This window comes from Brachyhypopomus gauderio, chromosome 10, assembly GCF_052324685.1.
Source record: "Brachyhypopomus gauderio isolate BG-103 chromosome 10, BGAUD_0.2, whole genome shotgun sequence".
In the NCBI taxonomy this organism is placed as follows: domain Eukaryota; kingdom Metazoa; phylum Chordata; class Actinopteri; order Gymnotiformes; family Hypopomidae; genus Brachyhypopomus; species Brachyhypopomus gauderio.
In genome coordinates this window covers 24961967-25034055 of record NC_135220.1, presented here as the reverse complement: position 1 = coordinate 25034055, position 72089 = coordinate 24961967, and the positions used below count along the sequence as shown (strand labels likewise).

The 72089-nt window shown below is 41.7% G+C and overlaps 3 protein-coding genes across 4 annotated transcripts; 1 reads left to right on the top strand and 2 right to left on the bottom strand.

Annotated features, from left to right (window-relative positions):
* Positions 1-40978: 40978 nt before the first annotated feature.
* LOC143526104 (DEP domain-containing protein 1B-like) lies at positions 40979-46376 on the bottom strand. Of its 2 annotated transcripts, none has more exons than XM_077020763.1 (11): positions 46163-46376; positions 45186-45451; positions 44886-45027; positions 44667-44794; positions 44440-44570; positions 44277-44324; positions 44054-44194; positions 43610-43776; positions 43319-43495; positions 43007-43201; positions 40979-42883 (listed from the first exon to the last, which is right to left on the bottom strand). In XM_077020763.1, exons 1-11 carry the CDS (start codon positions 46208-46210, stop codon positions 42719-42721), a joined length of 1608 nt encoding a protein of 535 aa, XP_076876878.1. In that variant the 5' UTR covers positions 46211-46376; the 3' UTR covers positions 40979-42718. The 2 variants fall into 2 exon arrangements, with proteins under 2 accessions (XP_076876878.1, XP_076876879.1); XM_077020764.1 differs by having other exon boundaries at positions 43007-43198.
* A 124-nt stretch (positions 46377-46500) lies between these two features.
* On the bottom strand, positions 46501-50232 carry LOC143526106 (very long chain fatty acid elongase 7-like). The gene is made up of 8 exons (XM_077020765.1): positions 50089-50232; positions 49281-49356; positions 48701-48891; positions 48171-48251; positions 48027-48083; positions 47830-47935; positions 47574-47710; positions 46501-47457 (listed from the first exon to the last, which is right to left on the bottom strand). The coding sequence occupies exons 2-8, from the start codon at positions 49342-49344 to the stop codon at positions 47233-47235; spliced, it is 861 nt and encodes a 286-aa protein (XP_076876880.1). The 5' UTR covers positions 49345-49356; positions 50089-50232; the 3' UTR covers positions 46501-47232.
* A 2992-nt stretch (positions 50233-53224) lies between these two features.
* On the top strand, positions 53225-60337 carry LOC143526103 (aryl hydrocarbon receptor-like). Its single transcript, XM_077020762.1, has 10 exons — positions 53225-53620; positions 54280-54467; positions 57040-57146; positions 57299-57388; positions 57474-57573; positions 57703-57815; positions 58012-58214; positions 58582-58691; positions 58860-59001; positions 59126-60337. The coding sequence occupies exons 1-10, from the start codon at positions 53562-53564 to the stop codon at positions 59901-59903; spliced, it is 1890 nt and encodes a 629-aa protein (XP_076876877.1). The 5' UTR covers positions 53225-53561; the 3' UTR covers positions 59904-60337.
* The last annotated feature ends 11752 nt before the right edge of the window (positions 60338-72089 follow it).

The window sequence follows — 72089 nt, the reverse complement described above, 5'->3', positions numbered from 1 at the left end:
CCCCCCAGTTTTTACGGTTAAAACCAAATATTTATAGTATATATATAGTGGGCCAGCCTGTCAGGAACCCCTGGGCCACTTTTTGGAGCAGATAGAGAGGAGCAGATACAGAGGAGTAGATACAGAGGAACAGATACAGAGGAGCAGATACAGAGGAACAGATACAGAGGAGCAGATAGAGAGGAGCAGATACAGAGGAGTAGATACAGAGGAACAGATACAGAGGAGCAGATACAGAGGAGCAGATAGAGAGAAGCAGATAGAGAGGAGCAGATACAGAGGAACAGATACAGAGGAGCAGATACAGAGGAGCAGATACAGAGGAGTAGATACAGAGGAACAGATACAGAGGAACAGATAGAGAGGAGTAGATTCAGAGTAGCAGATACAGAGGAGCAGATAGAGGAGCAGATAGAGTAGCAGATACAGAGGAGTAGATACAGAGGGGCAGATACAGATGAACAGATAGAGTAGCAGATACAGAGGAGCAGATAGAGGAGCAGATACAGAGGAGTAGATACAGAGGAGCAGATAGAGGAGCAGATATAGAGGAGTAGATACAGAGGAGTAGATACAGATATATTATATATATATATATATATATATATATATATATATATATATATATATATATATATATATATATCTTCCAGCAGTACTAGACTGTCTCATGAATCTATCTACACTCCTGAAGAAATCAGAAACGTATTTCTTGTTATTGGGTGTCATGGAGACTTTGGTTAATAGTTCATCGCCACCACCATCGGTTCTCCTGCTAGACTTTTTTTTTACTCTGCCGACTCCGAATGACATGGTTATCACTGAATGAATGAATAATCTGAGTATGTCTGCCAAGTATTTGTTAGTTATTCATAAGGCTTATAAACTCCTCTTACAAGGTCATGTAGTGCAGTGTCAGTAATACCAAGGTCCTGGGTCCCAGGGAGTGCGTGTAATGTCATCGACACGAATAAGTAGGTCACTCTGCATAAGTCTGGCTGCCAAATACTTGAAATGTTATGACACTGATTAAAAGCCAAATCATCTTTATTCATTATATGTTATTAGTTTGCCATCTGGTGTCGACCAGAGGAAGATGGGTTTCCATGAGCCCTTGGTTCCTCTCAAGTTTTCTTCCACTTGACTGCAGGAATTTTTTTCTTGCCACTGTTATGAGAGTAAAGAGCTTTTTATTTAATTTTTTAAATGTGAGTGATGTGGTGCTCAACAGCCTGGGCTCTCATAGGTTATAGCTGCAGGTTAGAGATGAGGGGAACGCCTGGTTTTGGTGGTGTATTTGGTCCTTTCTTATAGGTTATTTAGATGCTATCAGCCAGTGGAAACTTCAAGTGGCACATAAGGGAGGAACCAGAGGACATAAATCTTCACACATCACAATAGAACAATCACAACGACAAACAAAAAACACAAATAAAAAAAAAAATCACAGGGATCACTTTTCACAGTGATATCTGCTATTGTTCATTAGATCCTGGACCTATTAATTATCCGTATATATGGTTTCTGTATACGTTCTGTATACAAGTTGCTTTGTTACCACACAAGCGCTACACATATAGATTTGAATTGAATTGAAGTATAACATGAAATACTTCCACCTTACATACAAAAAAAAAACTTTTTATTTATTGTATTAGGGAAGACCCAGGTTTCTTCCTAATTCTTGCCATCATATGGAGATTTTCCTTGCCACTGTCGCCTCTGGGGTGCTCATTAGGGACCATACAAATGTAAAGCTGCTTTGTGACATGTATTGTAAAAAGTGCTATATAAATAAGTTTGACTTTGACTTTGACATTGACATAGCAGGTTGATGATCGTGTTTGCTTGGTCAAGGCATCAGTCTTGTCAGGCAGAAGTGAACCTGAAGCAGGTATCAGTAAAACTGAGGAAAACTAGTCAGTGAGCAATCTAGAGGCAAAGTGAAAACAGGCCGTCACACCCAGGACAGTCTGAGAGCCAGGCAGATGAAACAGAGCAGGGCGGGAGGACACAGAGACAGCCATACACCACAAAATACATTCAGGACCATAAAGTCAGACTTATAAAGATCAAAAACATGGGGGTCTAAATACAGGGTGAACTCAATAGGCAGACAAGGAGGTTATGGGGAATGTAGTTTGTAGATGTTTAGATGAGAGGGGCAGGTATGATGGGAAGCAAGTGAATAAAATGGGAACTACACTTTTGGTGAATCCACTGTTGACAGAACCAACAGAACCTGGAAAGAGCCCCAGCTGAATCTGAGGCACTGGGAGTTTGTGATTAAACAACTGAATCCATAACTATGTACCTTCTTGGAATTCATTTAGGATTTATTTATGATTAATTTATGATTCATTTAAACAGTTCACTCAGCTAAAGGTTTAATATCATGTGAAGCAAAGATTGATTTTCTCCCTAAAGACCTGTGCATGAAGTTAAGGATAACATGGCGGTCACCATTCCTTTCAATCTGAACATGTGCATCAGAGCAAAGGGCAATGATTTGAAATGACACTGAATGTGAATGTTGAACGTGAATGTCAATTGGTTTAATCTTTGTGCCAGTCCTCTCTTGAAGAAAATGCACATAGCATGTTGAACCATGTGTGGGTACATCCCTTTAATAACTTGACTTTGAATGAGGTCAAGTGCAGCTGTCTTACAGTTTATCGTGTCCTGAATCAGGAATAATGCTGTAAAGTACAGCCAAGCATTTGTGTTACAGCCGTACAGTAACACACTGGTTGACAGATAGCAACACACCCAGGATCCTACTGACATCGTATTTCAATTACTTCACAATTGCCATATATCAGGTGTTCTAGATGCAATAGTTTCATCACCCTCTTATTCATGGAATTTTAAAATTCATTTAGTTTGTCTGATCACTCCAATTAAGTAATTCATAACAGATTAATCAGTTATTAATTCCAAATAAAATATTAATTACTTATTAATTCGGTTTAATTAATTCATTTGCTACTATGAATGATTCAGTTACTTCAATATAAAAGGCACGTAGAGCATAGAGCGAGCAGCCCGTGGAATGTAAAGAGTTTACAGGGGATTTGAGGAGAACTAAGGTCACAGGAACACTTAGTGAGAGCAGGTTGCCGGGTGACTGCTGGAACACTGTTCTAAATCATATGTACCCTGAACACAGGAGAAGAAAATGGCTTTATTTATTCTCTGTGGTTTGACACCACTGTGTGAATCTAGCATGGTGCTGTGAAATCCTGCTCCGAGAGGGACAGAGTCCATTGTGGTTTGGTGACGGAACTGCACCTGATTCAACTCATCAATCTATCGCTGGGTTTAGTAGGGATGTAATCACCACACTTTACTGAACTCCAGCTTGTTCCGGCCTGTTCAGCCTGCCCAATAGACAAGAGAGGAAACATAACACAGCCAGTGGACGAGAGGAGAAGACATAAGAAACCACTGACCTTAACCTGTGGTTTGCACATTAAAACATCCATAATCCAGGCTGCTAGATTAGAACCAAAACTAAATTGTGCAAAAAATTTGTTTACTAAGATTTGAGCATTTTGTGTCTTTGTTATTCAGACTTTGTCTGCTCTGTGTGTGTGTGTGTGTGTATTGCTAAAGGCCAAAAGTCAGTCAGCTTCTCTGGTTTTAGCTACAGGAACAGCAATTTAACCTTTTCCACAGAGAGGGGATTTTTTCTTGTCCCACTGACATTAAAAACATGGAAAAATATATAACTTAACCTATTCCTTTGTATATTGAGATGTTTAGGCTATTTGAAATATTTCCACAGAGGTAAAAATGCAAATGATTTTTTTTCTTTCTGAAAATACTCTGTCTGCATAAGAATGGCGAGGCAGATCAAATCATGAATGAAACCAATTAATGCCTTAGCCATCACAACTGAAACAATTGCGTCTCTACTAGAAACAAATGTGTGATTTCATTCCATCCAGGGCCATTTCTAGACGATCAGCCCTGAACATGTTTTTCAATTTTATCCGTGTACTTTTACCTTGGCAAACTTCTTTACGTCTCGTTTCTGTGCGATTATATTCTGTGTTACTATTTAGTTTCCATTTCTTTATAGGGACAAAGCAACTTTACAATCAAAAATTTAAATAAAAAAAAATAAAAAAAACTAACCAATTTATGTAATTGAAACACCTTGTATTCATTGCATCTTGTGTCCGGACCTTGACCATTTTAAAGTGTATTTTCTCTCTCTTTAAGAGCACATCATATACTGGGACCAGGTGGATGGTGTGGTGGTCTGACATACCCAGTGGGGGCCTCCTGGCCACTTTGTAGGCATGTTTTATGGACCTATAATAAATATCCACCATTTTATTTCCCCTTGTTGGACAAGTGACGTATTGCTGGAAACTGCTGAGAATCTCTGTCATTTACAGTGATTAAAATATCCCATAAAAAAATCAGGGCACCTGGAGAGAGTGTGTTTAGCTTGTGGGTGACTCTGTAAATCGTGTCTGCAGCATGTTTGAAATTGGCATTTACATTATGGATTATTGTACACCAGAGATAAAAACATCTGAGGAAACATGCAGGATGGCTCAAACACACAAACACAGAAAAGAGTTGTGAGGTCACAGAATTGCTCTCCCTGACAGACACGTTAATGCAGCAGCACTGGTTTATGCTGAGGCAGTGCCCACTGGCATTTCCCCACAGTTCTTGCGTCTCTGTCATGGAGAGCAACAAATAGGTTCACTAAAGTCTGGCTTTACCATCTCAGAGTCAGTGTCTTTACAGAGTCAGGTCTCTGTAAAGGTCGTAACACACGTGCTTCTAAAGTCCATCACATGTTCGACATTTGCATGGAGGTCGTCTGCTTTATTTCTTAGAGACTGAACATTTGCAAGGATGATAAATAATAGAAGAATGTGGCTGAGGACCTGTTTTCTAAGACAAGCCTGACAACTCGTGGGGCTACTGGATCCAGCTAGAACCTCAGTGTTCTTACTGGTCCAGGGCTGAATAAAAAGTCCAGTCAAGAACCGCCAATTAATCCACTGTGCGATTCTCTCCCTTGTTCATGAAAGCATTACTTGAAAAGTGCTGAAGTGATTTTAAAAGACACAATCAAATATACAAAATAAAACAAAAACCATCATAAACCTGCACCCTCCTGCAGGTGCTCGCTATTCAGACGATTCGTTAACAAGAGTTCATGAACACAAAGACTGCTTGCGGGACTTTCAACTTGTGACACAACCTTACTAATAGACATCAAGAAAGAACGCGAAGCATAAAATGTGACTTTGGTAAGACGCCCGGTAAGTAGACTCTGAGTCATGAGTAAAGATCCAGGATGGGCTTTTTAAGAGCAATGTTCATTAGGTTGCTTCTGTTTTTTTGCACAACTCTTCTTCCCACGGTTTCTCCAAGGCATGCGTCTGCTGTCTGGTGGAGCTGGCGATGCGGGAAGGGCAGAAGAAGGCGAGGTAGTTCTGCCGGTCTCTCACCCTCACCATGGCTCCACAGGCGGGTGAGCGAGCGCCGGCTCCAGACACGTTTGTTTCCGTCTCAAGCCAGGTAGGAGACACTCCCCAGGCAGCTCCAGTGTCCTTGCAGCAAAGAGAGGAGAAGATGGGAAGGAATGGAGACAGGAAGACAGAGAACACACATCGTGGTCCACAAAAGATTCACTGCTCTATTGCACAGACTTTGTTGCTAACATTTCTAAGCCCCTCCTGATATGATTATTCTTTTTTTAACCACTTAAAAAAATAAGAACACAAACAAAAAAAAGTCACAAACTTTTCTCTGAGACTCTCGTTGAGAGTTTCTTTTCTGCAGAGTAATTGTGTGCTGTGCTGTGTGCTGTGTACAGAGTGGATTCTCTAAAATATAATTTGGACCTCTGAAGATCTTATTCTAGTCCTTTGAAATCATACTTGCATGAATAGCTCAATCACCTCAGTCATCATTCATGATTTTCATGGTTGAGTAAATCTTACCAAAGATGCTAAAATCACAAACAGTAATCATATTTTCCATAGTATTAACTGACCTCATCAGCTTTGCAACAAGTAGATCTGCTCCCTCCCTAGATCTGTTCCCTCCCTAGATCTGCTCCCTCCCTGGATCTGCTCCCTCCCTAGATCTGCTCCCTCCCTGGATTTGCTCCCTCCCTAGATCTGCTCCCTCCCTAGATCTGCTCCCTCCCTGGATTTGTTCCCTCCCTAGATCTGCTCCCTCCCTGGATCTGCTCCCTCCCTAGATCTGCTCCCTCCCTGGATCTGCTCCCTCCCTAGATCTGCTCCCTCCCTAGATCTGCTCCTTCCCTGGATCTGCTCCCTCCCTAGATCTGCTCCCTCCCTAGATCTGCTCCCTCCCTAAATCTGCTCCCTCCCTAGATCTGCTCCCTCCCTGGATCTGCTCCCTCCCTAAACCTGCTTCCTCAGTAGATGGTCTTGTGGTGCGCATGGGTCCTTGCTTGCTATTTGGCAAGGAGAACTTTACATGAACTTAGCATGTATGCCTGCTCTACAATATATAAAATGCCAAATGAGCTGGGTACATTTCTACAGGAAATATAACTGACATTTAAATAATGATTAGTGGGTATTTCATGTCTAACAGACTGGTATAAATGTGGAACAGGATCTGTTCAGAGAGTTGTACAGAGATACAGAGTTGGACATGTCTGGACAAGAGAGGATCCTATTGCAAGAGACTTTTATTTCGTTTTTGAGGCTACTGGCACAATGAAGGAGATGGGTATTCAAACCCAGAGGATTCAAGTGGTGGCTTTTTCTTGTAGTTAGTCTCGTTCAAGTTGGCAACGGAACGTCTTGGCCTGAGGGCATGAGAAACGCTCAGTAAACCAAAGGAGAAAAGAGAGCTGTATCAGAAGGGGAAGATAAAGGTGGAGAGTACAAGAGGGAATGGACGTGGCTGGTTAATACTCGGGAGAGCATTCTGCTCCATGCAGGCAGGGAGTGGGCTAGGGGTAGAGCAGTGTGTGAGTCACGGTGAGTGCTGGGTTTGTGGTAGTGTCAGCAGAGTGCTACACTGTACAGTGCGGGCCTGTGTAGCCAGCTCAGACTGCACAATAACCATCCAGACACTGGACACTCTGTGCTGAGAACATATGCTTGATGTACTGAGTTACGTGTTTACATCCTATAGGTTCACATCTGCAGCTACCAAAACGACATAGATGTTGAAAGGGTATATTACACTACGGTCTTACATAGATATTATGTAACAAGCAGGCAAACATTAGCCTAGGAGCATAACGTCCACAGCAATATCAATACTTTAGAGGTGAAAATGCTTTATTTTTCATTGTCTGTGGCTGTGAAAGGCAGTAACCAGACACTATTCTTCCCTACCCTGCAATTAACACCCAGCAGGGCAACTTCACCATGATCACCTTTCACACTCTGCTGTGCCTCTGTGCCTTACCAGGTGTTCACTGGTTGACTGAGACAGCTGGAACTGACCAGGCCTTATGGGGCGGCGGTCTTGGTCAACCTTGGGATGACCGGCGTGAGGCCATGGCCTATGGGACCAGCCTTGAGCGGGGCGCACATAGGTGAGCCCAGTGAGTAATGGAATGCGTGCTTTCACCTATAACCTCTGACCCCTGCAATCGTGGGCAAATTTGCTCATATTGCTCTGATTTAGGAGCAGGGGCTAACGTGTCCCATGGAGGCCCTGGCTGCCACAGCTCGGTCGAGTTCTGTTTTTTAATTTTGTAATGAATGTTTTTTTATTTTTGTTTTTTAATGAATGTTGGAACAATCTGCTTTTTCTTGGCAAAATGTCTTTCGACATTAAAAAAGCCACACATTTCTTCAGAAGTCCTTAACTGCTGTGGCATCACTGACTATGTTGTATAAGTGTCTTAACTTATGTATTATTGGTGATGTGCACAAACAACTGTAATTAGGTATATAGTCATGGAATTTGTGCAGGCTCTGCCTACGAGAACAGAGGAGGGTGTTATGCCAAACAGGCAGACGGTGACTTCCAGCTCCACCCACTCACACATATATATAGGCCCGCAATGCAAGGAAAGTTATTGCCCCACTGTTGTATACAAAAACCAAATAGTTTAATTTAGCAGTGTGGCTCCATGTCCTTCCATGGCCAGATATAGCACCAGGCTGATGCTACGTGGATTTACTATCCAGAACTTGCTCTCCAACCCACACCCACCTCTATCCCCAATTTTGATGCTCCTCCCAGGGCCCACCTGCACCAGGGCTCCACCCAAACACACCCTGCCCACAGCCGCTACTGCACTGCAGTTCAAGGTCACCTTCCTACAGACTGCCTCCCAAGGATCCCCAACAGCAGAGACTTCCCGAGTTTCCCAACATAGGGAAGGACCACTTCAACAGGAGAGCTGATGGCATCTGCCCTCCACAAATTTCCAATCATTTCTACCCATGATGATGAATTGTTGGTGAAGTGCTTTGGAAAGTGCTCCATCTAGTGGCTCAAATGTGACTTTACAGCTACTCCTGCTACCTTTTACTGTAGCACAGGTATACTAAGCTATATTTCGCCGCAGTGATGGAGAGAAGCAGTGGGATCAGAGGCTTGCTGAGGCATGGCAGATGTTCTCTCCCAGACCATTAATATCATTAGATGTGAGAGCTTATTATGGTTAATGAATAAGAGCTTTTTCATGAATAATAAAGACATATCCCTCTCAGAGTCCAGGAGATGAACAGGGACGTCTGTGCACAGTTCACTCACCGTTTTGTTTTCATTTCTGGACACTTTGGATTTCACTCCACCTCATTTTGAAGCAACGTGTCTTACAGGTTTAGAACTCAGGCTTGTATTTTAGTCTCAGTGTAGTTACTAATAATTCACAGTATTTCCATAATAATAACAACAACAACAAGAACAACAATAATAATAATAACAACAACAACAATAATAATAACAACAATGATATTTATGTAGTACTTAATACACAGCATGTGAAGCATCAGAACACAATAGACACAAAAAAACTACATTAAATTAAATGTGGAAAGAGCACAGTGGCAAGTCAGAGAAAGGCTAAGATATGAATTAGGCTATGGAAAAATGTTTGTTTTAAGGTTCAGTTTAAACTTGGATGGTCATTTGCTAGATATACAGGGAAAAGAGTTCCTGAGGCATGGAACAAATCTGGAAAATGCCTGATCACTGAAGGTTTGAAGGGTGGATGTAAAGACCGTGAGGAGCCCAGCCCAGAAGAAGACCTGAGAGCACCTGAGAAGGTCTCTAGTGAAGAAGATCAGACAGGTATGGCAGCCAGAGATTGTTGGGAGCTTTGAAATGAACGTGGTCCTTTACAGGAAGCCAGTGGACATCCTGGACAATGTGTGCACTGTGCTGGTGCAAAGTTGGGCAGTAGAGTTCTGGACCATCTGAAGAGTGTGGAGGAGAGAAGAGCTGATACCAGCACGAACAGAGATCCAGAGGTTCAGGTGGCTCGGGAGTAAAGCATGAATGAATAATATTCCTTATGAGCAATAGCTAACTAATGCACACAGATTAAATGACTTTTTGCGTTATCGAAAAATGTATTATTCCTTTTACAATGGTGGTTATTAAGTCTAGTTTGCTTCAAGTCTGCAGCTACTCCATAATGTAAATTGCCCTTCATCAGTGTCACAATATCAAAACCATGCCAATCTCCAGCTTTTTGTAATCAGCTCTGTTCCTCACCCAGTCCCCCCCCCCCCCCCACACACACACATACACACACATGTATACACACACACACCTCACCCCTACAAATACATTCCCTTTGCTGCTTATAAACTAGAGCTTCTCTGTCTATGACTGGCTATGGTCTCTTGATTTGGGGTTGCTCTCCAAATCTGTGGAAAGAATGGACTGCACAGAAATCCACTTTTCTGTGCAGTGCGTTCTTTCCACAGATTTGGAGAGCATCTGGACTGAACAGCAAATCACAGAACCTTACAATCCTGGGACCTGGTCTGTGCGTCAACAGGTGGAGGTGAGTAGAAATCAGATTTATTGGGGTTCGACCTCCATTTTAATAATTGTTCTGGAAGTTTCGTGGTGGAAAGTATCTAACTCTGCACCGTAGGGTGGGAGATCATCTTTCCAACTGTTCTTGTGGTGGAAGGAATCTATCTTCGCACCACGGGGTGGGAGATCTTCTTTCCAACTGTTCTCATGCTGGAAGGAATCTATCTTCGCACCATGGGTGGGAGATCATCTTCCGGTGGAAAGAGTTTGTTTTACCTCCAAACCACAAATAGAAAGTCTCGGACATTCTAGGTTGGAGGTTTCTTCCACAATTTTGTGTTTTTGCGCATGACCCTGCTTGTTCTCTTTGTTCTCGTTAATGGGGAGATGTACTGAAGAACCTGTACCAGACTAGCACCCTGCGCCTGGACGGACACATAGTTACAGGAAATCAACAGAGCCATGGGTGAATCATTTAGACGGGTGGACAGTACTCTGATTTTGGCCTCGCATATCTACACGAGAGTTTATTCCAGGACACACACTTGCAGCTGACTGCTGTGTGTGCTGAATGATCAGGGAAATCCCGAGTGGGTTTATGAGTATATGGGTATATTATCAGCATTCGCTGAAAAGAAATAAACAGAAATAGAATCGCAATGCAATGACTAGGTCTGTACTACCACTGCAATACAAAACAGAACACGGGGCATTTTTCTCCGATGCTCTTGGAAACCACAAGACATTCGTATTCAGAATTGCCCATGCTAGAGCTAGGCGTGTACTAAATAAATTTCAGTTTTTTGGTTGGCCTTTTGGGTCACCTTTTCCTTTTTTAACGGGATACAGAATCCCATCTCTGGAGCTTCGGGTTAGATCTGTGAGAGTTAGCAAGGGGCCTATTTCATGCCTAAATCCTTTCCCCCTGCGAGTCACTTGCTTCAGGAACCTCAGTGTATGTTTTCAGCATCAATTTGTGATCATTCCTGATTCACCATTTTAATCTCTTAAATCTTGTCATCGTGGTTGTGTCTTCGTGTCTAAATTAGGCACGATTAATTTAGGGGGGAGAAATGACTGCAACAAATGTACATTCTCACTGGCCCAATGACTCATGTAATATCCTCTCTGTTTGTGATTCTGCACTGACTGCAGTTGTGCATTCTCTGTACAAAATCAAGTGGGTCTGGTCTCATACAAAGCACACAGGGCCAAACTGGGTATCAACTCTCTGTTGTCACAAAGGGTTCTGATACTCATTGTGTCTCCCTATAATAACTCAATCTGGTTTGCAACCCAGGGGGGTTGGCGTGGCAAATCACACATTTGAAGAAAGCCAGCAAGGCAGTTATTCCTGGTCACCATGTCAGATGTCTTTAGCATTATCAACAGACTTGCAGGCTCACTCGCACGCTTCACGGTGGTTTATGTGCTCCTCTCCTCACTGTCCCTGTTCACACAGACACACAGCCCATTTTCACTTTTACATTCAGAAACAAACAGTTAACTTGGACTAGGTTGCCCAAGGGTGACCTGCTTCTGTCTTTGCTGCCTCTGTTTGGGACACCCTTGCTAGCCTAATCCACCCCTTGCTAGCCCAGGGTTGCCAACTTTTCAAGATCACTTGGAGTGAGATTTGAGCGTAATCTGTTGTTTGGGGGGGGGGGGGGGGGGTGGCGAGCGTAAATTGTTGCCGGGGGGCGATCGCCAGTGGTTGGTGCAAGAACGAACTAGTATCTCATTGAATCATAGATATGGATCGGAGGTAAATAAACTAGATTTTTTTTCGGCGTGAGAAATGGGATGTGTGGCATGTGAAGACGTGGCGTGTGCGTGAGAGTTGGCAACCCTGTGCTAGCCTAATCCACCCCTTGCTAGCATAATCCACCCCTTGTTGTAGCGCCTAGCAGGCACATGCATGCTGGCTAGCAAATGTGTAGATGTTTAAGCTCCCCTCATCAAAGAAATTATGTCGAGTATATGGTATGATAAAGGGGGCAGCTGCACATGGGCTAAACTATAAACTAAAGAACCTTGCAGAAATAATGGTTTCAGTTCATAATTAAGATTGGTTTGCATAAGAGACCTTTCTGCACAGCCTCCCACCTGCTCCTGTCTGTCAGCTACCGTGTGGAACTGACTGGGGCTGTGTCTGATGGTAAAATCATCATCGCATCACATCGCATCATCAGGTTGACAGAGCACCTTGTTGTCTCATCACCCGACCCTGAGAAAGCCATCAAGCACATCACAACATGATCGAGGAGATTACGGATCTGAAGGGAGCTAAATACTGGCTTACTGCTGGTTCCACTTAATCCTTCCACAGCTTCACAATCTTCCTAAAGCCGTATGACATTTACTGGAGTGAGGAGCGCTGCTCCAGGGATGAAGAGCAGGAATTTAATGTTCTGCTGGTTCAAGATTTGTGTGCTTGTGTTTTCCTTGCACATGAGGGGCCTTCAAGGAGTGCACAGGGAGGGGAGGAAGTATTGTTGGAGAGATACTCATGAATAACCAACGTCACACTTACAGTTCTGTTGCTTGGACATAATTCATCAGATACAAAGTTGAATTCCTTTTCTCCAGTGAGGCATTTCTGGGAATGGCTAACAACATAGCCATATATGGATATTTCTGTTTAGTGTGGTTGTACTTGTAAAACCTCAGGGTGCTGGCTAAAAAACAATACTGACTCTCGTTTTATGAATCATTTTGTATTCCTTGCAGAGAAGGTCTGTAATTATTACATCTTTTTTTTGAAAAAGTCCACAGTTTAAAAACAAAAAAAAAAAATTCTGAGGTTTAGCAGTGCAGAAATATTTGTGTCAGAAATGCTACTATACATAATAAATTTCACATTCAGTTTTCCTATTCATTTAGAAAATGTGAGATATAGTTTTCATTTTTAGTTTAGTTTAAAATTTTTGGTATGCATTCTAAGTTTATATTCGATTGATTACAAATAAAAATGGCAATGGTATATTCGGGTTTTTAAATTGAAATAAATCTTGATATAAATCTAAAACATCTTCTAAGACTTTTGGTGTTTTACTATGAAGCAGTTCACTCCAATGGTGGCTCATTATATGTCCTTTACTTACTTCATCACTATGGCCTGATTCCTTGAGACAGTCAGTGTGTGCTAGAGGGTGTGTTGGGTGTCAGGTCTGTATAGAGTCAGAGCATTCTCTGAAAAGGGGAGGAGTCATTTGGTCTCATATTTGTCCTGCCCCCATTAGAACATTAGATTCCCCCATTAGATTCCTGAGGCCGGGTATGTTAGCCGCATTTCAGTCAGTTCCCAGACCAACATGGAGGGCATGTTGCCAAGCCTACACAATACAGTCATGATATATTATACCTCCACCAAATACACTCACATGTCTAAAAAGGGACCAGCTAGCATAACGGCATGAAGCTACAACCTTTAATTAGTCATTACTGACCTTAACAACATTCCTTTGAGAGGTGGGTGTCTGCGCTGGGCCAGTCTGTGACATCATGCAATTGTCCGTGACCTCCGACCAAAGTTTCGTTATATTTGTAATGTAATTTTTAAAACTGTAACTACATTTATTATCTTGTACTTCTAATATATTTTCATTGACTGTTTAAGCTGTTCTGTTTTGTGATTGTAGGTTGTAAAAAACGTGCTTGATCCTGTGGCCTTCAACATGACCTGTTATTCCTTCAGCAGCATGTAACAGACTGGTGTTGGTGGGGATGCCACCAGATAAGGCTACGAAGTATGTAACCATTAGTAAATTACCTTTATTTATAATATATAACAGTTTTCCAAACTGTGCTACAAAGTATTTTACAGGAACAATACAATAAAAATAAATAAAACACATGTGACGGGCAGGGTGAGCGAAAATAAATGGAAGCGATCACGCCAAGTCTCAGGGAAAAAGGATGGTTTAATATGAAAAGTGCGCAAACCAAAACCTGTGAACTGATCCGAATTAAGGATATAATAACCAGCGGTCAACTGGTACAAAGACAAGACATATATAGACAAACAAACGACCCTCAGGTGAGACGGATCGCGGGCTCCGCCCACCTGAGGGACGAACACAACACCACACCCACAGGACGAGCTGCTGCTGTAGACGGGGGCGACCAGTAGGGGGCCGCCGTACCGTGACAACACAACATAAAATTAGACAATAAAATCACACAAAGACTAATCCATATAGATATGTATGGATTAAATGTATCATTATAAATTATAAATATATAATTGTCTTTTCGTTTTAACTTAACCCTTGGAGCTATTAAGGACCAATGGATTCCTGGCTTTAATGCCTTCAGGTAGACTTAAATTTCCCTGTGATAATTCCACATGGATGTCTGATGGCCTGTATGTTAGTTCTCCCTCTCTGTCTATCTCTCTATCACTTATTCTGTTTCTCTCTCTCACCATCTCTCACTCCATCCCTCCATAGAGACACTCCACAGGCTTTTTGTTTGTGGAGTCCCCCCCTTTCACACTGGTCAAGCTGGTTCATCTCAGATGGACGTGATGGTCTTTGAACAATGCGATACGCTTGCAGAGATGGCAGCAGTGATAGAGAGTGCAAACTCGTATGCATTCTTGGAAATGTCAAGTGCTTTGTTGTGCGCAGTTGGAAATCAAATCTGAGGCATGCTATTTATTGTTACTCCAATCTATTCAAATTAAAATGCCATTTAAATTTGATAGCTGTACTGTCACATTGAGCTGCCAGTCTTTTATGAAGGGATGCAAAAAAGCATTTAAAACAAATTAACTTATTTTCTAGTATAGTTTTATTTTCTGATATACAGTATGTCAGTAAGCCATTTTGCCAGACAAGTTATCCTCTGTCTACAATTTCATATATAATGTTTCTTGTTACATGGCTAAAGGTAAGTGCATGTTGTTCATGAATGCAGTTTGGCATATCAACACCATTATTATTTGCAGATGGTAAAAATCTAGTTTTCTTAGATAGTGACTCAGTGTATTAGTCAAATTATTTATTGCAACTGGAATGTTGGCGGCCATACTGTAGGGATCCAGAGTTTCACCACTTTTTGACAGATTATATGTTAAAAGTGATCCAAAATAATGGAAAGCTGATTAGGTTATTTTAATTTACAGATAATTTGGTTTTAGCTACCTGCTCTAATTTTAACCATAGGTATTGCTAGCTTCTCTAAGGAACCTAATGAAAAATGCCTGTTGTCATGCCACAGACATGAAATCATTCAGAACCATTAAAGTTTTTGGGCTGTTCATCTCACTTACTGCTTAACTCCATCAGACACCCTGTACTAGACTGAAGATGTCTACATCCTCAATCAGACACCCTGTACTAGACTGAAGATGTCTACATCCTCAGACACCCTGTACTAGACTGAAGATGTCTACATCCTCAGACACCCTGTACTAGACTGAAGATGTCTACACCCTCAATCAGACACCCTGTACTAGACTGAAGATGTCTATATCCTCAGACACCCTGTACTAGACTGAAGATGTCTACATCCTCAATCAGACACCCTATACTAGACTGAAGATGTCTACATCCTCAGACACCCTGTACTAGACTGAAGATGTCTACATCCTCAATCAGACACCCTGTACTAGACTGAAGATGTCTACACCCTCAATCAGACATCCAGCATGGATTTGTGCACTTTGCTTAACTACAGGGCTTATATCAGGGGTGTCTCCGGAACCGGCCCGCCAGGGGTTTCAGTCCAGCCCGTGGAATAAACCTGCATTATTAAAGAAGAATAAACTGCAGTTTGTATATTGTCCGCTAGGTCCGCTTAAGTCAGTTCTATCGCTTTAACCGCTTTTTCTGTTGACCCTGGCACCGTCTTAAATGAAATGTCTTTGTCAAAAAAGAGAAAAGTGGACAGAGTGTCGGATTCTTCAAGAAAAACTGAAAGTTCATGTGTTCAGAATTGCTTTCCAGATGTGGAAAATGTCACTGTGATCAGTTTTTATGCATAATGCACTTAAATAAATGTTTAACTGAGTAAGTGTTGTTGAAATTGCACATACTTTTCTTAAAAAGTAAAAGTAGAAGTAAAAAGACAATCCATTTCATATAAAGTTTTTTATAATTTACTTTGTACTAATACAATGGAAAAAAGTGGACTTATTGTTAGTTACATGTAATTTTGGAAAGAGTTTACTTGTCTGGCCCCCTTGAGATCTGATTAAATTGTATGTGGCCCCCAGAACAAAATGAGTTTGACACCACTGGCTTATATGGCTTGATTTATCTGCATTCAGCATTTTTGAAAGAACACTCCACCGCTGTCATGAATTTAACTGGATGAAATTAGCCAATCTGTTTTCTGCATTGCAGTAGTCGAGATATGTTGCACAGTTGAGGGCACTTGTGGGCTTGTAGAGTGAGTGTGCCAAATGTCATGCCCAGTAGAGACACTGGTGCATTCGACCAGCTGTCCTGCATTCCACACTAGTGTAAACTTTGGCTGAACGTTATTAGACATCACTGTAAAATGTGTGAGAATGTCTAGTATTACATACTGTCGCAAGAAGGTATCTCCTAGCACAGTTGGAGATGCCAGGACACAGACCATTAAAGGAGAGCACCTTACACTGGTGCTTTGCCCTGGTTTTCTCCATGGTGGGCACATAAGGACTTCAACCCAGCAGCAGGACTGCTATCTGCTCCTTTGTGAGAGGAGGAACAGGAGGGGCACAGCCAGATCTACAAAATGAAACCCAAATGGTGGTGTGCATGATTCTGACCAAACTGGATCTGTGAGTAACAAACTTCATGAGAGAGTCATGAGGGCCCAATGTCCTCCAGTGGGACCATGCAGCTTGATGGGCATTCATCTAGAACTGGGAGGTGCACCACTGGTGCCCTATTGGGGGGACGGATGTGATCGTTGGAGGTGATCTTTAGAGGGTCTTTGGTGATCTTTAGAGGGTTGCACAAACCTTGATGTGATAGTATGAAACCCTCAGAGCCATTGTTGGACCTTACACTGGTGTTTTCCCCTGGTTTTCTCCTGGCACAGAACGTAGGCCGCTTCAAAGACATGCCCTCATGTTCTAGTTCTACTATGTTCTGGACCTGTTCCAGTTCCAGATCCTCTGTAATGTATCAGTGCATCCAGTGTTGCCAAGTTGATCCACAGACTAAACAGGAAGTGATTCCCTTATCCAGGTCTGGGAGGAGATTAAAGGCTTTTTTTGACTGAAAGAACATATGTCATGTAGAAATGACAAAGTATTAAAGGCTATACATTTAATTAACCGAGCATGAGTCCTCCATAGCAGCCTACGACTTGCTGCACCTGACTGACCTTGCAGCAATTACAATTTCAGATATAATGAACAGTTCTCTCTTTAGGATGCCAGTATATTTTATGGAAGGAAGAGAAAACAAGCTCTACCTAATTCCTGAGGGTAGTGAGGACAGTGAGGGCAGCAGCTCAGATGATGAGGTCATGGTAAATATGCCAATGAGACAGGATGAGATGTACAGTGATGCGTCCAAAGAGAGTGAGGCTGAAGATGAGGGTCAGCATGAAGGTCAGTCAGGTGCAGCAAGTCGTAGGCTGCTATGGTGGACTCATGCTCTTGTTCACTATCCTGCCCCAATCTGGATAGGTCAGCTTCCATCTGTGTCGGAGGTCTTCTCTCCAACTGAATATTTCAGGTAGATGTTCAATCTACCCTTTTACTCTGTGCTAAAAGACATCAACTCACCTCTGAACTGTTCTGAGAAGGAGTTAGAGCAGTTTATTGGGATTGCTTTTTCACATGTCTGTCTATGGGATACCAGCAGCACGAATGTGCTGGCAGGCTGGCACACGCATTGACAAGATTGCCGATGTAATGCCTATGCGAAGATGGGAACAAAGCTAACCTACATTTGAATGATAACAGTCTGGACCTCAGCCCTGCAAACCTGTGCAGAGATCCACTTTTTTGAGCTGAGACCATTTTTCAGTTTTCCAATGGATGAACATCTCAGTGTAGATGAACAAATAATTCCTTACAAAGGAAGAGCCTGAAATTATACAACCCAAAGCAATAGGTGGGGTTACAAAGTATACATGCTCTGTGACTTCAAGGGCATTGCATATAACTGAGTTTCATACAGGCAAGATCCAACCAGTGAATGCGATGCCCGATCTTGGTGCCAACAACATAGTCCTGAGAGTTTTATACCACATTATACCACAAGAACAAAACTTCAAACTATATCATGACAACTGGATCACAAGCACAGGCCTTGAAATAGAAATGGCCAAGAAGAATATCTACTGCCTTGGCACTGTGTGAGCCAGCAGACTGAAGGGTTGTTTCATGAAAACTGACAATGATCTGATGTCAGTGGGTCATGGAGCTTTTGATGAAAGAGTAGCCACTTATGAAGGTGGGCAGCTCACTGCCACCAAGTGGCATAACAACCGCACAGTCACTCTGTTGAGCACATTTGCAGGGACCTATCCAACTTGTACCGTGAAGAGACAGGAAGCTGAAAGAGGTCAGAGATGTGTAATGTCCATCTTCTGTTATGCTCTATAATAAGAACATGGGAGGGGTGTACAAGATGGATTCATTGATTGCCCTGTACCGTACAATGATACGATCTCAAAAGTGGTACTTGCGTATTTTATTTCACCTCATAGACATGCTGTGCGTAAACGCGTGACTTCTCTATCGCAGAGACTATGCATGTGTGCAAAGAGGCAAAGAAGAGCTTGGTCTGAGAGAGTTTAAGATGTCAGTGGCTGAAGTGCGCCGTAAGCAAGGGGCATGCAATCATCTGAAACGTGGCCGACCAAGCTCTGTGGGGTCTGACGTGAAGCGGAAGAGAAAGAGGGAGTCAATGCCACAACAAGAGGTTAGGAAAGATGGCGCTGCTCACTGGCCATACTATTCAGACAAACAAGGTCGCTGTAAGAAGGAGGGCTGCACAGCTCAGACCAGAGTAATGTGTGAAAAATGTGGAGTACATTTATACTTCACACTCAAGAATAACTGCCTAAAGGAATTTCGAACTCCAATCCAAAGTTCTGTGATGACAAATAAGTTGAAAGAGATGGTTGCATGATTATATGAATTTGAAAGATTGTTATAAAATTGAAAGATGTTTTCCTTATTGACATTATAGGAATAGTTCAAGATTACAATATTTTCTGCAATGGTAACTTCCATCACATATAGGTGTTGATGCAATGAACTTTCTTGTAACTTAAATTTTTTTTTTAAGTCATTGTCACGTCCAGCCCCTCCTTCCTCCCTGGTCCCACCTAGTTTCCCCGTTCCCACGGTTTCTCCCTCTGTCTGCCACGCCCCTTTCCTCATTGTATCCATGACTCCGGTTCTTACTCTTAGTTCTGCCTCTAGTCCTTGTTGTTGGTTTTTGTTTTGCTCCATTAAGCTCTTGTGTTTTCGCTGTGTTAGGTTGGTCCCTATTTTTATGGTTATCGGTTGTTTGTTCTCTAGTCATCCGTTTAGTTATTCGTTCATGGTTTGGTGGTGTTTGTGCCCTGTTACCCCTGTAGTCGTTGCTCCCGTTGTGTTATATTCTCCCCGTAATGTTTAAGTGGCTTGTTGTGGATTGTTATGTGCTCATGTGTATTATCGTTTCCTGGTTGTCTTGCCTACCCGTTTGTCTATATCTTTCCCTCTGTGTTAGCATAGTCTCGTTCTGCCTATTGTGTTGTAGTTTAGTGTTTTGTTACGTTCTTTTTAATAAACCCTCATACATCTGCAATTACGTCACTCCTGCAGCTAAGAAACGTCATTCAAGACCAAAAAGTCTATAAATGTTGAAAGTATTTTTTATTTTTATGTTTTAAGTTATGTTGTTATCTTGCATGTAATAGAATTATATATAAATGACAATACAAACTGGAAAAACGTTATCCATAATGGGTCAATCATTTATAAATTATGTCTGACTAAAATAAAGGTCAAAAGTCAAAGTTCAGAAAATAAAATTGCTTATTGTTTTTAGGCTCAGAGACTATTTGTTGAAATTTAAAAACTGTTGTTTCGTAATTACTCCCATAGAAGGTTAAATCAGTTTGTGTTTTCTAACATACACATAAATATATTCAAACAATAATGACACTACAGACTTTCAGTGGCAGTCTGCCAGAGTTAAATAAGCATAACAAAGAAACCCTAAAAGGTTTTTATATATCTATATCTACATCTGTATTTGCAAGGCTAAGGCAAGGCTCTAGTTAGATAATGGTCACTGTTACAGTCCAGGTTTGGCCAGTGAATCCTCATGTCTAAAGCAATATTTGGAGGACATTTGTATCTCATAATCTGCTTGAACTCAGCACTTAAGCTTTATCAGTAATCAGGATGTGAGGAAAACTACTGAACCCACTGTACTGTAAGTCACACTCCCCTCCTGAAAGAATCTTCTTCTCAGCACGTTTCCTTTATGTGGACAGGAGTGTGTGTGAGTGTCAGATCAAAAGATTTTCTAAAGAAAATTCAGAGCCTTACAGCTCAGTATTATATACACTAGAAGTTTAAACAGTTTACAATAAAAAATTGTTTTTTGCATAGCACTTTCATAAACAAAGTTCACAAAATGTTTGACAGAGAACAGGATGAATAGAGGAATAAAGCTTATAGCATCCCAAAATAGGTTTTTGCCAAAAAGAAAAAGAATAAGAGAAAGAATAAGACAGGGGTGAGCAGTAGAGCACATAAAAAAACTATCCAAAAATGTAGATTGAAAGAGTCATATTGCCTGTTCTGGAAAAAGGAGACAGAAATCAAATCTACCAAGCAGAAGCTCAGGAAAAGCTGGACACACTGTCTTTCCATCCTTGACCTACTTTCATCTTAGACCTCCTCCCATCCTAGACTTCCTCCCACCCTATACCTTTCTCCATCCTAGACCTCCTTCTATCCCTCTACCCCTGAATTAAGAATCTAGAGATGTTGCAACCATGTAGCAGCACACAATCATAACACTATGGACAGCTTTATTTTTGTTAGTTCCATGATTTTAATTCATTATATTAGAGAGCCAAGTTTTATCACTCATTTAAATTTTAATCTTAGTAAAACCATCGTCATTGGTGGCTGAAAGTCAAATACAGTCAAGTACAGTAAGGCCTATCTGTTTACACCTATACAGGACAGGACAGCTGTCTGCTAAGCAAGCTCTGCTGTCCTATATTACTGCACAAGCTCAAAATAATGATTTGAGTGGTTAGCTTTACAGGGGACTCGAGTTCAGAGACTCACTCTTATCTGGTCAATAAAACATGGAGGCTGATGCTAAAAGCATACACTAGTGCCCCTTAAAGCACTAAATGACTGCAACAGACATGCCTATCCTTATGTGCCCGAGCAACTCCTCAGCCTTTAGTGTAATTTAACCTCGTAGACACGATGACAAAGATCCAGCTCAAACGTGTCAACCTCAGAAAACACCATCAACTATGGAATGTGATATGGTTGGATATCAACAGGCAGCGAATCAATGAACCCACAGCACTTTTTGGGCCATAAAAGTGTTTGAGATTTTCCTAATATTTTGCTGATGTATAGCAACTCTTTCCTTATTTGCTCTTAACTTAAGCCATTCTAGAAAGTTCTAACCCTAATGCCTCAGGAACCCCATTGAGACGAATTTGCACAAGTTCATCTTGACATTCAAGCTCAATTGCTCACTTACATTTTAATTACATCTCGTGTTGGCTCATTCCAACACCCGTTTAAAATCCCATTCCTTTTTCATTAAATTGCATAACCTGAACATATAAATCTGTAAAGAGTCTCAGCTCAGAATACAGCTCAGAATACAACTTAATGCAAATTATTTACTGTTTATAATTACATATTCAAGTTTCACAACAACAATGAAATGGAATAACTTACTGTATACTAAGAAGACAAGAAGACATGCTGATTAAACAACTACCATAGAAGCCTGCTTCAGTGTTACACAGCAACAGCAAAAATCTTCGTAGTCAGTAAAACAGAGAGCAAAGAAACTCACCTGTCTTCCTTGGACCGATTTACAACCACAACATTCCCAGTAATATTATAGAAATACATAACATTTTCTAAACAAAAGATGGTGGAGTACTCTGAACACTCTGTTCCATAATTCCTTTGCTTTTTGTGTTACTAAGACGTATGCTCTTACACATGGGCTTAAAATAATGAGGATGAGCTTCCAAGCAACCAGGCTAATGAAGTGTCACCACCCCCTTCCAAACCAAAAAAGCTGGCTCTAAGTACCTAGCAGAGCAGAGGTCATGGACTACACCACAAACACTGTATACTGCTTGGCTCATTTAGCTTCTAATCACTTATGGTATGTTTTACTATCCACAACAATCGATCTCATGATATACCAAAAAGTAATAAAATATATAGCATTGATTATTTATGAAATATTATTTATATCTTAAAAACATGAGTGAGTAAATTGATGTAAAAAAATAATCAAACAAGCTGGGGCCAGTATATTTTATCAAATGTTTTTTTCAAAAACTCAAGTAGTACTTGGGGAAAATGGATAACTGTCATGTTTTAACTTTTTTAAATAACCATTGTTATTTCGGAATGACTAATGATAGTAAGAGGCTTTGCTACCTTTTTTATCTTCATTGGCAGTGCAACATACAATTATTCACTTTAACCGGTAAACAGCCTAGGAGCTGGGCAATACTACAAAAAAATCCCTCATTAACGATTCTCAAATATGATTAAATTTTTTAGTCCTTACAATTAGTCCTTTTACATTACATTTACCTTTACTTGATCCGACTGGTTTTAACAACCTATTGTGACGCGGGAGGCGGCTGACGGACGAGACACGAGTCCGCTGGTATTTCTCACGGTCACTTTTATTATTTACAAAACAAGCGCAATAAGCGCACGGGCAACACATAGACACGCACACACAACGTGCAGACTTAGACAACGACGAGCACAGGACACTGCGCGAGCGCACATTAAATAGACAAACCACATAATCCCCATGTGATTACGAGACGGGCCACAGGTGAGACGGATCACAAGACATAACCATAACCACGTAGATCCACAGACGCAGACGATGCACGTGGACAACGTAAAAACACGCCCAAAAGGGAGGGGCCGGGGTCCTCAACGTGACACCTATTCCTTATCTCTAATCTGCCATTTATTTCAAAAATACTTGAGAATGAACAGGGGTGGAAAGTAACTAATTACATTTACTCACATTACTGTAATTGAGTACTTTTTATGAGTAATTTGTAATTTTCTGAGTAGTTTTTGAAATATGTAATTTTTACTTTTACTCAAGTAAATTTTGACCCAAGTAGTTTTACTTCACTACATTTGAACGCCCTCACATTACTGAGTAAAGAAATATTGATGGTGAAAAATTAAATGCGGGCAGAAATTTAAACTTCTGAGTCCCAGAACTGAAAGTCAATTGCGTGGCCTTGCCTTGCGCGCCCCCTTTCCATTGTCTCAGTATCAGCTCGTAATCTAGTGCACTTTTTTCTAAAAGGATGAGATTGAATAGTTGGATCCTGTGAGAGTTTTAAATAGTGGAATCCTGTGCGCATTTTGTTTTATTTTGAGATATGGGATCCTGTGGTAATTTTATATTTTATTTTGAGTTGTGGCAACCTGTGGGCATTTTATTGTGAATAGTGGGATCTGGTGGGCACTGTATTTTGAATAGTTGGATCCTCTGAGCACTTACTTTTAAATTGTGGGATCCTATGAGCTTTTTTTAATTTTTGATGTGGGATCCTGTGGGCATTTTATTGAGAGTAGTGGAATCCTGTTGCATTTTAGTTTGATTTGTGGCTTCTTGTGGGCACTTAATTTTGTGTGCATTTTGTTTTTTGAATAATTTGTAATTTAAATTTCTTTATTCTTATCATAGTGTTGTCCGTTGAACAATAGGACTGAAAATTGTTTGCACTTTATGGTACAGGTTGTGATTGTCCTTGTGCTGTGAGGAAGTATGTTACTGAGCCCAGCTGATCTTTTTGCAAGTGTGGATGTGCACTTAAATACACTTTGAAATCGATTCAAACAACTTGTGCTGAATTTGGTTCATGATTCATCCATGCATTAAATAACTTAAAGTAACTAAGTAACTTTTACTCAAATTACATTTTAAATGAAGTAATTTTGTACTTTTACTCTGAGTAGATTTTAGGCAAAGTAAAGATACTTTTACTCAATTACAAATTTTCAGTACTCTTTCCACCTCTGAGAATGAAGTTGAGCTGTTACTACTTTCTCATCTTTCACACAGCGATTTTTACGAAAAATTTCAATCTGGTGTCCTATCCGCAGCAGATTCTGGTCTTCTTTCTATTCTTATTCTTATGGAGTGCTGCCTTTGATACTGTTTGTCACTCCACTCTTCTTCATAGACTGTCCTCCACTGGGATAACTCACACACCTTTAAAATGGTTTAAATCATATCTTTCAAACTGCACTCAGTTTATCCAGCTCAAAACTTTCACCTCTCACAACCTTCTCCTGTTATCTCTAGTGTGACTCAGGGCTCTGTCTTAGGCCCCCTTCTTTTCATAATCTATCTTCTCCCCCTTGGTAGCATCTTCCACAAATATAATATCAACTTCCACTGCTATGACACCCAGCTCTATTGGCGCATTTCCACTAGGGCCTGCTTGGCGCGGTACGGTTCGATTCGCGACGGTTTGTGAGTGTTTCCATTAGTACCAGGACCCGTTTAGCCGGCCCCTTTGGGTACTTTTTTCGTACCGACTCGCTTGAGGTTCTAACCGTTCCGAAGCGGTACAGTTTTGTGACGTGGAAGAACAGCATGACACTGATTGGCCAGGGAGTGTCGTCACAGGTTGCGTCAGGAGAGCGACTCCTCCGCTATGCTATGGACTACTCAGCCATTTTTAAAACCCAAGGAGCGAAGTCTGTTCCCTGGTCAAACGCCGAGGTACAAACCTTTCTGTTAATAATCAGCTATCAAAAAATCCAGGGCGAACTGGACGGGGCCACTAGAAATGTAAAGGTTTTTAGCGAGGTTTCCGCGCTAATGGCCACTCATGGCTACCAGCGGTCCGTTCAGCAGTGCCGGTCGGTCCAAGCTAAAAAAGCTTAACGCGATTACCGGGCGGTGAAGGACCATAACGGACGCAGCGGAGCAAACCGCAAAGACTGGAAATGGTTCCAGCAAATGGATGTCATATACGGTCACCGGCCAGCCAGTAACGGAAGAGAAAATGTGCCGGACAATGTCGGTGCTGGAGGCCACGGAGAATGGTGAGTGTATTGTGATTTCAGTTTTACTACTAGGCTCGTAAAAGATGTAATATGAACGTAATATGAACGCATCTATTGTAAACGCAGGAATTTAGAGCTGTGTTTGTAGTTAATGTTACCACCACAGTCACTACTGTACAATAGCTAGCTCTTAGCCTTGCTAGTTGCTAGTTAGCTGTAGCCATAGCAGCGATGACGTGCTACACATTTTGTGCAGTTACGCTATATTGTTGTTGCTTTCACGGGAATGCTTGTGTTTAATATTTGTTATTTTTTACGTTCAAGATTCCCCTTCCACTGACGAGGCGAGCGGAGTTGGCGGAAAATGTTTCCTTCAACCGGGCTTTCCTCGGGGTGCTTGGCGAACTTGTGAACACCATGCGAGACAGACGCCAGTAAAAGCACACAAAATGTTGCTATATGTAGTACTATAAATATTTATTTCATATAAAGCTATACGTATATATTTGCTTTTTACACTTTTTTAAACTATAACTATAATTTACATATGTTGTACTTTAAATATCTATATTTCATAATAAAGTTTGATTTCATTTGATTGTATGACTGATGCTTTTTATGCAGGGTGTGTTCAGCCTGTTTGAGTAATACCAAATTATTATCAATAATTAGAGCAACCACATACAATAATGAAGATAAAGATAAATAAGATACAATAATGCTATTTGTTAAGGGGTGTTGTGCCGGTGTTGTGGTCGCATACAAATGCCGGTGTTGTGGTCGCATACAAATGATGTCACTACACTACAACCCGCGCGCCAACAGCGACTCCACCCACATTGGGGTGGTTCACCATTGTAATGGAAACACAACGCGACCGTACCGTTCCGTTGCGAAGCGACCCGTATCGAACCGTACCGCGCCAAGCAGGCCCTAGTGGAAATGCGCCATATTTCTCAAGTGAGCCTACTTCCAATTTTCCCCTGCCCTCCATTACTGACTGTTTAGCTGAAATTAAAACCTGGCTCTCTCACAAATTCCTCAAATTAAATGACAAAACAGAGGTTTTACTTGTTGGCACCAAATAAAAAAAAAATATGTGCCATATTTTGTCAATTGTGATTTTTTACACCCCAATCAAAATTTGTCCTCCGCTTTTAACCCATCTGTGCAGTCAGAACACACACACTAGTGATTACTAGGGGGCTGTGGATCACACGTGCCCAGAGCGGTGGGCAGCCCTAGCCCGGGGAGCAGTTGGGGTTAGGTGCCTTGCTCAAGGGCACCTCAGTCATGGCCTGTCTGGGAATCGAACCCACGACCCTCCGGTCACAAGACCAGTTCCCTAACCGCCAGGCCATGACTGCCCATCTAATCTCTCCAAAGCAAAAAAAGTTTTTCTCTCACTGTTGATAACTGTCTCTACTTCAGTCCAGGTAAAGATCTTGGGTGTCATCCTGGATAGTACTCAGTCATTTCAATCACACATAAATAATATCACTCCATATGCTTATTTCCACCTCAGAAATATCACTCGTCTGTGTCTTTGAATTTAACTTTAAATTATTTAATTTATCTGATTGTTCAAATTCACAGTTTCCCCTTTGTTTCTCAGGATTTCTAAGGCTTTGTTAATAGTTATTAGATTAAAGAATGTGTTAAGGTTAATGAGAATGGGTTTCCATAAAGCATATCACTGCATATGCATTTGGCCTCAACCCACTTCATGTTATCTCACTGATGTGATATTTCCACATTTGTACAAGCTCTTCACTATTACAAGGCACATTACATTAAGTCAACCGTGAGATCCACTGCTGCACAAAAAGATAAATGAACTTTGGGGTTCAGAGGCTCTGAACCAGTAACAAAAGACTGAAAAGACCTCTCAACTGATTAACCCTAAGAATGCATTAGTTTGTACACCAAACTAATCAAACCTACACTTTAACAACTACAGTAACAAATAAAAACACTGGGGGAGTGTGTTAGCTAGGTCACACTGCTGGGCCAAAAGTGATTGTACAGGAACTAGTATCATATGTAGGACCCCCTCTATCGTAGCAAAGTGCTGGAACTCCTTGTGGCATCGATTACACAAGTGGGCAGAAGATGTCTGGAGGGATGTTGAGCCATGTCTAGACAGCTGCCCAATTGTATGTGCAAAGCGTAGGTGTAATCTCAAGTGCAAAGTGACCTCTCCACCACATTCCATAATTGCTTGATCGCGCTCATGTTGGGTGAACTTGTAGGCAACACCATTCTTTAGGTTCTCCAGAATGCTCCCCAAATAAATTCTGGACAATTTGGGCCTCAACAGCTTGGTGCATTATTCTGCTGTAATATCCCATCATTGTTGGGGTATGTGAAACCCCAAATGGAAACAAAACAGGCACCAGTCAATTATGTCTTTAGGTGGATCAGTGGACCCAACCAATGCCACCGCAATACAGTCATGGCCAAAAGTTTTGAGAATGACACAAATATTATATTTTCACATGATCTACTGCCCTCTGGTTTTTATGTGTGTTTGTCAGATGTTTTTATCACATACAGAAATATAATTGCAATCATATTATGAGTAACAAAAGCTTTTATTGACACTTATGGCGCATTTCCACACGGGCCTGCTTGGCGCGGTACGGTTCGATACGGATCGATTTGCAACGGAGCGGTACGGTCGCGTTGTGTTTCCATTACAATGGTGGACAACCACAATGTGGGTGGAGTCGCTGTTGGCGCGCGGGTTGTAGTGTCGTGACATCATTTGTATGCGTCCACAACACCGTACAACAATGGACGAGATGGCGATAGCGGAGGAGTCACTCTCCTGTGACGCAACCTGTGACGACACTCCCTGGCCAATCAGTGTCATGCTGTTCCTCCACGTCACAGAAGTTTTCCGCTTTGGAACGGTTAGAACCTCGAGCGAGTAGGTACGAAAAAAGTACCTGATGGTATCGGCAAACTTGTACCTGGTACTAATGGAAATACTCACAAACCGTCGCAAATCGAACCGTACCGCGCCAAGCAGGCCCGTGTGGAAATGCGCCATTTGAATGAGTTAATGCAGCAAGTCAATATTTGCAGTGTTGACCCTTCTTATTCAGGACCTCTGCAATTCTCTGTGGCATGCTCTCAATCAACTTCTGGACCAAATCCTGACTGATAGCAGTCCATTCTTGCACAATCAATGCTTGCATTTTGTCAGAATGTGTAGGTTTTTGTTTGTCCACCCGTCTCTTGATGATTGACCACAAGTTCTCAATGGGATTAAGATCTGGGGAGTTTCCAGGCCATGGACCCAAAATCTCTGTTTTGTTTCCTGAGCCATTTAGTTATCACCTTTGCTTTAGGGCAAGGTGCTCCATCATCCTGGAAAAGGCATTGTTGATCACCAAACTGCTCTTGGATGGTTGGGAGAAGTTGCTCTCGGAGGACATACTGGTACCATTTTTTATTCATGGCTGTATTTTTAGGCAAGACTGTGAGAGAGCCGATTCCCTTGGCTGAGAAGCAACCCCACACATGAATGGTTTCAGGATGCTTTACAGTTGGCATGAGACAAGACTAGTGGTAGCAGTCCACTCCCTGTACCTTTTGCAGAATATCAGTCTGTCCCTGATGTTTTTTTTCTGGAGAGAATTGGCTTCTTTGCTGCCCTCCTTGAGACTAAGGTGTCTTGAGACACCTGCCTGCTGCCATTCCTGAGCAAGCTCTGCAGTGCTGGTAGCCCAATCCCGCAGCTGAAACACTTTTAAGAGACGGTCCTGGTGCTTGTCTTTCTTGGGCACCCTGGAGCTTTTTTGGCAACAATGGAACCTCTCTCCTTGAAGTTCTTGATGATGCGTTAGATTGTTGACTGTGCAATCTTTCTAGCTGCGATACTCTTCCGTTAGGCCATTTTTGTGCAGTGCAATGATGACTGCACGTGTTTCTTTAGAGATAACCATGGTTAATAGAAGAGTAACAATGATGCCAAGCACCAGCCTCCTTTTAAAGTGTCCAGTGGTGTCATTCTTACTTAATCATGACAGATTGATCTCCAGCCCTGTTGTCATCAACACCCACACCTGTGTTAATGGAGCAATCACTGAAACGATGTTAGCTGGTCCTTTTAAGGCAGGGCTTCAATGAAGTTGAAATGTGTTTTGGGGGATAAAGTTCATTTTCTACGCAAATATTGACTTTGCAATTAATTGCTGTTAAGCTGATCACTCTTTATAACATTCTGGAGTATATGCTAATTGCCATTATAAAAACTGAAGCAGTAGACTTTGTAAAAATATATATTTGTATCTAGGGGTGTATTCAACTAAGGATTTTCATAGTCGAATCTGATTCGTCAGCTTTTCCCTTTAGTCGACTAATAGTCGAATCAGGTTTATTTTTATTTTTTTTATTTAGAGCATCTTTAACGGGATCCTGTTCTCATTCAGGACTTTTTTCCTCTTTAAAGTAAAAACCTAAAACACTCAGATAAATGAATAAACACGGTAGGTTGGCTTTATTCAGCTTTTATTTATTTACTTGTTTATTTTTTATGAAACGTTAGAGAATATTAACCGTCAGTACGCATTGCGCATATCGAACTGTCAGACAGGCACTCTGCAAAATGTCAAAAATATTTTAAATAAAATATGCCTGCCTGAAAATATTAACAAATTGACACACAACAGCAAAAAAAATATAAGGAAAGGTTCAAGTAACGGGGTTTAAAAGCAAACAACAAAAAATGTCTATAGGCCTACTTGTCGAGACGCACCGCGACGAGACGACACGACCGAAACGACAAACGGCTGAACTGTTTTTTCCGCCTTACGCGTTTTAAATGGTATGCCATGTTGGTTGTTGTCGTGCGAAATGAAAGACGTTGATGACATAACTTGCACTTTACCTTGTTTGATTCATCTTTATCTTTTTCAAAATACTTTTGAAGTTTTTTAGTAGATGCTGACTATCGTGTAGCGTGTTCAGCTCCGCTCATTTGGATTGTGCAACAGCAGGGTGTGATTTATTAATGTGTAGTAAGGAATATGCCTATTGTTAATGCACAGACATAATTTTTAAATATTTATTAACAGAAATTAGGATGATTTTATTTGACAAAAGGCTATATATAACGAAAACAAAGACATTTCATGTAACAACTTATGCTTAGCAGCATCCTTGGGAACCTCCATGCAGTTAGAATGGTACATTCGACTATGACGTTCATAGTCGACTAGGGGCTATAGTCGACTATAGTCGAATCAGCGACTATTGCAGGTTACCCCTATTTGTATCATTCTCAAAACTTTAGGGTGTACAGGCCATGACTGTACACCCTACACCATGTAGGTATGGAACCACCACCAACCTCCACAGTGCCTTGGTGACAACTGATGTCCATGGCTTAGTAGGGTCTGCCCCTCAAAATTTTCCCCAAACAATTGGTCCCGTAACCACAACCACAACATGCTGCCAGGCCTCTAGGGTCCAGTTAGCAACCTCACAAGCTCATGTCAACATGGACATTGGTGGATGTTCTGCTCCCATATCCCACGAATGCTAAAGAATGCCTTGTCCGACCTGTGGGACATGCCTGTGAGGCCTCCTGCATTGAGTGTGGATGTGTTTCTGCCAGAGACTCTTGTTTGTTTGCATGGATAATTCTAGCCAGATGCCAGATCATTAAGCACCAGTGGGCCGCCACTACGCTGTCCAATGTGGGTGGTAATGCTTTCTATGACGTATTCCCAGCACACACGTGATACTGTGGATCAAGGAATGTTAAATACCCACACAAATTCGGAATCGGTCTGATACACATTATTGTCTCATTCCCACCATCATGGCTCATTTGCCATAAATATGCTGATTTACACATAATCGGCATCTCTATTTTGTAATAAAATATTTTGGAACAGCATCTAGCATTTAAATATTGTTATGCACACACGAACACAGATGTATGGAAGCTGCTCATTCCTATTGCTCAAAGAAATAAAAGGTCCATTCAGTATTTCATAATTATGACTTAGTATCTTGTAACTGTGACTATCTCATAATTTTGACCTAGTATCTGGATGTGGGGGTAACAAGAAAGTACAAGATAAACGGAATAAGATAGAAAATAGACCTTCTAACTGAGGGGCAGACACAGAAAATGTAATGACCAAAATTTCAGAATATAATAAATTCCCTTACAATATGTCCCCCTGTTTTTACATAGAAAGACGCAACCACAGCAAAGCATTGAGAATTCATTAATTGGATTTTGTGGAACTAAGAGAATGGAATGACCATTCTTTGCAGTGTCCACAGGGTCAGAATAGCAGGCTAATTAACATAGCAGGTGTTAAAAAAAGAGGCCACCCACAGTTCCATGGCAGGATATGGCGGTGTTTCACAATATGAAAAGACAAAGCACCACCACATCTACGGCGGTCTGGAAACTGGAGTCTGTACCATTTGCTATTTTGCATCTGACTTATCTGTTTCCACTCCTTAAAAAAGACCAATATCAAAATCACACAGATGCCCCCCCAAAGGTTGCAACATCTGATCAAGTATTACTCATGCAAAGCACCCATGTTTAACTGTAACCCAATACTAAATAAACAGTGTCACTTTCCCGTACAACAAAATTTTGTGAGATGTAACTAGAACAAAAAAACAGAAAGCGCACTAAAATAGACATTAGTCTTGAAACCTGAATGTAGATACCTCATTATGAGTAACAGATTACGAGGGGTCAATTAAAGCTAATCTGCTTTGCAGTGTAGTTTTATATAAATCAAAATCTATGTTACAAAGCAGGCAACTTTCCTAAAATATACCATCGGAGAATAGATGTTTTGAAAGCCAGGTCGCCTTTTTAAAGGAAGACACCCTGAAGGAAGACTTATTTTCTACAGTGTTATACAGTTTCATATCTTAGGTGTACAAGTTACTGTTTGGTGTTGTTGTAATGTCTTCCGATAGACTTAAAATAAATTGTATAAATATGTACAAATAAAATATGTACATATGTGAATGTGTATGTACAAATAAAATATGTACATATGTATAAATAAATATGTTCACGGTGTGTACGAATAACTTTCCTGTGATTTTAAGTAATGCAGAAAGTTTTTTTTTTTATGATGAGTCATGTTTGCATGCTTAACATCGTGTCTGTTCACAGTATTATTAATGACTAAACACTGCCCTCTGGAGTACAAAAGTTTATTTACACCCCTATTGAGCAAAATATTCATGGGCTAAAATAAACTAGGTGAATTAAGTGACTTTGTGCTCAGAAACTCTTGTTATACAGTGAAATTGGAGATTAACTCATGACGTATATTTAGTATCTATAAAGGGTCAAAATGTTTTAAGTATGTGGTTATTGTGCAATTTCTGGAGATGAATAGGTTTTCTGGAGAGATTTATTACCTATAAGAGGTGGGCATTCCAGGTACAGAAAGTAAAAGCCATCACCAGATTTTGCTCAGGCTTCCTGGATTGTGTTGACTCCAATAATTTTACCTGGTTGCACTAATTAGAAAATCCAGTAAGCTTGAGTAAAATTCAGAAAGTTTTACTTTCTGAACCTGGAATGTCCAGCTCTGCTGGTGATCTGTACCTCACACTCTCCAGCATAGGTGGACACTGCAGGCAAAATTAGTGGAATCAACACCATCTAGGAAGCCTGAGCAAAATCTTGGTGAGGGCTTTTACTTTCTGAACCTGGAATGCCCAACTCTGCCTATAAGTAAAGGTGTTCATCATTAAAATAGGATACAAAAAAAGGAATGAATGAGAGAAGAGGAGCTCCAAAGTCACTCACACACACACACAACTTTACACCCCTCCCTCACTCACACACACCACTTTACACCCCTCCCTCACTCACACACACCACTTTACACCCCTCCCTCACTTACAAACACAACTTCACACCCCTCCCTCACTCACACACATAACTTTACACCCCTTCCTCACTCACACACACAACATTACACCCCTCCCTCACACACACAACTTTACACCCCTCCCTCACTCACACACATAACTTTACACCCCTCCCTCACTCACACACAACTTTACACCCCTCCCTCACTCACACACACAACTTCACACCCCTCCCTCACTCACACACACAACTTTACACCCCTCCCTCACTCACACACAACTTTACACCCCTCCCTCACTCACACACAACTTTACACCCCCCCTCACTCACACATACCACTTTACACCCCTCCCTCACACACACAACTTTACACCCCTCACTCACTCACTCCCACGCAATGTTACACCCTTCCCTCACTCACACCTCTCACTCACTCATTCACTCACACAAATTTACACCTCTCACTCACTCACTCCCACGCAACTTTACACCCCTCCCTCACTCACACACACAGATTTACACCTCTCACTCACTCACTCACTTGCACACAACGTTATTGGGCTGGGACGCCCAATGGAGGATGGGTTCTCTTTTGAGTCTTGGTCCTCCCAAGGTTTCTACCTAAACCCACCTAGGGAGTTTTTTTTGCATGGACCCAAGTAGAAGTCTGCGCGGGACTGCTTTTTAAATTCCCGCTCCCGCCCGCTGCCACTTGTTTTAGTCCCGCTCCCGCCAAAAAAATTGCTTGTTTTAATCCCACACCTGCCCGCCACATACACATTTCTGTCGCTAACGCCCTCAATCCTAATATGAATTGAATTAATTCAGTGGACTAGTATAATTGAGAGGGCTGTGTTTTGTTTGTTTACACTGTTAAACTCTTACTTTCTGTTCCTGATATTCAGATTTCCCATAACTGACCGCTGTTCACTTTGCAGAATAACTCTCCCGTGAAGGAGGACCACGGTGGCTCAAAGCCTGGCAGCAGCAACAGCAGCAGCGGCCCGAAGAGCCAGCCCAGCTCCTGCTGTTCTTCGGCTGCCGCATCCCACCTGCGCCCGCTGCCCTCGTCCTCTTCCTCCAGCGCACCACAGTCTACCTCAGACCTCAGACGGCCTGTGCAGGTGAACGGAGGCGCCACCGCTCACAATAGAGCAGCTTTCCTGGTTCCGTATGGCCAAGAGTCATCCGACGAGTCCGACCAGGAAGGAGGAGCCTTGGATAATGGCCCAAGTCTTACCCTGGTGCCAAGGCATCAGACAGGAAAGGTGGGATGGATGGTCCCCTCTTCCACAGCTCGGGACACAAGCCCTGCCCCGCGGCCCCAGGCACAAAAGCGTAGCCTGTCAGACAGGGAGGATCCATGTGAAGAGCAGCCTGTCAAAAAACACAAGAAATCCAAGAAGAAGAACAAGGACAAGCGGTGTGTGTGTGTGTGTGTGTGTGTGTGTGTGTGTGTGTGTGTGTGTGTGTGTGTGTGTGTGTGTGTGTGTGTGTGTATACTGAATATGAATCTATACATGGCACGTAGTGTATATGACTGCGTTTATTGTCATATGGACAATATTAATTCCAGCAATAATATGATTACAAAGCCACATAGTGGCTTTTAAATAGTCCATCATAAGACCACCAAACAAGTTGTTTTACGCAAAGTGCATCCTAAAGAACAACCTACAACTCTAACATGGGTATTTCTTCCTCTTACCTATTTGTGGTCGTTAGTTTAAATCTAAGAATTTCAATAGCTTTAAAAAAACAGTGCACAGTGCTCTGGAACCTTTAAGACCGCCACTTGCGTCCGTGTTAACCGTGTTAAGGTCATTTAGACATGGTGCCTTGCAGAGGCGACAGCAGTACATTTAAAATAACATGTTATCTACAATTTAAACTGCTGTATGTTTTCGTAGTCCGGCCCGGATTTTCTGGGACAAGTTGGTTTTTTTTTTTTATCTCCGCTGCATACCGTCAGCCCACATCAGCTGGCCCAGTCCGCGGCCCGGTCCGTGTTTACAGGCTCAGTCCGCGGCCGCGCAGGTTTGCCTGACTGGGACGGGGGAGGTAATAACACCGTTAAACAGCAGCGTGACTATGGGCCGGGGCCGCAGTGCACGGCAGTGGCTCCTCCACGGGCTGAGTTAAACCACCGGTCGGCCGGCGGCCCACCAGCCCACTAACCCATCGGCCCACCGGGGAAATCCCCGGTAGCAATGTATGCCAGTCCGCCCCTGGTAAGGAGCTATTTATGTTGCATGAGAACGGCCATTGCTATACTGTGTGTGACCAGGAGGGGTCAGCAAACAGAACTGTTACTGTTGTAGAAAATCTAGCAACCATAAGCCAGAAAGTGTACTACAGTTTCCTTAAGCAAAATAATTTTCAATCTGCAGGAGTTCTGAGAGGGACCCATCAGACAGGAATGGGGACAGCAGCTCCTTCCGACACAAAAAGAAGAAACAGAAGAGGAGGAGGCACAAGTTGGAGGAGGAGTCTCGTATGGAGTGTCGCTCTGGCGACAGACTGGACAAACGTAAGCGCCGCCTCAGCTCCGACCCAGACGAGTCTTCACCCAGCGCCAAGCGACCTACTACTGAGGACTATTACCAGAGTCAGTAGATCGTGCTCTGATGCCTCGCTCCCTCCTTCGCCTTCCTCTGGACGGACAAAAGCGATGTCCGAGCCTCTTACTCAGGATGTCGCTCCCCTGCTGTCCCCGCCTCCGCACAGGCCCCATTCAGGCCCCGAGACGCCAGCTAAGCCAACTGACACCACGCCTCGCACCCAGATGGCCTCGGCTGAGGAGCCCATCTACTGCCACGACACCCATGTGACGAAAGGCTCCACGGTGCCCCCAGAGGCCAACCACGACCTCTGCTCACAGGCGGGCGACGGGCATGTGGCAACCGCGGACGCCTTTGTGCCCAACGGCGATGACTGCAGGGAAGATGCGGTGGCGTCTCTGTCTGGTGCGCCAGGCTCTAGAGAAGGCAGACGAGCGCGTGAGGAGCGGAAGTGTGTGCGCCGCCTCAGCTCCGACCCAGACAGGTCTTCACCCAGCGCCAAGCGACCTACTACTGAGGACTATTACCAACTTAACGTCACTCAGGTGCATAAGGGTCAACTTTCTTTCCAAGTTTCAATTATCCATTACAAACTAGTAATGAGCAGTGGTATGAGATGAACGATGCATCAGTATCTGTAAGTGACATACGATCAGTGCTGAACCAACAGGCGTACTTACTGTTCTACATCCGGTAGAACAGTAGAACAGACTGTTTATTTCCTCTTTTATTCTGTCGTGAAAAGACATTTCTGCTGCTTTCAAGTTCAACTACGAGCGATTGCTTCTGACTGGAGTCTAAGCCCCGCCCCAAATTCAGACGAGCGTTCCTATTGGACAGTGATTAGATTTCATTCTGGCACGAATACAGCTTCGCAGAGACACACAGTGGAATACAATGACGTTCAGTCGATTGCATTTCAAGGTGGCTTCTGGCACGAATTCAGCGTTTCTTTCTTTAAATACAAATCCACACACACTGGAGCTTTTACTTTTCATTGTGGCATGTTTTCATCACATCAGTGTTTAAATCAATCTCGTGATCATTACATTTAAAGGAGACATTTATGTCAGAAATACCGTACGGTGAAAAGCAATACCTCGGTGCCGTGATTACATTTCAAGCTGTATTATATGGAATTCTGGCACAAATTCAGCGTTTTGGTTTTGAATGCAAATTCGTGTGTATTGTATTCAATAAAGAGATAAAGTGCATTGAAATGCAATGTAATAGTGATTTTGCATTTCATTTTGGCACGTATTCTGCATGTTTGTATGGAAAAGCAATGACTTTTGTGGATTGCATTTCCATTTTTGCTTAGTAGCGATTACATTTCGAATTGGCACTGAATTCTCTCCATATTTTTAAGTGAGGCGGAGGCGTTTAAACTTGACGCTTCACATTATTTGCAGAGTTGTTCGCTCTCTGTGGTCGAAAATAAAGGCGTACAAGAAGCGCTGCAAATTCAGAGACCGTATATATAAGTGGACTGGACGACACGAGTGAAAAGTGAAGCCTCCGTGAGTCAGCTGCCCTCTAGTGGCTGGCTGCAGTACAACTTTTAACCCCGCCCATTCCCATGTAAGTGAATGGGCCGGACGAGAAACTTTGAATTTTTATTACATGTAAAATTAGTTTTTTGAGCAATTATATTTAGTCAATTCTATAATACCCCATTGCGTATCTCTCCCAGTGTTTTTCTCTACAATAAACAGATTTTATAGAAGTTATTAAGTGTTATTTAAAGGGGTGTGGCGATAAGGTGATTGACAGTTAATAGCTGCGTTGGTTGACATCTAATACCAGACGCTCAAACGTGAACGCGCTCGACAGCAAAACTCTCGACAGCAGTATTAAAACCTTTTACCTTTGTTTATTTTGTAAAACGTCTAAAGTTTCTATACTGGTGGGCGTATCCTAACGAATGTCGAGGCGGAGATACGGTCTCTGGCGGAGATACTGTCCTGCCTACCGGTTCTAATGCGCACGCTCTGGCTCCAATTTTCATCTACTGCACAAGCGCATCCAAGATGGCGGTGTCCGTGCGGCCGTGCGGCTTCAAAAGTTTACAATGGGAGTCAACGTCGACGTACCATCCATTATATATACAGTCACTGTGCAAATTACGTCAACTGATACAAGTTACGAACTGCCGTCCAGAAAGACAATGTCGAAGAAAATCCAGCAGCTGTATGATGAGGAAAGGGAATTAAAACAGGTTATTGTGAAGAGTGCCACAAATGTGGCTCTGACTGGGGATCACTGGACCTCTGTTAGCAACAAGAATTATCTTGGTGTGACAGCTCATATTATAGATGAATGGAAGATCCAGTCATTTGCTTTGAGCATGCAGAAGACCACTTCTAGGCACTATGGAGATGCCTGTGTAGAGGACTTTATGGCTGTGGCAGAGGCCTGGGAAATTAAAGAAAAAGTCTACCATCTAAAATGTTATTTAAAAAGATCTATTTAAAAAGACTGATTTACTTCAGTTCTTCTTATTCTTCCAATATCCTGAGCAAAACTCCCAAAATTAAAAATTTTTGGTCAGAATTTCCAGTGTTCTGAAAATTGTTTGCTCTGTTTTCTGCATTCATCTATTGGTCTGTGTAGTAGACTGGTGGAAAAACAAACAAGATGTTGAAGTTTATGCTTATATTCATTGATTCATTCATCATTCAAACTTAAATTTCTCATGTTAAATACTGAAATGCGATTAAAATGCGATTCATTTCGAATAATTAATTACAAAGCTTCTAATTAATTTGATTAATTTTTTTAATCGCGTCCTACCCCTAATATATATATTAGTGTATACTATACTATACTACTGTATAGCTGCAGATGGCAAAAGGCCAGTCTGAATGGTTGGACATCCCTCCCTCTCTCCATAATGCCAGGCTAAATGTTCGGCCCACACACATGTACACCTCACCAAATCTGGCCCTCACTGCAAAGTTTGGACACCACCACTGATGTAGACTAATCATCAAGACAAAAAAAACTACTATGTATGTGGGCTTATCAGAACTTTTGGAAGTTTTTATTTTGAAAAATGTGTCTACTAACCAGTGATGGCTTAGTTACCTTGAAAAAGTAATCCGATTTCTGATTATTGATTAATCCTTTAAAAAGTAACTTAGTTACGTTACTGATTACTTGATTTTAAAAGTAATATGTTAGATAACAAGTTACTTTATAATAATAATAATAATAATAATCTTTATTTGTATAGCACCTTTCATACATACATGTAACTCAGTGCTTTACAGAATAAACAAAAAAGAAACATTAAAAGGAAGCAAAGATAAAAAGACAAAAATAATATATTAAAAGAAATTAAAGATAAAAAGGAAACAAACACAATAAAATAATGAAATAAAGTGACAAATTATTAAAATAATAGACAACATTATGTAATAAAGTAAATAAGATGGAGAGTTTCTTAACTAAAAGCAGATTTAAACAGGAAAGTTTTGAGATTCTTCTTGAAGCTGTGCAGGGATTAAATGCCTCAGCTCTTCAGGAAGAGAGTTCCAGAGCTTTGGGCCATAGTGGCTAAAAGCACCCTTGCCCATCCTTAATCGGCTTTTAGGAATCACCAGTAGATTACTGTTTGAAGACCTGAGAGAACTGACCATGAAGACATTTAAAAACCATCACTAGAACCTTCAAATCTATTCTAAAGCTGGCAGGTAACCAGTGCAGTTACATATAAAACACGATCGCAGCTCTCACAGGTTCGCGCGCAGAGTCGAGTGCTACGGTCAGACGCAGAAATATAACTCCAAGAAGAAAGCAAATATATATATTTTTTAGTGCTGTCAATTCCAGGTGCCGCGATTAAAAGTCCTCACCAGGATTTTGCTCAGGCTTCCTGGATTGTGTTGATTCCACTAATTTTACCTGGATTGCTAATTAGAAAATCTAGCAAGCTTGAGCAAAATCCTGGTGGACTTTTAATTGAATTAAATTGGAATTGACAGCACTAATATTTTTACTAAGGAAAATGAAAATAGTAACGCACAGTTAGACAGACTAACATTGTTACACAAAATATCAATGTAATTCAATGGAGCCATTAAGTCTTTTAGAACAGCGCTTCAGGCATCGTTAGCAATGACCAGACACCTCTGACGTAGACGTAGGTATCTTTCATGTGCACCATCATGAAAGATACCTCTACGTCAGAGGTGTCTGGTCATTGCTAACGATGTTAGCTTTAAAACAATGTATGCTTTAAAACAATAGAAATGAGAGCAAAGCACATTTGTCCACAAGCTCATCCCAAAGGCAGTGTTACGGTTATGATGTCTATCAGATGACTATTCTTTTAAGTTCTTTGCTCTTTTATCAGTCAACATGTTTGGACATTTTGCTTGTTTATGTTGCACCATCTACATCATGTGAAATCTGTATCAGGATTGGACACACACGTAATTCCAGCATACAATACAGTATATATCAGGGGTGCCCACAGTTTTCAGCTTGCGAGCTACTTATAAGATGACCCAGTCAGAAAGATCTACCGGGGTGGCGGCGAACGTAATTTGTTGAGCGGGGGGGGGGGGGGGGGGGGGGGTGGCGAACGTAATATGTTGAGCGGGGGGGGGTGTGGCGAACGTAATTTGTTGAGTGGATTGCAGATTGGCTGCCGTGAATGTCAATCAAAATACAACCGTCAGTGCAGATGTGCGATTCATCTACTACTATTTTATGTGACGCGATCTACGCACATTCCTTCGCGATCGACCGACAGTTCCTTCGCGATCGACCGGTCGATCGCGATCGACGTAATGAGCACCCCTGGTATATATATATACACACACACTATATATACTACATACACATATATATATACTACATACACATATATATATATATATATATATATATATATATATATATATATATATATATATATATATATAAGAAAAATGTGCTGTATTTTATCTATTGTGATTTTTACACCGCAATCGAAATTTGTCCTCCGCTTTTAACCCATCTGTGCAATTAGAACCCACACACACACACACACTAGTGATTACTAGGGGCTGTGGAGTGTCCAGGGCGGTGGGCACCCCTAGCCCGGCGCCCGGGGAGCAGTTGGGGTTAGGTGCCTTGCTCAAGGGCACCTCAGTCATGGCCTCAGGTCTGGGAATCGAACCCACGACCCTCCGGTCACAAGACCAGTTCCCTACCACCAGGCCATGACTGCCCCCTATATGTATATAGCGTCCTAGATAGTTACATAATTATACTTTTTTTTTCCGAATACATTCTTCAGTATAATTGTTAATAGAGAAACAAACACATGCTAACACAAAAGTTAGGGTATACTCTCTTTAGATGTATTTTTACAATTCCAGCATTGATCAGTGTGCAGTATTGTTGACAGTAACAGTAACTCCAGTATGTCTACAGAAAACAAACATGCATAATGAAAATGTCATTTTACCTTTACAAATAAAAATATTAAGAATAGGTAGGGGGAAAGAAACAGCAGTAGTCATCGTATATCCAACTTAAATTACCAAGTGAATTATTTTGAAACTTGTCTTCCTTGTACAAATACAATTTTAAAAACAAATGTGTCCCATGATAAAATTTTAAATGTTTCATATGCAAAAGTCTAGCTGTAACATCACTTTTTTTTTAAATATCAAACATCCTTTGTGTCAAATGTAATGATCTGGCATCATTGTGTGGTAAATCTAGAATTATATCAAGAAAAAAGGAATAATAAATGTGATCACTACTTTGGCTGAGTAAAAAAGACAACTGTACAATTAGGTAGCAAAAAACAGCACAATCACATCCAGATCTTTTAAATACAAAAACATTTCAAATGATGTAAGTGTACCATGAAATGACGATAATTAATTTTTAGTAGCTTCTGTTACAATTATGAACAGATCTCGTAGAACCTGTTTCCAGACTCAATTTTACAGTGATAACAAACTTAAAAACAAAAATTAACGACTGTTTTTGAGAGTGCATACTTCATGTGGCATGGTTATTTTGAACTTTCAGAACTAGTATATACAGTGAGGAAAAAATAATATTTGAACACCCTGCGACTTTGCAAGTTCTCCTACTTAGAAATCATGCAGGTCTGAAATTTTCATCTTAGGTGCATGTCCACTGTGAGGGACATAATCTAAAGAAAACAAAATCGGAAAATCACAATGTATGATTTTTTAATTATGTATTTGTGTGTTACTGCTGCAAATAAGTATTTGAACACCTGTCAATCAGCAAAAATGCTGGCCCTCAAAGACCTGTTAGTCCGCATCTAAAAAGTCCACCTCCACTCAACCTAAGATGAAAATTTCAGACCCCTCCATTTCTAGGTGGGAGAACTTGCAATGTTGCAGGGTGTAAATACTTATTTTCCTCACATTAATAGATGCTCATATATATAAAAAGATTTGTTAAACCCAAAGACCCAAAAAACAAACGGGTACCATTATACCTGAGAATTGAACCATTTACTTCAATTAGTAGTGTAATTTCAAGGGTCCCTCATGAAATCCTTGACAATGTTAAACAATGTTAATACAAAACAAAGCTTGCCTTAAAACTCTTGCACTACACTGTAGTGCAGTTCATCTTTAATCCAGTGTGCATATTTCAAGTCTATTCTAAAATGATAGAATCAGCAATCATAGAGGCCAGTAATCTGCACTCTGAACTAGTTATGTTGAAACAAACCATTATTCAGAACATCCCAGCAGAAACGCGTACGGGTTTGCTTTCTCTAATACTTCAAATCTTTATCATGTACCAAGCGTGCACACACCGTGTCATCTGTTAATATATACTGCAGTATTGCCTTTACAATTCTGGTACTGTAATTCTGAGTTGCAATATACAAAATCACAAAATAATACTTAACAAATTAAGCATCCTGACCAATCAGATGCCCCTGGTGATCCAACAAAAGTAAATAATTCAGGTTAACATATTGTTTGAAAATCGTCAACCACGACTAAAGGACTAAATATGTAGCAATATAATCACGATACAATATTCCATCCATATTGTGCAGCCCCTTAATGAACCAACCGCATCTTGATATTAAGAGCGAAAACTCCAGCTCCTCTGGAAGGGCTGCAAAGGTTTCTTCAGAGTGGAGAACACCAGGTGGGGTCTGAGCCGCTGAGATCTTTCTGGAAACACTGCTGCCACACTGGCAGGCGTAGGGAACCGACTGTGGTAGATGTCAGGATAGGATCTCTGGAACTGGACAGAAGATGGGCAAAAAAACAAAAACCTTAGCGCAGTCAGGCCCCCAGCATCCGAATCTGAATCATCTGGATGGCCACAACATGTCAACATCACGATTGTGGCTGAAGACGTTCGCACCTGTTTCAGTTTCTTCTTCTTGTCTTTTGTGGACATGGCCTTGTCTTTAATGAGGCTTTCCAGGAGTTCCACCATAGCTCCCTGGGAGCCGGTGACTCTCTGCTCCTCAAACTCCTCCTTGCTGATCTGCCTGCAGTAAGCGTGGGGAGGGGATTCCACCGAGGAGTCCGTGTCTGTGCCCGCATACTTTATCTGCTGACGACAGGAGGGCACAAGCCGCTCAGTTTAAACAGGCTGCAAAATGAATAACTGCTCACACGCAGTTACTCCGTGGCAAGCATGTGTATGTGTGTATATGTGTGTAAAACTAACCTGAGCCCTTCGCAAATGGGCCAGGTGCTCCTCCACAGACCGGTGCAGATCTGTGGGCACCTTCAGGACGTTTTCATAATTGTCCATCATAAAGGTCACCAGCTTGGTGGCCAGCAGCTCATCCAGATCCACTTCATCTGCTGAATACAAAATGCAGCGGGAGAAGGTCTGGACCATCTGTCAAACAGGTCAGGGGGAAAGACAGCAAAAAAAAAAAAAACAAGCCAATCAGAGCACATGTGAAGAGTCATGGTCAAATAGGTAAATAATTCAATGACGTATATGGAGTACAAGGGTGCGTGTTCCTATAGCTTCATTGAGCGGAGGGAGCGTGTCGTTGTGGCATGCTTTAGCCATCAGGCGTAGCAGCAGCTGCAGCTTGCGCCTGCTCGGTGGGGGCAGGAGAAGGCAGCAGGCCTGCAGGGCCTCCACCACAACCTGCTGCTTAGGGAGGAGTCCTGAGGCAGAGGAAACAGGAAAACGTGCTCAACTTTGGTTAAAACTAGACCTATGTTAGTTAGCTGGATGATAATTTTTAAATTTTTTTTAATTTAAATTTTTTGAGCAGGACGATGATGTGTCGGGTATGTCCAAAGTCAAAAATACCATGTCGTCAACCATCTACTAAACTATTACGAAACTGTAGTATTAACACATCAACATTCAGAAGATGTCCTGTAAGTTGCACCATATCCTAACCCACTATCATCACTCTACTTTTTATTGATCTCTTACCCAGGATGCTGACAAACATCTCATACAGATGAAAAGTCAGCAGTGGCTCCTTTAATCTCTGAAAATGTTCTGCTACTGTTCGAAAAACATCTCGCTCAAATCCAGGATACATGGGCTGCTTGCTGTCATTTCCATTGGGCCCTGAAACGACACAAAGTTCAGTTGTCCCGAGATCGCGGTAAGGATCACTTATTATTTGCTAACACCACAACTTCCTACTCACAGTTTGCCAGGCATTTCATTGCAGATAACACCCAATGAGGCAAATCCTCTGTGAAGAGAGAAAGAAAAAAAACCCAAAAATGTTCCACCAGTCCACCAGGAATGACTGCATGAATGTACATTCGTATTCAGGTTTGTTCTGGTTAGGTAGAGCTTTTCCTCACCAGCTCTGTTCTTCAGCACAACAATGCCCTGCTTGTTCACACTGAAGACATTATGAACGATGTGTTCTGGTCTCAAGAGCTTGGAATCAAGAAGTCCATCTAAAGACTGGAGCCCCAAAATCCCCTGTAAACTGTTCAAGAACACAGTTAATCAAAGGGGGGGGACACTGGCATAAAGCTAAAGATGGGAATAAAGTACATTGGCATTTTTTTGATTCAGTACTTACTGGGTTAATGTCATTGATTTCCATATCTGAACTACATTCTTGGGTGTGAGGTCTCTTTTACGAATGAGTTTGCATTCGGCCACTTCACCTATGGCAATGCTGTGCCTTTTGTTCCATGACTCTGAATTCTAACAATAGCAACGAATATCATGTAAGGAAAGTACATTTTCATAACATCATTTTAACTACATTTTATGCATTTGAACCCAAGTCCCTTACCAAAACAAGAGGCTTCATGGGCAACCTGTTTGACACCTGTGTCTCTTCACAGTCATGCCAGGGTGGGATCTGGGGGACAAGCTTCCTCTGGGCCACAGGTGCATGCTGAGGAAGAGGCTTTAGAGGTGACTGTGGAGGAAATCTGAAATAACAGACATGACAGAAAAAATACTTAAGTTACACAGCAGAAGTGTAAAGTGAGGTACTTTATACCATTTGGTTTTTGCACTTTCAGTCGTGGGGGTGGGGTGTTGGGACGACACCCATCTACAATGTATTTTGCTCCTCAGCACAAAGCACCTGTACAAACGTCCATTGTCATCGAAGTCCTCTTTACCGAAACGTCCTTTAACATCTTCGATAACATGGTTCTTCAGAAACTTTCTCAGGAGCTGCAAAGACTGATAACGCGTCACCTCTGGCCCAAAGTTCTGGTTATGCTTTAGCAGGACATAGAGATAATCCACAGCTTCAGATGCCGTGAAACTGTTATCGTAACTCCGAAAATGTGCCCAGTGTCTTTTTAGTGGCATTCCTCCCCGAAAAAGCTTGATCGTCTCATTCCACTGTAAGAAAAAAGAACCGTATTTTTATTTTGATTTATTTATTTTTTTTTTTTTGGGGGGGGGGGGGTGGCATTTCCCAAAGAATTTATTTTACTTAAGGACATTTACATTTTTTGTTGCATTCTTTCAAACAGGAATTAGTAACCGGACAGTTGGCTAACGGATCTCCAAACAAAATGAAGGCAGACTGTCCATCCACCAAGCGCAATTACGGGTCGAATTTTCCTACATTTCTACACAAAAGGCATCCAAGTTATTAATGTATATTTGCGTTACATTACACAAAGTAATTTCTTGACTGAACGCCTGTGTTGGCACATGGAGCCGGTTTGGGTGGCAGCTTAGGAATGCCAGTTTACAGTAGCAATTATACCTTTATGCATGTTCATCTAAAGTTTTTAAAACACAAATAAAAAACACAAGAAGCTTCTTGTGTTTTTTATGTGTTTAAAAAACTTTAGATGAACATGCATAAAGGTATACTGTAAACTGGCATTCCTAAGCACTTTTAACTGTAGCGAACTAGCTAGCCGTTTTCAACTCCATCACACTCGTTTTAGCCAACTTATTGGTCATACAAGCTAAGTTTGCATTACTTTGTAGATAGCTGAATAACTACATGTTGTACTAACGTTACAATAAATGTAGACGAGTCACCAGTCGCTGTAAAGATGTAAATATTGTTCCACTCAAGCCACCTCACTAACTCACCAACTTCGTTGCCCTGTACGGACCTGGACCGATCATTTTCCCATCCATTCTTATTCTCTTGGTGGTTCTAGCCAGCAATCTAGTTTCATCATAGCGAAATTAAACATTCGCTTTCTCGCGTCTTAACACGGAATGCTGAGGTCTAATACGCATTATCTACTTTTCTGTATCTAACATGCTGGCTACATTATCCATTTTAACCCTCGGCTGAACATTTTTGAAAGCTGGAAATGTTTTTCCTGCAATACGATTGGAGAACGAATTACCACGTGACATCCCACCAAATAAGGTCTCACTTCCGGAATAGCAACGAGACTAAGCTTAGGAAAAGAAATATGTAGGAAGGTATTGACATAATTTATTTTTGTTTACTAAAAAGATACATTTTTTCCATTTTACAAATTGATAAATAGCACAGCATATGAATACATTATACAAAGTAAAGGACTAGAAAAAGAAAGACAATCATTGGCACCTTTGGCTCTTTGAAGAACGTCACTGCCTCAGTCATATAACTTTTTTAAAAGAAAAAGGAAGACCACATTAAGAACATTAAACTGACAAAATAAAAACATTTCATAAGGCTCAAAAGACTGTTACAAACCCAGCTCACAAGACTCAAGCATAAACAGGTAATCAGTCGTGCTCGTCCTTGGGGAAGGTGACTCAGGCTTAGTGAGCCCAACATTTAAATCACCTATTGTGCCCCCTCAGAGTGCAATTGCGTTAAAAACTTCAATACCTCTGCTCTCACAACCCATGTTTCTGCCAAACCAACAGTTCATATTGTCAAGCCGAGATTTACATAGAGATTTACACACACAGATGAGGGGATGTTAGAACAAATATTGTATACCCCATAACATTTCAGAACCCAAGTGAAGACCATACTAACCAGGATCATCAAGTGAATAACCACAAATGTGCTAGCTTGGCGATATTCAGTGATAAAGGTGGCATTCCACAAAGTTTTAACATAAAACAATGGGTAGAACCGAAATTTTCTGAAATGATTAAAGTAAACCTGTTTAAAAAGCTGCAAGATCTTCCCTTCGAGGCGACCAGATATTTTACTCGACCTTCTTGTGTACTCCATTCTGATAGCACGATACATGGTTGATGGCCTTGGGCAATCTCTTGCCTTTGGTGTAAGCATGGTAGTAGAAGTTCAGGAAGAGGATCAGGAATATCAGTCCATACGAGCCAATGACGTACAGGAACACAGGGAACTGGTATGGGCAATCCTTCATGAAGAAAAACTGTCCAATGTGGATGGTCACCATCAAAAACTGAACCTGAAGAAAGAAGTGTATTAAACTACAGCTCCAATACTCAATTACAAAATCCATATAATTAATGCTATATACACTCCTTCACAAAAAGATTGTTGGTTTATAACACGATCACATACCAGCTGGATGGTAGTCATGTGCTTCTTCCACCATAGGTACTTCTGATAGGCTGGTCCCATAGCAGAGAGAGCATAGTAGGAGTACATGACCACATGAACACAGCAGTTCAGCATAGCGTGGAAAGTTCCTAGGCCACCTGTTGAAGCACAGCATCCCTCCCATTAGATCTTCATTTCACAGGTTTACCAGCAACCACAAGACCTGCTTTAGACAGTTAAACAATCCCATGCGCAAAACTCCCAGGCATCACTTCACCTGCAGCAAATTTGACTCCAAACCACCATGTGAACGGCATGATCGAGTGATGGTAGACATGGAGGAAGGTCACTTGGCTGTTCTTTTTCCTCAGTACAAAGAAAATCTACCAGGGTAAGAAAAACAAAATCCACTTTAAATCATAATGAACAAAAATCTGAACATTTCAAAAAGCTACTTCCTTGCAGAACACTTACTGTGTCCAACATCTCCACAAACTTTGAGAAGTAGTACAACCAGCAAGTCCAGGCCATCTGAGAAGGACATGGAAGGTCAATCAAGGAGTTATACATTGATTAGTATTCCAATCCAGAAGTCAGAATTAAGCTAAACTTTCTTACCCTGACAGCCTGGGGAGAGCTGGAGTAGTCCACAAGATCACACCTGTACGAGTATCCATTGGCCCAGCCAGACATGAGAAACTGGATGGGAGGGGGGGAGAAAAATGTAGTACTTGCTTACATCAGCTTCATGACGTATGCAAACCAACACCCATCCACACCTCCTTAAAGCAAACTTGCTTGAGATTCCTCATGAGCAATTGACCCCACCCATACGTTATGAGGGAGGAGAGAGGAAAAAAAATTTAAAAAAAATGTTCTCGAGTACGGGTTCTTGCCTCTAGTCAGTCAAGACCATCTAGCTCAGGTCTGCTGGGACTCAGACCAGGTCAGGGGGTTTAGATAAGTTATGCAAAGACTTAAAAGTACTACAAAACAAGGTTTGAAGGAACCATGCACGACCATCCGTGTTCAGTTAAGCAAAAGGCAGGATTCACGTTGCACAATTATGACTTCAAATTAAAATGCATTTCTTAGCAAAGCAACACTACTAGAGAGTAGAAAAAGAAAAAGAAAAGCTGGTTACCAACCTCATAAATCATGTAAACGGAGAACACAACTATACTGAAGTTGTAGATGACCATGGGCCGCTTGAGATCAAAAGGTTTGCGGTTTTCCATCAAACGAGGTCCCAGTGTTTTGACGAAATAGACGTAACACAGGATGACCAACGCCTGAGGGAACGGGGAGGACATAAGTGGCCAGTCCTCAACTCTGGGGTCTATGGAGAAGAGCAGGAAGAAGGGGGGGGGAGATGATAAGTCAGTTTTGGCTTTCACAGACATCTTGCACCAAGTAGATCTCCTTTGACTACCTTTATTCAGATCAATGCAGTCAGTCACCACTTGTGTTAAAGCTAGTAATAAACTACAGCAAGTGTTCATTCTGGAAAGTCCATTTTTAAACACTTTTTGGTGCAGCATTTTTGCTGTGGGCGTATCTCTGAGGCAACGAGGGTTAACCAGCTGTGCAACAACGGCCTCGCCCCGTTACAACGCCACGCTGAGGTAGAGCTGCAGGCCCTGCTGGTTTTATTCTGCGTCTCCATGTGTGAACATTCTACACAGTCATGGTTCCATTTCATTAATGTAGGGGGAAAAAAACACTTACCTGCTTCCTTTAAAAATTCATCATACAGCAACACAGCACTTGAGGTGAGTCGGTCGAAAGCCATGTTTCAGATTCCCTGTCACAAAGAGAGAAGACTTTAAATTAAAACCAGTTATTCCGCCTCATATCTATTCAGTTTTGACACAACCAGGGATTCCTGAGATTACAGAGATCTCACAGTTTAGCATTCTTTCAAAACCAAAGACCCACACTGTCAGAGCACAAGATGCCTTCCACCCACTTTAGCCACTCAAAACAAGTTTTTTTTGTTTGTTTTTTTTTTCTCCCCATTGGTCGATGGGGAGGGGGCGCAATTAGACCATTCACGTTACAAAACGTAGTTTTGAGGGGGGGGGGGGGGGGGGGGGGGGAGAGTTCAAAACGTACACCAAGAGAATACTATTACCAACTGAGAAATACGACGAAGTTGATGATGAACCAGGCTGGACTACATCTAGTTTACACAGAAGACTTATCTACCCACTCCATCACATACGACACTCCCGAGGATATAATGGGCGCGCTATAACCGCTCCCAGTGGAGTCAGGTTAAGGAAGAGTTCATTCCTCAAAGTTGAAAACCCATATCGGAAATAGCAGTTTAACAGCACAAACGTTTAAAATCATTAGTGTAAAAAAAGTCGCTTGAAAAATTATTACTTGGACGTATGTTTCAGTAAATCGCAGCCAAGTAGTCCAAAGACTTTAAATAACTCGCTCAACGATTGGCAACCATTGAGATACTTGCCAACACGGGGCAGTTTCTGAATAAAATCTGTTAAAGCCAAACGTTCAAGACGCAACCAACCTCGACGCCGTCTCTCGGCCTGCGTTGGGTGATGCTGACTCGTCTCTTCGTTCTCCAGATAACAGGTGGCACTTAAAGACGACTAATACCTGCTCGACTTATCTATGACCCACCTGTACCGTGACTCCACCCACAATTTGATACGTGGGCGTGCTTTATAGAAGCTTCCGGAATTTTAACCGAAACTCTCTTCAGCGCTCTCATTGGTTTTCTGTGTTGTATAAAGAAACGCTGTTAGGTCGTCTTGTACTCCAGCAATAACGTTGTCTGAATTTTAACACCAAAATGATGTGCCCTAGGCTAATGCGTTTGTATTGTTTTGTAGAATATCTTACAATAAAATTATTTCTAAAAACCTTTAGCTCATGAAAATGTATTCAATAAATTATTTAGTGAAAGGTTATATGGCTGCAGCGGTACAATGCCACTGGACGTGAGGGTGTATAAACATGTTCCTCTGAAGAAGGGCTTATTAGTAAAAAAAACCCAATACAATAGGAAACATTAGTGGTGCGATGGGTGAGAGTAGTTATAAGGGAGAACAAATGGGGCCTCTTTGACATCTAAATAAAGGAGAAACTGCAGTTTGAATTAGGCCTGTTTTGTATTCTGATACCTGTAGCTGTATTTTGGTACCAGTACAATAGGTTTCATGCAATTTACACCTAAATGTAAGCTAATGATGTGACCATTTAGGGTCAGGGATCATGTTTTCCCATCAGAATATTTTAAAGCATTGAGAAGTGAAAATAAATTGTATTGCTCTTAAAAAAACTAACTAGCAGAGAGTGACTAGCATGTTTTTCAGAAAGTAACTAGCATGTTTGTTCATTTTCACCTTGAGTTGTCATTACAGAAGCAAATATTGCCAGGAAATGTCCCAGTGCCACCAGTAGATGCTGCCATATCCGTTCACCCACACCATCCACTGGGTGCAGTTACAATTCGCCCAGCCTAGACCCACCTGAGTAGAGACTCCCACATCTGTACTGAACTGGCTACTTGGACAAATAATGTGATAATGCACATACTGTGTTATTAGCTGGGTTGTGCAGGAGGGACAGGTTCCTTCCTGAGTCTTGGTCTTCCCAGTGTTTCTTTTCTGGGACATTTTGCATGCCACCATCATCTTCCGTTTGTTCCCTAAGGATTATTTGAAAAATTATTTGAAATTATTTGAAAAAAACTGCTTTGTGACAATGTGTCTTGTAAAAAGCACCTTATAATTAAATATGACTTGTAGTATCAGATAAAGCACTTTTTAACTCAGAATCTTAGTTTCTACATACGATGGAAATCATTCTGTACATCTTTGTGTTTGTGCTTTTTCTGCAGAAAGCTGTAAACGTAGATACCTGTGTTATGACACATACTTCCGCTGAGTCCTTTACTCATCTGATTTCAACATTCCAAACATTTCATCAGTAAACATCTTGTGGAGTGTCAGTCTAATTGTTCTTTTTTATATGTTTGATTAAGCTTCCTATATCATAATAGTAATGGTAAAACATTGGAGATATACATGCATGCATTAATGAGTTCTTAAAAAATGTGCCTTTACCACATACCTACAAAACCACAAAGTGTGCAGCATTAACAACATACAAAGCTTAGCCCCCCCCCCCCCAAAAAAAAAAAAAAACTAACCCACCTACCCTGTAAATATGACACTTCTCAAATGGTGATTCTAATTAACACAACATTCAGCTCAAAAAGAATATAGAATTCTATCAATAAGAGTACAAAAGACAAAAGAACATTGAGACACAGGCTGAAAATCTGGGTGTTGGTGTTCCGGGCACATAAACCAGTCCTTCTAGCTCTGTAAGAACAGTGCTGGATTCTCATCATCACACTATGACATGTAGCCCTTATCAGACATGGAGTCTGACACAGTGACAAAGAGAGAAGCATCTGAACTGAAATGTGGTCTGAAGGACTCCAGTGTAGTTTCCTTTAACTCTTTGGAATATCTGAAGATGGGGCTGATAGCGTTTATGCTGAAACTACATAGTGACTACAGACTCCTGTCCACACTAATTAAAGTCCCATTAAATGTTAAAAGTCCCTCTGGATAGAAGTGTAGAATGATTCAATTTCAATCTAAATGTAAAATTTACCCATTGTCCAAAGTTGTGTTATTATATTTCAAACAATTATTCCATATGTCTTGTATATGGACAGCATTTACTTTTCTGGGACTGGTTTGGGCTGGTTTAATCTGACAAAGGTCAAGTTACATCAGAACAAAAGTCTAGATGATTTCCCACTGAGTAAAGACTAAGTGATCGTGAAAAATAGGCAGCTCGTAAAACCTACACAGAGTGACAATAATGCAAAGGACAGCAGGAAGACTTTTTGTCTATGATACATGAGAAAGGTAGGTAGTACTGGTACAGCAGGATTAGCTGGTCATAGTAGTACATTCTCTGAATTGCTCTCTCTCTCTCTTTCTCTCTCTATCTCTCTTTCACTCTCTGTGTGACAGTATCACACTGCCCTTATCTAATTTGACAGCATGATTACCACAGATATAACCCTTTATTTATATTTGGTACAATTCTTTCTTTTAAACCTCTGCTTCAAATCAGACCATGGACTGAGACAACAGATAGTAGTCTTTGCTTTAAGTTTGTTACAGTGCTGGATAAACTACATTAAGCAAACTGGTCTTCCAAGCATAGCAAGCATACCTAAAATGGGTTTGTATAGCAACATTTCTCAGTTATTTGCAGTCTTAAGATACTTTACAACAAAGTAAACCGGTCATTTTTTATAACCTATGTTGGCTTTTTTTAACATGTCATAGCGATAACTAACCATCCTGTGGCAGTACCGGTCACATAATTATAAGTCTCAGATTATAACTCTGTAAAAATAAATGCGAGGTTACTGTTAAAACAGACCCTAACAGTCGCGTGTTTAACCATCCCCACTCCTCAATGTTTCTCCACATGAAAACATTGCATGAGCTTCACACGTGGTTGCAATACGTAATTTAGAGTAGTACTGTAGTAAAAAATGTAAATAGCTGTATACATTTGTCCACTAGAGTGCGCCCCACACACATTTTTAGAAACTCCTGCATATGCGTGTAATTGCGCAAATGAGGCTACGTAAGCAGGTGAAAGAGCGGCCAGCGGTTTTTTTAACACTCACTTTGAACCTGTGCCGACGTAAGGGTGATCGTAAGTCTGGATTTGTTTTGTCAGATGTTACTTTTACAGAAAGGGTTACGTTTTGGAAGGATTTTTATTCAACGAACTGCTCCACCTCCTCTGACTACCTGCATTTGTTGTCGGTCAGACACAGAGACGCGAAGCAGTGGATTACAACGCGCTTTTCTCTATTTCTCTATTTCTTGTAGTTTCTACCGATGCACAACCTACCCAATCTTCACGGAAAAGAGGCGCGCTTGCACTAAAATCGCTGCCTTTTTGACAGCCTAACTTGTGAGGTACATAATAGCAGTCATGTTGGAGAGCGCTGGAAAATATGCCATGAAGAAAAGAAAGAGACCCGTTCAGAAAATGTAAGGCATTTATATCTGAATAAAGTTTAAATACATTTGTCAATACAAAAGACACGCAAAAGTAACTATTATTAAAGTTTTGTAATCGTCTGCTTTTTTTGAACGTTTTAAAACGTACATAAAGTGTCCCACATGCAAACCTTTCCAGTTTTTCTCTACACTGAATAATTTATCTATGTAATTCATGTAGAACAGATAAAAAGTTTGTATTATAGTCTGCAGTATACCATGGTTAAAGTACAATTCCGTTGTCATAGTAAGTTACAAGCAGATTTCTTAGTGGAAGGTTTTTCTTTACAGTAAACGGTGAATATCGAAGATTTAACGACGGTTCCATAAGATGACGTCATTTGAACGCTCAGATGACTTGTTCTTTGCCCCAGAAGTAGGCCACAGAAGAAGCCTCCCTATCTCCTATTTGACATGTTCCAACATGCTTCATAAGAGTCATTCTGTTATCATTTAGCACAGCTTCGATGATACTTTAAATCAGGAGGATTGAAATTAAAACATCGCTGATAAGTGACAACAATGCATTGTGTCAAGACTTGCTTAAGTTAGGGCAGTGTATGGCCGTACTAACAAGCCTTCCCTGCAAAGTGTATTTACGAGAGAGTTGCCTCATGTAAATGTAAACAATAGCTTCTCCACTGTTGCAGATTAAAGCCCAAAGCTCACGACGACGTGAAGTCGAACCCCTCAAAACGGCACCGGGATCGGCTCAATGGCGAGTTGGAAAAGCTCGCGGGCCTCCTGCCTTTCTCCGAGGACGTCAGGGAGCGTCTGGACAAGCTGTCTGTGCTGCGGCTCAGCGTGGGCTACGTTAGGATCAAAAAGCTGCTCCGCGGTGAGTCGAAGAGGCCGTGCTGCAGGCCGTGGTTTGAACCCAGGCTGATGGTTGTTGCCTTATCCGAGACCCTTTCTAACCCTAACCCTAGCTTTGTACTTTCTGTGGTGACACACATACCACACCGATGCTTCCACATGAGTTCTGAGCAACTAGTACTTCTGTGAAGTTGGTTCACTGCATAGCTGATAAGACTGCTGTGTATTAACGAGACCCTGATTCAAGGGGCAGATGGCTCTCATGCTGAGGGTAACATGAGAGGAAAGAGGAAAAGAGGAAAGAGGAAAGAGGAAACCCAACTGCTGTTTCTGTCCCCTTCTGGATGCCCCAGAATCAGCAAATATCTTTCAGCAGGCATAATCAAACTGTCCTTGACGTTTGGAATTTTGCCATTGGAAGTTTTGGGTTTAAGTGAGGGTTTGGGAATAGATTTAAGGTTAAAGTTAACCAGGAGTCATGCAGTATAGACCTGCAGGTCAATCACACATTTTAATTGTTATGTGCACTAACATATTAGATTCAGATCTGGATTAAGCTGCTACTTGTGCGAGAGCAAAACATATGCGAAGAGCACAGGGTCTGTAGGATGTGCAAATGTAGTGCACCAGAGCCAGCCAATCAGGGGCAGGACGTAAAGATAGGTGTGTAGATCTGAAGGTCTGGAGCAGATCTGGGACCCCTGAGGACCACCTCTAGGTGGAGGGAAAGGGAGGCTGGATCGGAAGACTCTCGCACGGCAGTTCCCAGACCCAGTCCCACCCATCCACGCGTTCTGCGTGTTCTGCAAGGTGTCCTGACTCACCTGACTCAACTCATGGGTTTGATATTTGTGACATGCAATTAGATTAGGAAAAAGCATGCTAGCATGGACATTGTGGTTTTGGGAAGTATGGGTGAATATGGACAGCTGGGACAGGGCAGTGGGTTCTGCAGTGGGTTCTGCTCACACCTCATTGGACTTCATGTAATCGCTGATGTTTACCTGAATTCGTTCGTATTCTGTCAAATTTGTGACCAGTTGTATGTTAGTTTCAGGGACTGGTAGTTTGGGGGGGGAGGGTCATCTGTATCTCCAGAGTTGAGAAGAAAGGAATCTGTGGTCCAGATGGGATTGCCTGAAAGACGTTTGCTGGTACTGATCTGGAAGCAGCTAGGGTTAAATAAAGTGGAAACTTTGTCTCCTTCTGCTTGAAGAAAAACCAGTCCAACACGCTGGCTAATTTGCTCATTGTTGTAAAGTAGTTTGTTTTTTTTTTCTGCCCTGACAAACATTCAAATGAGAGGTAAAGTTCACCATTACTTCCAGAGGACCAGGAGACCATTACTCTGTTAAAGCCATAATCGGTTGCATTTAAGCAGTACTTACCTCATCTGAACAACTAATGCAGACCAGCTTCAGTTCAGATTCGAAGATTATGGCTATGGTGCTTTTGTTTTAAATTCTTTCGCCATTAAATTATTAACCTAAATTATTAATCAAAATCAAGTGAAAAGTTCAGCTAAGCGCGAGATTTCAAACGTGAGGGGCGACCGTATCGCTGCTTTTTACACATCCTAAAAGCGGTTGTATTTAGGCCTTGTTTACATCTGACTTCTTGTTGTCGTGATGGATGGCTACGTCACGTGACACCCAAAGGGAATGTGTGCAGAGCTCTCTGCCCCAAGGCACTGCTTGCAGGAGTCTAGACTGCATCTCATGCGCCTGAGTACACATACCCGCGAAGCGAAGGCTCATCTCTCACGGTTTGGCACATGTATGGGATCTTAATTATTCACCCTTTGCGTGAGTGCTGACTATCAACACGCATTAACTACATCTGCATTCTTATGTAGGTAGAGCCAACAGTCATTATTCGTTACAGTGATTTGCGGTACACAAACTGTCCTTTGTCTGTTTACGAGGTGTTGGCATGTATCAGTGAGGTTGCCCTAGGTGACCGTAAGCCCGCCCACCTCTGATGTGCATCTACAACCTTATAGGAGGGTGTGGTGATGGATGCAACAAAAGACCCATAATGAGACACCACAATTAATCCAGAAACATGTGTGTGGTTTGAATGTACAAACTTTTTATTTTGCCTTGTATATTAGACATACAGGGAATCAGTCTTGGTGTGTACACACATAGACAGACTAGAAAAGTGCCCAGACTATCTGGAACAAGGTTAGAATGTTCAAGATCATCATTTTTGAAGGTAATTTCACAAAATCATCATAATGTCCCTTTCCTCAGCAATACCATCCTGCTGTCCATCTATTCTTTATAATAAAAGCTTAAAATAGGAAATGGATTAGGAGGTTGTGATTACGCCATGCACAATAAGCTGTGATATAACTGTATTGGTAAAAGCATATAACATATGTGAACACTCTATATTTAGTACTTTCCAAGTTCATTTAAGCCAGTCTGCATAGGTGTTTAGCACTCCTAAAAGTATCACCCCCACCCCACATGCTTATATTTAGTCTTCTTTGTTATAGCAAAAGAATTTCCATAACTTTGCACCTTTAACAATCACAGTAATATTCAATGTCGTGTTTTTTTCTGATTAACTCCTCTCGTCTGTTCCAGCAGCTATGAGGAAAAACAGTGAGAGTGCATCATCCTCTTTTGGCCACGGGAGGACGGCGTCTTCAGCAGATTCACTCAGTCTCTCTGAGGGGGATCTGTTGCTGCAGGTGAGTCAGAGACATTAGTTCAGCCCAGGATCAGCCCAGGATCAGCCCAGGATCAGCCCTTGTAGACAGCGGTCTGAGCCCAGAAGGACAGAAGCGAGACAGACATGGCTCCCCATGACTATTAATAGCTGTCATCTGTTTCTTCTCCTCAGGCTTTGAATGGTTTCATCTTGGTGGTGTCCATGGAGGGCTGCATCTTCTATGCTTCTCCTACTATACAAGATTTTTTGGGTTTCCATCAAGTAGGTTATTAATCTGGGTTTTGCCTCACACATACACTCCTGAGACATCATGCTGACTGTCCAATGTTCCGTATTCTTTATCCAGTCAGATGTTATTCACCAAAGCATTTATGAGCTGATCCATATCGATGACCGCGCCATGTTCCGATGCCAGCTTCACTTTGCCTTCGACCCAGATGGAGATGGTAGGAGATGTAACACGGAACACGACTGTGACGTCCATTGAGTCGTCCTTCTGTTCTGCTGTGATGCACAACTAAACAAACCTCTACTGAACAAAAGGATATTATATGCACTTGTTATTGCACTGTCAGGTAACAAGGAGAGATACAGCCCTCGTCACCTCCCTCCAGAGAACTCCGCTTTCTTGCAAAGGAGCTTCTGCTGCCGATTCCGATGTCTTCTGGACAACTCGTCCGGCTTCTTGGTAAAGGTCTACCCACTCTCATCTATTCTGCAAAATATTCACCTGGCCTTAGATCATGAATTTTGTGGCTCATCATGGTCTCATTCATAGCTCAAGTTTCCAGTAAAAGTTTCTGGTTGTTTTGTTTATTTCTGTTTTTTTTTTTCCCAAATCATTTCTTCACATGCAGTTTTTACTTCCTGCTTTGTGTGTGCAGGCCCTGAATTTCCAGGGGAGGCTGAAGTATCTAACTGGAGAAGAGGAGGGTGTGAAGAAGGGCGCAGGGGCTCATTCTCAACTCGCTCTGTTCGCGCTTGCCATCCCCGTACAGCCTTGTGGCATCTTGGAGATCAGGACCAACACCCTCATTTTCCAGACCAAACACAAGCTGGACTTTACACCACTGTCAATAGACACCAGGTATAGCACAGTGAAGCAGGACTTCTGAGGGTTTTGGTTTGGAATTTGATTCTTTATTGTTAAAGAATAACAATAAATATTGTTATAGAGAGCTATAGAGTTCTCTTGTTATAGAGAACTGAAGAATGTTTATAGCAAAAATGATCAATTGTAAATGTATTCTCTCACAATCTCACTCTATTTCTAAATATTTTTATTTATGAACTTTATTGGAATTGGCAAATAATTGTGCTTCCTACAGGAGTTTGTTTCTGAAATGACTGTCTTTGGCCTAGGTGTACATGTGTGTATGCATGTATATATAAAGGTAGCAATTCAATAGTTTTGCAGTGTTTTCATTTACTTTGTTCTGTGTGTCGTTTGAAAGAGGCAAGGTGGTTTTGGGGTACACGGAGATTGAGCTGTGCTCAATAAGCTCTGGCTACCAGTTTATTCACGCTGCTGATATGATGTATTGTGCAGACAATCACCTAAGAAGTAAGTTGCCACTTTAGTGAACTCGCAAATAACACGGCTGCGCTACTTTATAAATAGACTAACAAATGCTTGGCAGCTCGCCATAGCAAATCAGCAATGTGAGAACCTGTGACCGATACAGCTTTTAGAAGCTCTGAGGTGGATTCTGTTCGGTTCCCTGCATGCCAGTGATGAGGAAAGGAGAGAGCGGCTTCACTGTCTTCCGTCTCCTGACGAAGAGCAGCTTGTGGGTCTGGGTCCAGGCAAACGCCCGAGTTGTGTTCAAGGGAGGGAAGCCTGATTTTGTAATTGCTCGGCAAAAAGCCTTAACGTGAGTAGCATCATCAAAAGCTTTTTTTTTAAAGCTCCCGAAGGAGCCAATATACATGGCATGTTGTTAATAATCTGTAAGGCCTGTTTTCAGTGATGTACATATTCCTGTTTGCTCTATCCAGAGATGAAGAGGGCGAGGAACATCTGCGTCAAAGATGCCTGCAGCTTCCCTTCACCTTCGCAGGAGAAGCCGCCCTATATGGAACCTTTCCCAGCATGGAGGACCCAAAGGCACAGAGCGGCCCATCCAGTTCCACAAAGAAGACAAGAGCGTCTAGATCTTCAGAACAGACAGGCCTGGATGCAGACTCCCTCCAGGGGTCCTTACTCGGACAGGGCCACTCGGTCTACATCCAACCCCCACAGCCAGAAAACCAGACCCTCATAGACAGTGACACGCTCGGTGTATCCAGTGCCACCCACACTCTGGCCCCTCCTGAATCCAGCCTAGAGCAGATCCTGGAGAAGAGAGGCATGCAGGGAACTGTGAGGGACCCGGAGGTAAACCAGGCAGACCTGTTGGAATGGGACAATGCCTTATTGAGGATACATCTAGAGAGAGGAGATGGGCCCGTCCAACTGAATGACATTCTAGCCAGCGATGTGTTTGCATATGTAGAAGAGGCTCTGCTGAAAGAGACCACTCTGAAGGACTGTAAGCAGAATGACCCTAAAGGAACAGGCATGGGGAAAGGTGAGACTATTGGGGCTTCTCAATGTGAGCCTATGGATCCGCTTCAAAGTGGTTCGTGGCCCACCAAGCCAAATTCAGATTCGGTTGTATACGGGTTTGAAGAGCAAGTTAAGTCCAGCGAGAGGAACATAAGTGGTTTTCTGGGATTTGGATTCCAACCACTGCTCTTAAAAACTACGGACGATAGCCCCCGCAGTCCCTCGTAGTTTCCCCTTGTACTGCATAATATTTTCAGTCTGAACGTCTACAAAATCCTACGACAAACATCCAACAAGGACATTTGACAGGCCAATGCAATTAAACAATGAGCCAAAATGTTTGGCAGCCACAGAAATGGTAACAGGTTGACCTTCAGGTATTCAGCAATGGTCAAAAGGACTACACTTACCATAATCCCACATCAATACAAGTCATCCAATGGAGATATACACATGTGCTGTTTAATGTTCAGGACCATCAGTGACGGGGACAAGTTCACCACAGGTCATGGATTACCATGGAACCACTAAGCTCAGGGCTCTGTTCCCTGATTGTATGTTTAACATGAACATTGCAGACATGCCACAGACATCTGTCCCAGAGACTGGTAGTCACACTGTCAGACGGTCACAAATCTGCGCTCAGCAATTACTCATTGCAATTATTAGTTTAGTGAACTGGGCAGCGGTTCTGGCAGATCAAGATGCTGGACATAAGATGCTGACTCCACTAAATGAACGTGCGGTCATGTGAGTTTGGGCCTCGCTGTACAGACTCTCATATGTGCACAACGTAGTCATCACTGCACTGTTGTTTGTCCAAGAACCATGCTAATTCAGCTTCAATTGAAAGATAAACATCCACCAGGCTTTCCTGGAAGCCATCACATCTGGAGATTGCCTCCCTAGGGCCCCTAGTCTCCAAGAGCCTGCCACATGTCTCAATTAGACATCTTCATTCACAACATTTTATTGTAACTCAGTGTTTTCAGCCTTAAATCCAATATGGACATTAAGTCATACAGTGCAGATTACTTAATACTTATGTGAAATAGTAAATTTTCTGACCTTGATGAATAGTTCCTCATAGTTTTAGATTCATTGTACACATTTTGTCATGATTTGACGTTTTGCTATATAACAAATATATAATATATATATTATACACTCACCGGCTACTTTATTAGGTACACCTGTCCAACTGCTCTTTAACGGAAATGTCATCAGCCAATCACATGGCAGCAACTCGGTGCATTTAGGCATGTAGACATGGCCAAGACGATCTGCTGCAGTTCAAACCGAGCATCTCAATGGGGTGATTTAAGTGACTTTGAACGTGGCATGGTTGTTGGTCCAGATGGGCTGGTCTGAGTATTTCAGAAACTGCTGATCTACTGGGATGTTCACGCACAACCATCTCTAGGGTTTACAGAAAATGGTCCGAAAAAGAGAAAATAGCCAGTGAGCAGCAGTTCTGTGGGTGCGCAGAAGACCATCTCTGAACAAACCTTGAGGCGGATGGGCTACAGCAGCAGAAGACCACACCGGGTGCCACTCATGTCAGCTAAGAACAGGAAACTGAGGCTACAATTCGCACAGGCTCACCAAAAGTGGACAATAGAAGATTGGAAAAACGTTTGGTATGATGAGTCTAGATTTCTGCTGCGACATTTGGATGCTAGGTTCAGAATTTTTAGTCAATCACATGAAAGCATAGATCCATCCTACCTTGTATAAACGGCTAAGGCTGGTGGTTGTGGTGGTGCAATGGTGACGTGGATATTTTCCTGGCACACTTTGGGCCCATTAGTACCATTTAGGCATCATGTCAACACCACAGCCTACTTGAGTATTGTTGCTGACCATGTCCATCCCTTTATGACCATAGTGTACCTATCTTCTAATGGCTACTTCCAGCAGGATCACACGATATGTCATAAAGCTCGAATCCTCTCAGACTGGTTTCTTGAACATGACAATGAGTTGACTGTACTCGATTGACCTCCACAGTCACCAGATCTCAATCCAATAGAGCACATTTGGGATGTGGTGGAACGGAGATTTGCATCATGAATGTACAGCCGACAAATCTGCAGCAACTGTGTGATGCTATCATGTCAATATGGACCAGACTCTCTGATGAATGTTACCAATACCTTGTTGAATCTATGCCACGAAGGAATAAGACAGTTCTGAAGGCAAAAGGAGGTCCAACCCGGTACTAGCAAGGTGTACCTAATAAAGTGGCTGGTGAGTGTATATTGTTATTGTCTATTAGGCACTAAAATTGTATTGTTGTATATTATGTGTATGTTGTCCTATGGCAGCTGAAAGTGGTTTCAACACAAGTTATTAAAGCTATAATTAGTAAATATAGATTGTATAGATTGTAGGGTAAAACTTTAGTCTTGGAACGTAGGTTGCAAAACCATTGCGGTTTGGCTGTTTCTGTTGTGTATTATAAGCCTTTTGTTATTAATTTGATGAGGGACCTATGATTAGAGGGGCAAAATATACATGGGTTACGGTGATGAATGTCAATCATTTAACAATTACAATCTGTTTATTATGACCGAACGTCTGTTTAATTAACTGCACACAGAAACCGTTAAGGATTTAATGACTAAACATTTCATCCATCCAAAGATTTCATTGTTGTGTACTATATTTCAGCTAGAAGATACTGTCATGTCAGTTCATCTATTGGTTTACTACCAAAATGTTTAATGTATTTCCTCTTTTATCTGCCTATTACTGACATTTTTACATTGATTTTTGTACTCCATAATTAGCATAAAAATTATAAAAGGGCATTGTGTATGTTTTGTAGAGTTTTGCAGGGATTTATACAAATGTAAATTTTTCAACCTTAAAATTAGTTTTTAACTTTGACAGTAATGACAATGTAAGAATAAATCATGAAATTGCACTGTCCTATATGTGTAGGCTACTTATTTTATCTAATAATTAAGTCAAATGGTTTAAATGATCATTCATTGTGTATTTTAAGATTCATTTGCACTCTAAACACTTTCATTGTGTTGTGTAGCTATGTGAAAGGAGACGCAGGCAGCCGCCTGCACCCTCCCCCAAGACGTTGCTGTTTGTGCGTGGGTGTGTTTGGGTGTACAATACACAGAGAGGGAGCACATTGGTAGCATGTTGTGATCTTGTCCTGATCACCATGTGCCACCTTAATCACAACAAACTATGTCGCCATGGGAAGACCTTGGAAGTGCAGGAGACGAGCAAGAACGTCTCCTCTTCCTCTCGTGACGTACAACTCAGAGTCCTCCATAATCCACAGATCTCAAGCCTTTGCTTTGACCTAAACCTTTAAAAGGCACTGCTAAGATGCTCATCTGTCACAAGAGCCGTAGGAGCCGTTGAACTGCGTAGCGTGTGTGTGTATAACCTCGAAAGACGCTGCCGGCTGTTTGTACTAGATGTTTGCCAATATACTTTCAGCCTTTGATCCAGTTAGAATAGGGATTAATCTAGGGGCAAATCTAAATTTACAGAAATCAATATTGGTATATTTAATCATTTGATTCAAGGAACTTGAGGTGATGTGTGCTGCTTAGAAAATGTTTTAAAAGCAATCTGTTGTGGAGGTTTGAGAAGTAGAGCAACTTTGCCAGGTTATGGCCTCAAGCACTGAGCGATCCAACGCTGGCTTTGCTTTCAATGTATATTTTCACCGTAAATATACCATGTAAGTCAAGAAAGCTTTTCAAGAAATGTCAAAGCCTCTTCATCACACTTTTAGAGCCTTTTTTCCACAGAAGGCTCCTGGTGGTATATTCACCAGTATTCTTTGGCTGTTATAAAGTTTACTCACTGGGTTCATTTTCCTTTGCCTTGCCCAGTTGAGAACGTTACTCACCCACTTCCACCCTAAGAGCATGCCTGACGCTGGAGCATGCCCAATGGGTGGAGCATCCCTGATGGGTAGAGTGTTCTTAGACAAAGGGGTTTTTTTCTGCTGATGGACCAGTGGCTCCCCCTTGTGGGCCTTTGAAGCACTACCGTTCAGGTCTCTGATATTTAAACTCATGAGCCTTACTCATACATGTGTTGTCTACTCATAGTTACATTCTGTAAATTTTACTGTTAATTCTTAAAGTAGATAAGTAAAGTTGCAGGTTTTGGTGAGGACACATTTCTTCAACTAAAACACATTTGGATTATACCTATAGAAATACGCTGACCTGGGAGTTGTGGAATTTGAATGCCCACAGTGACAAAAACAATACTTAAGATGTTTCTTTCACAGTCAGACAACAGTAATCATTCTAGAATAATAAAAGAATACTCGTGGCTGTGAGAATTCATTGGTTCAACAATCACTGTGTGTGCTGTGACTGTTTAGTCAGGCTGTCAGAATGTCAGCACAGGAAGTCGATTTTAAACATTTTAAACTCTTTGGTGCCATTAACAGTCAGTAAGGAAAAAATATACATTGAGGTTAAGGACATCACTAACAAGAATGTAAAGGTTGAGAAATTCACTCTTGGCCAGAATGCAGCGTCCCTGGACGTAGGCCGTTCAAGGGCATGGGATTATGGATTCCCTCCCTGACAAAGTGTTGCTTGTGCCTCACCTGCGTCAGATCCCCGGAAGGTCACATGACTGAAGGAGATGTCGGACATAAAGTGCTGACCTCACTGACACGGCCTCACGGCCAGACCTGCTGCTGCCTTATGACCTAATGGATAGCACAGAGGTCAAAGGAGAAAGATCGTCCAAGAAAGCTGCAGATACGCCATTGAGGGGCTACAGTGGTGAAGGCCAGAAGAAGGACTGTATTAGTCTTTACTTCAGTAGGCTTCAGACAAGGTCTGTCCCGCTTGTACAGTACAAATGGGCTGTGCAAAAGTGAATATCCTGCAGCATTTAAGCCCTGACCTTTTGGCCTACTGCTGCTTTTGGCTCGTGAGACGTGTCTAGCTGGATCTTGGGGGTACACGTGAGACGTGTCTAGCTGGATCTTGGGGGTACACGTGAGACGTGTCTAGCTGGATCTTGGGGGGTACACGTGAGACGTGTCTAGCTGGATCTTGGGGGGTACACGTGAGACGTGTCTAGCTGGATCTTGGGGGGTGCACGTGAGACGTGTCTAGCTGGATCTTGGGGGTACACGTGAGACGTGTCTAGCTGGATCTTGGGGGGTACACGTGAGACGTGTCTAGCTGGATCTTGGGGGTACACGTGAGACATGTCTAGCTGGATCTTGGGGGGTACACGTGAGACGTGTCTAGCTGGATCTTGGGGGTACACGTGAGACATGTCTAGCTGGATCTTGGGGGGTGCACGTGAGACGTGTCTAGCTGGATCTTGGGGGGTACATGTGAGACGTGTCTAGCTGGATCTTGGGGGTACACGTGAGACATGTCTAGCTGGATCTTGGGGGGTACACGTGAGACGTGTCTAGCTGGATCTTGGGGGTACATGTGAGGTCCACCATTTGCAAATATGCATTCAGGGCTTTAGCATGATAGAATGGTACATTTTGTATTATTTCAAGAGACCAGCCAAATGTAACTCAGTATCCTTTTAGATTTAACACCAGATAAACCAATAGGCTACCTGCTTCAGTGGTAGCGATGGGGCTCCCAGAGCGCCTGACGCTACACTTTTTATTTATGACGCTACCTATTCAACTGTTCCACCATTAGGGGCACTGTTCATCTTTATTTAGAGAAACTAGACTGCATTAACTGACCTGCTAATCTACCTTTATTGATAAGTAAACCTGGAAATTTGAGGTGTGTGTGTGTGTGTGTGTGTGTGTGTGTTTGCATTCAATATGTTCAATGTTTGTTTAATCTTTATTTATTACAATATTCAGATATCAGTAGCCTATCTGAAAATGCAATTCCAACTTTCCAAAATGACGTTATTGTAATTTGCTGTTATTACTGAAATATTAAATACATATTTCAGCATGTATAATACGGCTGGGATGACTGTGGGCGGCTCTTCTGTCTTTTATTTCCCCGTTCTGTGTCTCATCACATTGTCAAGCGCCAAGGAAAAGGGCGACCAGTTTGTTTTTAACACAACAACAGATGGAGATGGTGTCACTGCATTCGACTGCAGCTCCAAAATCTGAAAGGGAATATCACGGAAAAACAGAGTCCAGATTGCTGCTTCCTCAGATGCCAGATATCCCCGGGGTAAAATTAAGGAAGTTCAGCATTTGTTCAAGCGCCAAAAGAGCTATAATTATAAGAATGCCCAGGCAGACAATAAACATTAAATCAATCACTTCTTTATTAGACTGTTTATCTGGCCTTTGTAATACAGTGGTTTATAAGCCAATCGTATATATTTCTTTTGACCACTATGAATGTGGAACTGGATTTTGTTCTGACCACAGTGAGTTCTGAATTACCAGTAGTCAAAAGGATAACTTGCATTTCATATCAGATGTTATCAATAATACCAGATGAATGACCATTTATTTATGATTGTGTGCGTGTGTTGGGTGAGTCAGCACGTTTTTTGTGTGATGACTACTGGGCATGGTATTCTGTGATGTATACATTTATGTTTTTTGGCTTCTGTCATAGCCTGTATCCTCTGTGGTTCCCTATCTGTATAACTGGGGCCCACAGGAACTGCAGACCCAAAAGAAGAGTTCTCTTCTCCAATAAACAATGATTAACTTTTTTTTTGTCAGTGGAGAAAAGGTGTTACGTTTACTGGTTTATTAGGGGCAAAGACTCTTTTTCTCCATACTTTTCTATGCTATCAAATTAATACAGAACTGGTTTGGACTGGTTTGTTTTGATGGCATTCAAACTGCATGGTATAACAAAATTAAGCTATTTAACTACATGGTAAGTCATCTTCTAATGTACCAATTCCTTCTGGTTTCTTTATAATCATCATTTCCTACATTACTAAACCTAGTATTTAAAATGTTTTTATTTCACAGTTATTTAAATAACTAACCTAATAATACTGATTTAAAATATATATAATTAAAATACATTATTACATACCAATAAATATTTTAATAACATTAAAATAATGATTATCTAAAAAAGTCAGGTAATCATAATTTAACCTGACTCATAAGACTCATAATGATCAAGCGCTTTTCTGAGCCTTAGAAATATTTCAAATTTCAGATATTTTGTCAGATAGAACCCAAATAACAAGTGCAATCTCCAAAAATAGATTTCTGCCACATATGTGTTTCTGGGGCTGTTTTTATTTCCTACTGAGTTACTTGGAACAGAGGAAAGAGAACCTGATCTCAGATCAGAGAGGCTTACAGTAACTTGAGTGGAATCATCCGATTCATCCCATTCTGTTAAGGATTTGTGAAGGAAATAGTATATAAAACTGTAGGTACTTCTCTGATTGGATTAGAGAATGTCATGTTGAACCAATCACAATCTCCTGACAAATCAGAAACCTGGATATGAGAGTAGCAACTACATTGTCGTATTATTTGTTTTGGGTCTTTTCTTTTTTTTATCTTCTTACTTGTCCATGTTTTGAATTAGAACACTTGTCTTCTAAGCTGCACAGTTTCTAAAAGTTCTTAAGTTTATTATGAAATTTGTGATATTACACCAGTTTCACAGTATTAAAACCATCATGGAAGGCACAAACTTTTAGATCCCTTTGAACAAGTAAGATTTGCCTGTATTAAACATTAATTGGATTTTGATTTTAAGAAATTACCCTTCATTTGTGGTTATTTGCATAAATCTAAAATATTAATAGGTTCATTTGGATGAGCAGAAAATAATCTGTAGTCACAAAGGACTCTTCCTCACTTTGCCCCTTGAGACAGATTGCAAATCGTTCCGTCTCGCTTACAGTGTTGGGAGCAAAAAGCACACATATGAAATGGGATGTGCCCCATCATGCACCGGTGTGAAGTGAAACTCTGCTTTAGGACCCTCTATGTCAAAATTCCACCTTTGACTCTTGGCTTTTGTGCCTTTGATTAGGGAAGAATATGCATGTTTCATGATAATGAGGATCTGACGTCACATAGAGGATCACTAAAAAGAAAATCCTTGCACTAGTTTAAGTATTTGGGAATATTGGGACTGGAGGTGTTCACCAACATTTAAGGGACAGTGACCTGTAGTTCTAATAATATACCACGGCTCCACCGTATTTTGGAGTCAGAGGGCTTTTCATATTGCCTGGCGCTACCTTCATATTTCACTGATATGAAATTCAGATTTTTGAGTGGGAGAGTAGAAAACGGGAGGAGGGAATGGATTAGGTAGTAGTGAAGGGATGGGGAGGGAGAGAGAGAGAGAGAAAGAGAGAGAGAGAGAGAGAGAGAAAGAGAGAGAGAGAGAGAGAAAGAGAATATTTCCAGACATTTCGCTCCTCACTGTGCGGACCATCAGACGTCATGGGGCAGATTGTTTTGACACCCCGTTAAGAAATTCAGGAGGAAGATGGACGGCTCATGAAATTTGCAGGCCCTGATTGAATTTATGATATTTTCATAAAGGCCATCAAGTGTGGACGCCTGCAGGGAGGACAGACTGACAGGCATGGGGGGGGGGGGGGGGGGGGGGGCGTGCACTCCCTCCATCTTTCTTTCTCCCTCCTCCACTCTACACCATTCTTTCCTCCATGCTTTGCGCTGTCCGGAGGAGGATGAACAGACCCTCTCACATTTAAATGTGCCTTTTTGCTCGGTGGCACATTTATTCGTTTTTGGGTCCCCGCCGCTCCGGTCCTGTCGGCTGCTGGTGTGCCCGTCTGGCCGCTTGGTGCGTCAGTGGAGTGGGAAGGCCCATTTGAATTCCACACACACATACACACAGACACACAGACACACACACCGAACTGGCGTTAAGTAACAGGCACAGAAAATCTGCTGTGTGCTTCAGAGAAGGTCATACTGAGGAAAACCATAAAATAACCCCCATCAATCCACAACCCATCAGAAATCTTCTTGCTCATATGAGTACAGCTGGACACAGTGCAAGAGGAGTCTTCACCAATGGCTTGTGGTTACGATTAAGAGGCGGGATTCAACTAAAGCCAATTTGTAATGTCCCAGCAACAATGGCTGGGCTTGTTACTTTTGCTCAAACTTATACGTTCGTGCGTTATATGAGGTGTGCTCGATGCAGAACGGGATGGTCTCAAGTGAAGATAATAGAGTAGGACAATGATGATGAAATTCCTAAATGTTTTTTGTGTGTTTTTTGTTTTGTTTTTGTTTGTTTGTTTTCTTTAACATCTGGTGCTACACACTTTCTCAAAACACATATCTATCAGTAATAATGGGGCTTTTGTGTTAATAATAAATAAGTGGCAATAAATATCTAATATCCTACTGGACCTGTGCCTTGATTTCAAATGAGTTTGTCAGAGTTTTGCAGCCAGAAAGTAATGTCTTAATTATTTAATTTAACTAGGGAAAAAAATGAAGTACTAACGTAACACTTTTTTGGGTACAAATTCCTCAGTTCGCATTTGTAGATGTGGGTATGAGGAAAATCAAATATTTATAAGCGCACAATCCTTTCAATTATTTTTCCGACACTTTAATAAGAGGAAAAAATTTTCTAAATGAAATAGAACATTTTAATGCAACCCAGCTTTAATACATCCTAACACAATATGCCCATTTCAATTATTAAAACCAGATAGAGGCCTGGACCATTATATATTCATGTCTCAAAACATTCTCAGAGTGAAAATTCCGTTATTTTTCTGACAGTGATCTGCTCCTTGAAATGTGTTAAAAATGCCAGCGTGCTGAAATGAACAAAAAAGGCATAAACAAATACAACGGTGCCGCACTTGTGTTTGCCACGGCTCGCATTCATGAAGGATGGGTGCGTCGCTATTAGGTTTCTGATTACTAGATTCTCGAGAAGAAAAACACTCTGAGGGGGGGAGAGAGAGAGAGCACACTGATACTATTCCTTTCTCCAAAGCCCCTCTGGATTGTAGCTATTAATGTTTTACTGACATAAAAGAGCCTTCTAAACACACAGAGTTCAAGAATCCCAATGGCAGTTTCTTCTCCACTTCGTAACCCCCCTTCACAAACAAAATGCTGTGTCCACATCTCGTCATTGGTTTGGATTCGTTTCAAGAAGCACAAGCAAACCTCTTCGTCTTCATAAGAGTTCTTTTTTCTCTCCAGTGTCACACTAAGCAGGGCTTGACGAATCAAGACTGAACAGGAAAAAAAGTGTAAACCTGCATTAATAGCTGAAACTATTGAAAGATTAACACTTACCTGTCGTGTTAATGAGGTATATAGCAGACAGTGTGTTGGAGGAGAAGATCATCTCTATTGCACACTCCGATGCTAGATGTTTTAAACTCACACTTAGGCTGTGTTTAAAATGATAGACCACAGCATTTCTACCAAGCCTATAGCATACTTCTCCCGATTACATAAGATATAGTACCCGAGATATGGTGTACTGTATGTTTAACCTCCAACACACCAATACTTTGCCATTCTGGTTGAAGTTGTTCTTCGGTGCAGACTTCAAGCACTGTCAAGCCAATTGTTTTTAAATGTTATCTGCCAAAAGATGGACTGGTTGTAACCATGACAACCACCTCCTGTATCACTTATCGCTAAGGAAATTGGGAGCCTAGTGCAGGTGCCGGCATCTGTATCCCCCACAATCTTATTGGAGTTGGTGCGCACGCCAGCTTCAGTCTTCATGAATCTGTCAATTAACACGCAGAGTCAGAATACTGCATATCAGTGCATATACACCAGATGGACTAGATAGCAAGAAAGGATGCCTACAACAAAAATTAAATGCATAACAGAAAAATGGCAACCTACACAATCAGACGTACATGGTGTTTTGTACCATGTAAAACCTCCGGATAATAAAACATGGACAAACTGTTGTGGATAGCTTCAGCAGGCGTAAAGTCCATTAGGTGTGTGTTCAGAACAGACCTTCCTCCCCGAGTTTACTCTCGGTAACACCAGAAGCAGGCTGTAGGGCACTGTCCATAAGATGAAGAAACACTGGCTAGCCATTGCGTCTAAGCCCGTACCGTCTCCTGGTGCAGTGCAAGGGATTTCATGAACATGCACCCAGCCAATAGGCCCTACACTAACTCTTCACACACCTTCAGACACCCCACCCCCTTCAGACACGCTACATCTCTCTTCCAGCGTGTGGCCACATCATCAATTCTACTGTATCACAGCTACATGCTCGTGGGCGTGGCAAGGCAAGGCAAGGCAGCCATTGGCTGTTTTCCATATGTTTCTCTGATAACTCGTCGCCTTTATTTCTCTGCGAGGCTGAATTCTTCAGGTCGTGGTTAGTTCTAATGTTAAGGTGATAAGGCTGAGGGTGAGGGTGTGTGGCGGGTGTGAATTTGCCAGGTTCGTGGGAGGCTGGGTGTGAACAGGCTGTCAGAATAACCACAATCATTATATTTGCCATAAAAGGAGATTCCACCTGACCATTTCTATGCTAATGCCTTCTGCTGTATCTTCTTCTAGGGCTTTTCACAAAAAGAGAAAACATTATTTATTCAAACAGAGATATTATTTTATTGAATGACGATTATTCTCTTATCTTTTTTCTCTTATTTCTACATACCATTAAATAAGAGCCCTATTTAACGCTTTCAGTTCAAATATAGCTTTGGCGTTTCCAGCGCCTTCCAATCTTAGTAACCAATAAAAAGACAAATTCTCAAAACAGATAATGAAACGCATTCATGCTCACTGAACATTTCAGTTCGTTAATTAATTCGAGATAATGATCTCTGCCTTACCTTTCATAATTCAGGATAAGTACACTGTCATTTGCTCAATTGCTTGCTTTTAACGTGCACGCTGGAAATCAGAGACGACAGTTCAGTGCACTCCAATTGGCTACAATTAGCAGGATCCATGTTTGTGAGCAAGAACACCAGTGCAAATAGCAATTTTCAGGTGGAAAACAACGCAGCATGCTTAAAACTGTGGCTGAGAGCCACTGACTTTGACCGTATATTTGTGTCCAGAGCTCATGGCAAGGCTCCTGTTTCAATCAGCACAGTCCTTCCTGGATGGCTCAAGCCTTTCTTCAGATATTTGACCCTCCTTTGTCCTTTATTTGCCCTATCTGCATGAGCCGTTGGCACGGGAGGTGAGCCCCGCCCCCTGCCCCTGCCCCTCCCTACTGCATTTACATACATAAATCTGCGGAGCAGATTTGTCCATTACAGCTGAGCATCCTAAGAGCAAGGCCTGGGGCTCCAGAGGCTAATAAGCCATGTGCTGTCAAAGCAGCAGCGCATCATTATAAATTGTGCATGGACTTTATGTTTTAAACATTTCAAGCACACCACTCACACTCTCACACACACGCATGCACATACACACAAACATTGGCACCGACGCCAAGCAACACTGGCAGGCCCGGTGCGAGTGAAGTG

Coding starts and splice junctions, on each gene's coding strand:
- LOC143526103 (XM_077020762.1), top strand. CDS start 53,562: ATGTTGGAGAGCGCTGGAAAATATGCCATGAAGAAAAGAAAGAGACCC. Junction 57,389..57,473: donor ATTTTTTGGGTTTCCATCAA/GTAGGTTATTAA, acceptor TTCTTTATCCAG/TCAGATGTTATTCACCAAAG. Junction 58,692..58,859: donor TGCAGACAATCACCTAAGAA/GTAAGTTGCCAC, acceptor CCTGCATGCCAG/TGATGAGGAAAGGAGAGAGC.
- LOC143526106 (XM_077020765.1), bottom strand. CDS start 49,344: ATGGCTTTCGACCGACTCACCTCAAGTGCTGTGTTGCTGTATGATGAA. Junction 48,892..49,280: donor TGAATTTTTAAAGGAAGCAG/GTAAGTGTTTTT, acceptor TCTTCTCCATAG/ACCCCAGAGTTGAGGACTGG. Junction 47,711..47,829: donor TGGAGTCAAATTTGCTGCAG/GTGAAGTGATGC, acceptor GTGCTTCAACAG/GTGGCCTAGGAACTTTCCAC.
- LOC143526104 (XM_077020763.1), bottom strand. CDS start 46,210: ATGGATGGGAAAATGATCGGTCCAGGTCCGTACAGGGCAACGAAGTTG. Junction 43,202..43,318: donor CCCATTTGCGAAGGGCTCAG/GTTAGTTTTACA, acceptor TCCTGTCGTCAG/CAGATAAAGTATGCGGGCAC. Junction 42,884..43,006: donor AGAAGAAGAAACTGAAACAG/GTGCGAACGTCT, acceptor TCTTCTGTCCAG/TTCCAGAGATCCTATCCTGA.